Consider the following 72089-nt stretch of genomic DNA (forward strand, 5'->3'; position numbering starts at 1 on the left):
AGTTTTCAACTATAATCTCTTCAAATATTTTCTCAGTCCCTTTCTTTTTCTCTTCTTCTTCTGGAACCCCTATAATTTGAATGTTGGTGCATTTAATGATGTCCCAGACGTCTCTGAGACTGTCCTCATTTCTTTTCATTCTTTTTTCTTTATTCTGCTCTGCAGTAGTTATTTCCACTATTTTATATTCCAGGTTACTTATCCGTTCTTCTGCCTCAGTTATTCTGCTATTGATCCCATCTAGAGTATTTTTAATTTCATTTATTGTGTTGTTCATCATTGCTTGTTTCATCTTTAGTTCTTCTAGGTCCTTGTTAAATGTTTCTTGTATTTTCTCTATTCTATTTCCAAGATTTTCAATCATCTTTACTATCATTATTCTGAATTCTTTTTCAGGTATACTGTCTATTTCCTCTTCATTTGTTAGGTCTGATGGGTTTTTATCTTGCTCCTTCATCTGCTGTGTGCTTTTCTTTCTTCTCATTTTCCTTATCTTACTGTGTTTGGGGTCTCCTTTTTTGCAGGCTGCAGGTTCATAGTTCCCCTTGTTTTTGGTGTCTGCCCCCAGTGGCTAAATTTGCTTCAGTGGGTTGTGTAGGCTTCCTGGTGGAGGGGACTAGTGCCTGTGTTCTGTTGGATGAGGCTGGATCTTGTCTTTCTGGTGGGCAGGTCCACGTCTGGTGGTGTGTTTTGTGGTGTCTGTGGACTTATTATGATTTTAGGCAGCCTCTCTGCTAATGGGTGGTGCTGTGCTCTTGTCTTGCTAGTTGTTTGGCATAGGGTGTCTAGCATTGTAGCTGTCTGGTCGTTGAGTGAAGCTGGGTGTTGGTGTTGAGATGGAGATCTCTGGGAGATTTTCTCCATTTGATATTATGTGGAACTGCGAGGTCTCTTGTGGACCAGTGTCCTGAAGTTGGCTCTCCCACCTCAGAGGCACAGGACTGACTCCTGGCTGCAGCACCAAGAGCCTTTCATTCACACGGCTGGGAATAAAAGTGAGAAAAAAAGAAAAAATAAGAAAGAGTGTAAAATAAAATAAAATAAGATAAAATAAAATTATTAAAATAAAAAATAATTATTAAGAAAAAAAATTTTTTAAGTAAAATAAAAAACCACCACCACCACCAACAACAACAAAAAACGGTTGGATAGAACCCTAGGACAAATGGTGAAAGCAAAGCTATACGGACAAAATCTCACACAGAAGCATACACACTCACAAAAAGAGGAAAAGGGGAAAAATAATAAATCTTGCTCTCAAAGTCCACCTCCTCAATTTGGGGTGATTCATTGTCTATTCATGGATTCCACAGATGCAGGGTACATGAAGTTGATTGTGGAGATTTAATCCGCTTCTCCTGAGGCTACTGGGAGAGATTTCCCTTTCTCTTCTTTGTTTCCACAGCTCCCGGGTCTCAGCTTTGGATTTGGCCCCGCCTCTGCGTGTAGGTCGCCGGTGGGTGTCTGTTCTTTGCTCAGACAGGACGGGGTTAAAGGAGCAGCTGACTCAGGGGCTCTGGCTCACTCAGGCCATGGGGAGGGAGGGGTGCGGGTGGGGCAAGCTGCGTGACATTGCACCAGCCTGAGGCACGCCATGCGTTCTCCTGGTGAAGGTGTCCCTGGATCCCGGGACCCTGGCAGTGGTGGGCTGCACAGGCTCCCCAGAAGGGAGGTGTGGATAGTGACCTGTGCTCGCACACAGGCTTCTTGGTGGCGGCAGCAACATCCTTAGCATCTCATGCCCGTCTCTGTGGTCTGCGCTGTTAGCCGCAGTTCGCACCCGTCTCTGGAGCTCTTTTAAGCAGCGCTCTTAATCCCCTCTCCTCACGCACCAGGGAACAAAGAGGGAAGAAAAAGTCTCTTGCCTCTTTGGCAGGTCCAGACTTTTCCCCGGACTCCCTCCCGGCCAGCCGTGGCGCATTAACCCCTTCAGGCAGTGTTCACGCTGCCAGCCCCAGTCCTCTCCCTGGGATCCGACCGAAGCCCGAGCCTCATCTCCCAGCCCCCGCCCCCCCCGCCCCGGCAGGTCAGCAGACCAGCCTCTCGGGCTGGTGAGTGCCAGTCGGCACCGGTCCTCTGTGCGGGAATCTCTCCGCTTTGCCCTCCGCACACCTGTTGCTGTGCTCTCCTCCGCGGCTCCGAAGCTTCCCCCCTCCGCCACACGCAGTCTCTGCCTGCAAAGGGGCTTCCTAGTGTGTGGAAACCTTTCCTCCTTCACAGCTCCCTCCCACTGGTGCAGATCTCATCCCTATTCTTTGGTCTCTGTTTTTTCTTTTTTCTTTTGCCCTACCCAGGTACGAGAGGAGTTTCTTGCCTTTTGGGAGGTCTGAGGTCTTCTGCCAGAGTTCAGTAGGTGTTGTAGGAGTTGTTCCACGTGTAGATGTATTTCTGCTGTATCTGTGGGGAGGAAGGTGATCTCCACGTCTTACTCTTCCGCCATCTTCCCAGGAGTCTGAATTAAGATTTTTAACATTTATATTAATAAGTGAGACTGATCAATATCAGGAATTGACAAATTTTTCCGTAAAGGTCAAGATAGTGAATATTTTTAGACTTTGGCGGCTGTACAGTCTCCACTGCAACTATTCAACTTTGCTGTTGTAACATGAAAGCAGCCCCAGTCAATATGTAAATGAATGAGTATTGGGAGTGTTCCAGCAAAATTTTATTTATTAACACTGAAATTTGAATTTCATATAATTTTTGCATGTCACCAAATATTATTCTTCTTTTGAGTTTTTCCAACTTTTAAAAATTGTAAAAACTATTCTTAACCCACGAGCTATATAAAAACACTTGGCAGACTGGATTTGTCCGCAGGATGTGGTTTGCTGATCCCTGGTCTATATTTTTCTTTTTCGGCAATCGTCCTCATGTAGTTTGGAGTCAGTGCTATATTAATAGTGCTCAATGAATTTTGATTTTCCACTAGTTTTTACACTTTGGAACAGTTAAAATTACATAGAAATTATCCTTTCATTGAAGGTGGTGGAGCTAGCTCACTAGACCATCTAGGCTTGGTGCCTCTTGGGGAATTAGATAACTGAGTAGTTTTTCCATTTTATCTCTGGTTAGAGAAGTTCTTCTAGTTAAAACCTTTCAACTTATGAACTATTATGAGTGTAAAGCTATATACCAGAGCAATCCATTTGTTCTTCCTGCCACAAGATGGCATTATGTTTGTGTTTTGGAAAGATCACTCTGACTGTGGTGTAGAAAATGGATTGGACCAGGGCAAGTGTGACCTCAGGAGGTAAAGTGCTGTTGTCCAGGTAAGAGATGATAGTGCCTTGACTGCTGTAGCTACTGCTGGATGGAAGAAGAAAAGTTGTATGGATTATAAAAACATTCAAGGAGGTATGTCAGGGATTTTCAAGACCACTTCCACGTTCAATGGTTCACTACAAGGACTTATAGGATTCAGCATATAGTTATATGCATGGCTGTGAGTTATTACAGTGAATAGATAAAAAGCAAAATCAGTAAAATGAGATGGTATATAGAGTGGTGTCCAGGAGAAACCAAGGTACAAGCTTCCAAGAGGCTTCTTCCAGTGGAGTCACATAGGATATACTTAATTCCTCTAGTGACATGTGATGACAACACATGTGAAATATTTTCTAGTAGAGAAGTTTGTCTGAGCCTAGGATTCCAGGGTTTTTATCAGTAGTAATGCAGGCGCTATCTACCTAGCATGTACAAAATTTCAGAATCCCAGAAGGGAAGCAGGTGTTCAGCATAAAGCAAATTGTTTGTATAAACAGTTTAAGTTCAGTGACTCCCTCTTATCAGGGAATGGTAGAACTCTCCCCAAATCCAAGTTCCCAGACACCAGCTAAGGGCCAACCTTGTAAGCACACCTTTCAAAGGATAGCAGTCTTAGGCCCACATTGTTAATGTTAACTATTTTCTGTGTTTTCTAATTCTTAACTATGTTTTATACACAGGAAGTAAAGCCAGTATTTTTCTATTGCATTTCTATCTGAAGGTTGGAAACTTATTAAGGGAATATACTTTGGAATAAATAGCTTAGTCATTGAGACATGTGCCAAAGAATTACTCATTCCAGGTAAGGTAAGACAGTTAAAGCCTGTACAAAACTGTTGCATCTTCACTAGTTAATCAAAATATTATACATTGAGGACTTCCTCTGTAACTTGCACAGGATCAGACATTGTGGATACCAATGATGAGCAAAATCAGATGTGATCTGTGCCCTGATGGAGCTTACAGTCTAGTGGGGAAAGAGAGACATTGATCAGATAATCACAAGGAGAAATATTTAAAGACAAAATTTGAAAACTGCTGTGGTGGAAAGAGATCTAGTGTAATGAGAGTAAAAATGGGCATCAGACATGGTTTGAAGAACAGGAAGACTTCCCTCAGGAAGGGACATTTGAGCTGAGCCCTGAGGGATGACTGGGCATTAACTAAGTGAAGTGTGTATTAGAGGTGGTGAAGGTACGGAGTGGGTGGTAAAGCATTTCAGACAGAGGGAGAGTCCTAAGGCTAACGTGTAGATTAAATTAAATGAAATGTGCCAGAACCTCAGAGGGCACTAGAAAAACACCACCAAAAATTAAAAAAAAATCTTCTCAAGATTATCTGTATCTGTTTATAAAGTTGCTGCACAGGTGGCTCTGAAATTCTTCTGGGTAGTGGTTCCATTTCAGCCCAACAAAAAACTGATAAAGAGATGTAACTGTGGGAGCTGGGAGCCCAAGCGTATTTGCAAAGAGTTGCTCAGAGCAGAGGATCTGAAGCTTCTTTGGTAAGTAGAGAGTAAAGGAAGTGTTTTCAGATCTAGAAGATACTGTTTGCTATCTCACATACCACCTCTTAGCAAGTCATTTCTTCAAAGTTTTACAAAACATCCTGAGGCCCTGCACCCATAGTTCTGAGGGAACCACACCCTAGTCTCGTCAGTGGCACTGTGGGTGACCCATACAATCTTACTCTCAAATTCCCTAGAAACAGACTCAAAGTGGTTTCCAGGACTTCTATTCTACTCTTGATGTCTGGGTTCCAATCCGAGTTCAGTTCAACAAATTATTTATTTATTTATTTATTAACATCTTTATTGGTGTATAATTGCTCTACAATGGTGTGCTAGCTTCTGCTTTATAACAAAGTGAATCAACAAATATTTATTAAGCTCTCCTAGGCATTGGCTTCTGTGATGAGAGCTCTTACTGAAGAGATGAATAAGACAAAGCTCTTGTACAAGAGGGAGATGGACCCCAAAACATATGATTTAAGTGCCCAATTTCTCTGTTTCTGGGATGATCAAGGCAGAACTCCCTGCTCTACCTCTAGACATATGCCTCTGCTGTGCTCTGGTTTCTTGTTTCTGGTCCTGGTCCTCCCTCTCTCTAGGTTTTCCATTTTCTCTCAGGATCCTGGTCATCTCTCTCACAGCAGACTCCCTTTTCTCCAGTCTCTGTCTGACTACCTCAATCCATGGTAACTTTGTGTCTATTCAGGGTCTGAGTTCTCAGCTGCACAGAGCCTTTGTCATATTGTTGATAGTCTTTGATGTTTCAGCTACTTATTTTATCTCTTCTTTTCCTGAAAAAGCCAAGTAAGACACAAACAGAATAGATACATCATCAAATATTTGTGTGTTTACTTGCTGAAATGGAGCTTGTAGTCTCATTTCTTAGGCACTTACAAGGTGTGGACAATAGTTTATTAATGGAAATTTACAAATGCATGAAATAAAAGATAATATGTAGAAAGGATAAAATACCCTGTTACAAACATGGCACCTAGCTTCTGAAATAGGTTTAGCAGCATTTGCTGCTAGTGAGCATAATCTTCATGCTTGTATTAATTCATCCAAGTTTTTGAGGATCCAAGGTTTATTAGGTACTGTGGACACAAAGAAGAGGAGAAAGTCTTCTGAGCCAAAACAACTTATTGACCAGTTGGGGAGACAGTTAAGAAAATGCCACAGCTATATAATTATAAAAGAATATGATAAATGCTACTATTATGCACTTATGTACTAAATGCTGTAGGAGTGTAAATAGGCAGCTATATATTTAGCTTTGAGTGGGAGGTTTTGGAAGGCTACACAAAGAAGGGATACTTGGTCTGATCCTTGAAATATGAAAGAGGCAGAGATGGAATGGAGAGAAAGGCATTTCAGGTAGGGGATGAAGCATGGGCAAAGGCATGGGAGTGGGAAAGGATTTGGTGAGTTCATGGACCCATGATATTTCTATGTGGCTGGAGCCTAGGGAAGAGGCAGGTGAGGGGCCTGGAAAATCTGATGGGTCAGATTGCTAAGGAGTCTTGTCCTACAGGAAAATGAAGTGATAATTTCCATGTTTTAGAAAGATTGCTCTTCATGTGATAGCAGCCCAGGTAATAAATGATAAAGGAATGAACTGAGAGACTGGGATAGAGAGGGAGGGTGTGTTTGAGAATTAGACAGATTGAGGAGACATGGTTGAGAGGGGCCAAATAGAGGAGTTGGAATTATTTATTTATTTATTTATTTAACATCTTTATTGGAGTATAATTGCTTTACAATGGTGTGTTAGTTTCTGCTTTACAACAAAGTGAATCAGTTATACATATAGATATGTTCCCATATCTCTTCCCTCTTGCATCTCCCTCCCTCCCACCCTCCCTATCCCACCCCTCTAGGTGGTCACAAAGCACCGAGCTGATCTCCCTGTGCTATGCGGCTGCTTCCCACTAGCTATCTATTTTACGTTTGCTAGTGTATATATGTTCGTGCCACTCTCTCACTTTGTCACAGCTTACCCTGCCCCCTCCCCATATCCTCAAGTCCATTCTCTAGTAGGTCTGTGTCTTTATTCACATCCTACCCTTAGGCTCTTCATGACTTTTTTTTTCTTAGATTCCATATATATGTGTTAACACACGGTATTTGTTTTTCTCCTTCTGACTTACTTCACTCTGTATGACAGATGAGGAGTTGGAATTGACAGGACATAATAGCTGATTAGATGTAGGGGTGAGGTGAGGTGATGGGAAGAAAGAAAGAAGACTCAAGAATTAAAGATTTCTCTGCTTTGGGTAGCTGTTGATTGGTGAAGCAGTGAAGAATAGCAGTTCAGGACACAGTCCCTGGAGTTGGAAGACTAGGAATTGATTCCTGGTTTTAATATTTGTTTGTCTGAGTTACTTAGCCTTTCTGTGACTCAGTTTCTTAACTTGTAAAATGGAGGATGATTGCAACTACTTTGGGGGTAGATAAGTTTTAATGTTTCTTATGGGATTTAAATGAGTGAATACATATAAAACATCAGTGCGGGAATGGTACATAGTAAACACTCAGTAAATGTCAGCTATTATGATTTGGTGGGCCATTAACTAGCACAGTGGAAACAGACAGAAAGCAAGTTGGGGAGGTCAAGGAAAGACCTGTGAGTTCAATTTTGGGCACACTGAATTTAAGGTGACTTCTGACATCCATGCAGAAATGACCCATAAACAGTTGGAAATATAGATTATAAATTAATGATTGAGATTATGTGTATTTTAAAAAATTCCCTGACAGATAATTTATGTAATTATTTGCCTATGATAAAACCTCATAAGAAAAAAATCTCTATTTCCCACTTGCAAAGATATGGCCACTTTCAGGTCCCAGAGTTGATGCAGCTAAACCCAGAGGCTTGTGTAGGGCTATTCAGAACTCCCTGGGCAATCAGCCAGCAAGAGCGATGATAATAATTATCATCCAAAGAGAGGATAGTTCTCTTATGCATTCTCTAAATAAATTTCTCAAAGTCTACAAGCCTCTAAAGAATGTACTAGTCATTACTTTGCTTCCTCAAATCAGAGATTCAGGACTTTTACTAATGGGCCTTTGTCAAAATGTATTAACACTTTAATATGAAAAACCATCAAGGGCTCCTCACACTTGGATGGAGGATCATTAAAATCTCAAGCTGTGTAGCTGTTTCTAAACCATGAACTAGTATAGCACAACTCCCCAGCTCTTACCTCTTCTGTTCCTGTTTTTCTTGTGGTATCAATAGTGGAAATTTACACTGTGTTTTTCTCATTCTGTAACAACTCATCAGAAATGCTTAAGACCTGGATTCCTTGTTTGCTAGGAAACTAACTCTGTCCAAAATGCAGAGAGGGCTTCTATCCAAGCTTCTTTAATGGCTGTTTCCAAAAGGAAAGCTGGGTGGTTATCCAGAGAACAACGGAATTAATATATGAACATATTGACTTGGAGCTGCAGTTATTGTCTTTAAAATATTATTATATGTACATATTCATTCAACAAATATTTGTGGGCCACCTATTATGTCAAGCAAGGTGCCAGGTGTGTGATATACTTGAAGCAAAGTGCCAGGTGTTGGGAATCCAGAGCAGGTAAAGGGAGGCAGCATGGTAGAGTGCAAGTACTTAGCCCTTGATAACAAGAAGTCCTGAGTTCAAATCCTGTCTTCCCAAGCTTACTGGCTTCGCTAAGGTATTTACTCCCTCAGCCTTAATGTAAACTAGAAGAGTTAATTTCTATTTTACAGCATCTAGTGTAGCAGTTGGTGTACAAAGTAAGCCCTCAATTAACTATTACCATCTCCTTGCCCTCAAATAGCTCTTTATTTCCATCACTATTATTCAGACATAGTCCCTGTGCTCTCACTAGTTGAGGAGAAAGGTATGCTATCAGGTAATTAGGATGTAGTGTAATAAGTGAAATAATAGGAGCAGATATTGAGTTGAGGATTGAGAGTTAAAAGTTTGATATACCATGTTAATTTAGCACAATATCAGGTACACTTGTGTTGCAAGAACCTTATTTCATAATTTTGGTCTAGCATCTTATGACGGTTTCAGGCCTATAAGAACAGCTAATGTAATGATCCAGGGCTTTACTGTGTGCAGGCACAGAACACCTCATTTAATCCCCACATCAACCCTACAAGGTAGGAGCCAGTATTATCCCTATTTTACAGATGGGCAAACTGAGACACAGAGAGGTTAAAATAACTTGCCTAAGGTCACATATCTAAGAAACCAGCGTTCAGACCAGGTGCTCTAGCATCAGAGCCCACACTTGTGACTACTCATTACACTTTTTCCTATTGTGTCCTTAAGCTTCATTTTACAGCCAATAGGGATTCTCACTAATTCCATGTGAGAAAATTTTACAAATCAAGGGAAATTCAGGGAAAATTCAAATAGAAGGAAAGTAATGGATCTTGAAGAAAATATAGTCCGGTCATTTCTTTTCTTTTTTTTTTTAAATTTATTTATTTTTGGCTGTGTTGTGTCTTCATTGCTACGTGCGGGCTTTCTCTAGTTGCGGTGAACAGGGGGGCTACTCTTTGTTGTGGTGTGCAGGCTTCTCATTGCGATGGCTTCTTTTGTTGCAGAGCACAGGCTCTAGGCGCACAGGCTCAGTAGTTGTGGCACACGGGCTTAGTTACTCTGAGGCATGTGGGATCTTCCCAGTCCAGGGCTCGAACATGTGTACCCTGCATTGGCAGGCGGATTCTTAGCCACTGTGCCACCAGGGAAGCCCCCGGTCATTTCTTTTCTCCAGGAGTAACCATGAGAAGTGCTCTCTGTTTACATAGCCTGGACCAGCCAGGCTCCTTCCTATGCCCACTTTCCATAGGTGGCCCAGTCCAGCTCTTCTCTTGTGGGTTGTGCAGTTCATAATGTTCTATAGCTTTAAAAAAAATCTCATTTTAAATCAGCTTCACTTTCTTTTTCTGAAAGGCATTAACTCAGTTCCCTGGTAAAGCCCACGTTGACTCGCGAGGGAGTGTCCTGTCTTACCGCTCCTTTCCACTAGAGGGCCCTGCCCCTGAGATTTCAATTTCAATGCACATTTTTAAACTAGCACATCTTTGTCTGATACAAGATCCTCTCCATTGAAAGAATACTTTGATTTTATAGACCTGTTGTTCATAATCTAGTTTGTATGGAAATATGTGAAGGGGAAAATAAGATCACATTCATTTTACAGAAGGATTATCTGAGAACTGAGCCCTTGGGAATGGGGTGAGTAGCTTATGTCTTCATAAATCAGAAGATTCACAGGAAAGAATCAAACACAGTGGTCCTGAGTCCCAAAGCCCACTTGAAGAATTTCTGTGCACTGGTTCCATCCCAGGCTCGTTCTCCTGGAAGACCTAAGGAACACTTATCTCTAGTTCTTTCCTTTCTTTCTTTCCTTTCTCTCCCACCCCACCTTTCCACTGGGGTGTTAGTATACTAAGAATGTGACTGAGTAAGCACACCAGAGAGAGGCAGGTGCAGCAGTTACAGAATGAAGATATTCAGGAGCAATCCCTCAACTCACATAAAGGAGTACTTTTATTTTAGAAGAAACAGCCTGTTCAGTGTTACTTTGGAACTTCTTCATCCTTTAGGACCACATCTTTTTATTTCCTCCTTCATACCCTTCCCTAGGGTGACTGCCTTTCACCTCTTCACACCTGGTTCATTGCATCACTTGATGTCTTAGCTGTTCTGTCTAACTCTGAAAATCTTCTCCCTCCAAAGTGTCCTTACACTAGGAATAGACTCTGATGTCTGCCTCTTGATATGTAATGCTTGCCATGATTTGATTCCACTGTGCTTATTGGCTCCTATCCATCAGTATTTCCAATATGTATCTTCTTTGCAAGCTGGCTGGTCACTTTCAATTCTATTCAACAGCATTTATAGCTCACAAGCAAGGTACAAGGCACCATGTTGGCTGGCGGTAGATGCAGAGATGAATAAAACTATTACCTCTCATGATCACCTCTTCATGATCATGAAGTCACGGGCCTTGCCTTTAAGTAATGGACAACATAGAGGGAAACAAATAATAATCTATACTGTAAGGTAGAATGAAATAAGTTTTAATGACAGAAAGACCAAAGGGGTGGGGGAAGGAGTGCAAAAAGAACCATAGTTAATTTGGCTAGTGATACCAGGGAAAGCTTCATAGATGAGGTGACATTTGAGCTGGGTATTGAAGGATGTGTAAATGGACAGGGGGTGGGGGCATACATTCCAGCTGAGCACTGTGCCACACACAGGCAAGGGACTGTGAACATGTGTGGTATATCTGGGGAGGTATCCCAAATATATGACACAGATCCAGTCCTTTTCTTTCTTTCATGCCTTCCTCACTTGGATGCCTTCTGTCTTCTTCATTCTCTGCCAAATTCCATCCATCCTTTTGAGGTCCAGCTTCAGCTGCACTTCCTCCATAAGATCTTTTCTGACTGTGCTAGCTCATGCCACTCCCTGTAGCATGTAGTTCAGAATTTAACTGTAGTGTTTGTACTTTAGCTAGACCAGGGCAGACATCATGCTCATCTTACACTTTGGAGGCCTTGCAACCCCCAACACAGTGCTAATGAGAGTCAGGGCTAGGTGGTTCTATGGACCCATTAATGGGGACTAACAACTTCATTCTGCCTAAATCCAGTTTATTTCTGCTATCCATCCTGGGATTGTTCATGGGGGTTTAGGATTTAGCTGGTTATATTTGCTAACAAATAAGGGAAACAATTTTTCAAATGCTTACTTCAATGTTCTGCTCAGCCATAGGTGATTCCTCCTCAGTGCTGTCAGGGGAAGGGGGAGGGTCATTAACATCAGCTTGAACTCCACTACTTTCTGGGATGAGCCTTAGGAGCTGAGGTGAACCCAGTTTCATCATCTATACTGTCATCTACCAAGTTCCCTCTAGAGAATGACTGCTTCCTTCAAGGTCTATTGTTTTGATGGTTGGGTTCCCCTAAAGTGCCAGAAATATAGCTGAGCAATTCCTTTTAAAGACTGAGGTTCTTCTTCTTCTTTTTTTTCTTTTGTGGTACGTGGGTGTCTCACTGCTGTGGCCTCTCCCGTTGTGGAGCACAGGCTGCGGACGCGCAGGCTCAGTGGCCATGGCTCACGGGCCTAGCCACTCTGTGGCATGTGGGATCTTCCCGGACTGGGGCACGAACCCGTGTCCCCTCCATCAGCAGGTGGACTCTCAACCACTGCGCCACCATGGAAGCCCTGGCTTCTTCTTCTTGATGAGGCTGTTTGGAGAGTGTATTAGCCTGGTTCTGCAGAGAAACAGATCCAACAGGAAATAGCTATAAAGGAATTGACTCATGTGGTTATGGAGATTGAAAAATTCCAGGATCTGTAGTCAGCAAGCTGGAGAGGTGATGGTATAGTTCTGGTCTGAGTCCAATGGCCTGAGAACCAGGAGAGCTGATCGTGGACATTCCAGTCCATGTGCAAGTCCTAAGGCAGGAGAAGACTGATGTCCCATTTCAAAGACAGGCAGAGAGAGAATGGATTTTCCCTTATTCTGCTTTTTTGTTCTATTCAGGTTTTCAATGGATTTGGTGATGCCCACCCACACTGGAGGGGAAGATTAATCTGCTTTACTCAGTCTACCAATTCAATTGTTTATCTCATCCCTCACACTCACAGCCTGAATAATGTTTAACCAGATATCTGGGCACCCCATGGCCCAATCAAGTTGACACATAAAATTAACAATCACAGAGTGATATAGAAGGAAAACTTGGCCAGAAAAATATATATTATGAAGTTTCTGAAGTGGAGCCTGAAGAATAATGTCCCAGCAGTCTAGTTCCTACAGAAAGAGCATTTTCCAACACACTATTGGGAGACTGTGTCTGCACAGCTGAGAGCCACAACTCTGATGGCTTCCCATGCCACACAGTCATATAGGGTTGGGCTGGTCCAGCGAGGTGTACCCTGAACAAAGTTTCCCAGGCAAAGGGACAAACAGAGGCTGAAATGCAGTCCACACTCTACATGCCAAGCCATGTACTCATGTGAGGGGCTCATCTGCCCAAGGTGCAGTGTGGACTTGGGGAAGCCAGGGACCAGGGCTCCTCCCATATACTGAGTGTGAGAAGAGGCTCCTAAGTGGTGTGTCATGGCAGATTACAGGTGTGCAAAATGTGGATCCTTCACATATGGGGTTGCTGGGAATGGTCATCACCTCTGGTCATACACAGCCTCCAGCCATGAGCAATCTTGACTGTTTACCCCATTGGGCCATAAAAATATTTTCTCCATGTGCTGCGGTGTGAAGAAGGGTGGGAAGCACTTGTCATTCATCAGGAAGGGAGCGATTTCAGAAAGGGCATGCATCCATTTGCTTATCTAGGCACAAGCTATGCCCAGCAACAGAGTGTTTGCTTCTTTGCTTACGTGTTGGGATCTGGTGATTTGCAATCTCCAGGTAAGATCTGAGCCGAGCAAGTCTAGGTCTGGAGCATCTGCCAGTAGGTATGGTTATAGCTCAATTTCCATGGGGAGAATTCCATCTGGGAGCCTAGATCACAATTTCATAGCTTGAAGTCCCAGGAGGTTTGCTGTCCTGAGTGTTGGTTTTCCCCATCTGCACAAAAGGGAGAAGGAGGACATGTTGACTGAAAGGTGCTGGTAGGGAATTCCAGTCCCACAAGGAGCCCTCAATAGTCATGCAAATGGCACAGACAGATGCCTTAGATTTCCCTGGTTCTGGGGTAAACTGGGTAGCAGGGCCTTGTCCTTTGCTGAGTCGCTCACCTCTGTTCCAGCCACGCAATTTGGAAGCCCTTGGGTAATCAACTTCTTAGCTTAGGAAAAAGCAGCAGTAGAGAATGTGGATATTTGCACTGATTTTGATTATAGACTTGAGGCAACATCCAGGCTCAAGCTAGCCATGTTCCATGTTCCTAGTTCAGCCTTCATTCCTTCTGTATCACAGTAACTGCACCTTGGCCTATATTTAGTGGTGAGTCACCTCCACTGGTGTCATATGCTCTAGTTACTTAGAATACTGCAGACAACTCTCCCATTGGCTTGCAGAGTCCTAGGTTTTAAATGACACATTATCCAAATTAATAATTGTCATCCAACTTGTCTAGAGGGTTTACTTTGAGATGTCTCAATCCAAGAGTCCCTGACTAATCCCTCAAGTCTAGTCTTTTCCAGTTGTATTTTCTTTTCTGTTTCCTCTCACTCTCTTTCCAATCCTGGTTCAAACATGCGGACACCTTGCTTCCCGCTTCCTGCTTCTCCTCCCTTTTCCCTCCTCCTCCTCTTTCCTCACTCACCTCCTTCTTTTCCTTCTCCCTCCTTTCATCTCCTGATCACTGAGGAAGTCAAGGTCCTTTTACCTTGTTCTCCAGGACACTTAGCTTATCTTTACATTCAAACTGACCTGTGCATTGAGTTCCCTTACGACCTTCCTACTTGGCCAACTCATAGATGCCTCATAGAATCAGCTCTTAATTCTTATTCATGGATTCATTTGCATTCCATTTTGATATCCCTATATTTCTTCTCACTCTTCATTTGTTATCATTATTATCCCTTTCCTCCGAGACTTCTGGGTTCAAATTTATCTTTCATGATTAACTTACTACCTATTAGCTCAGCTATTAAACAGAAACACTGCCAAAATATTTGATTCACCCAGATACCCCAGAGCTGTCCTTACTGTAGCAGAAATGAGGACCCTCAGACAGTATCAACTCCTCACCAGATCCCCCAAACTGAAAGTCTTGTCAAAGATCAGGACTTACCTTCTCTCTTTGCATAATTGAGAGAAGGACACTGAGGCACAGGGAATGTGAGTGTCACTAGAGCTCTACAAATGGTTGGGCATGTTACACACTGTGAGGGTCTGCTGAAGGAGCAAATGGGAACGGGGGTTCAGCTTGTGTTCTACTTGCCCTTGTGTTCTACTGTGCACTTGGTGTGGGCCTGTGTCTGCCCGGGGTAGGGGGAAGGTGGGGGACACCTGCTTTCTAATTTCCACACTGTGAGCTAGCAATGGCCTTGGATGTTATAGAGGCTGGAGTTTCCACACTGTAGTTCAGAGGCCTAGGGGCTCCTGCATATAAAGTGTGGGATCAGCATCAAGGAAGCCAGCTTGTGGATGGTCATGGACCTGGGAAGTAGGGCTCTGTGCATATGTGGAATGAGACCAAAGCCCTCAGCAATTAATCCTGAGAAGCATAGAGTCCCAAGGGAACCAGCTGATTCCTGGTTGTATGGACAAGATACAGCAGAAAGGTTGGAATAGACAGGACAACAAGGCTAAAAATCAGAAAGTCTTTACCTTATCAGAGTACTGCACTATGGAATAAATCGTGTTCACTGGCTCCTCCTTGGTGGGGAGCACCTGTAAAATACCCATCTTCCCTCAGTGAGGGAGCCCAGGTAAAATCTTATGAGTCCCCCTTCTTACTTCTGCTTCTGCCCATCAGCCCTCTCTGGTTGCACTTTCACTAGGTGGCCTCCTCTCCAGCTTCAACTCTGGTTCCATCCAGCTTTGGAGAGGATCAGGTTCAGGTGGAGGTGAGCATGGGACAGTTGGCAGCCATTGGGAAAAATCTTCAGAAGCCAAGAAGAGGGGTCAGACTGAGTCTTGCTTAGTCAGAATTTTAGCTTTCCATGGGCTCTATGGACCCAGCTGACCTATCAGTCCAAGTACAAGGCTGGATTGACCGAGCAGACCTCAGTTTCCCTTTCACTCCTTGGAGACTTTAGGAGAGCACGCTGGTGGGGGCACAGAGAAAGGCAATACCATGTAGAAGTCTGGTTCAGGGTGGAGGTGAGGGAGGGACAGGCAGGTAAAAGGCAGGCGAGAGGCAAGGCTGTGGGACAGAGTGAATCAGCCTGAGGAAAGCAAGCTGTTGCTGCAGCCAGACCAAGAAGTCAAGTTCAAGGGGACCTCTCTCAGTTCTGTGACCTTGAAACCCCCTTAGCAAATTGTTCACCTGTAGTGGCCACATAACAGCTCTCACCTAACAAAAGGGACACCCCTGTTGTGGGTCCCGTATAGAAGGTGCTTTGCTCTTAGTCATGACTCTCATTTAACCTGGAGCCAGGCTCTCATGTGGAAGCATGAGGCTTCAACCCTGGGAGGCTGTTATGGGGTGACACTTGACCATATTCTTGTCCTCATAGAAAGACTTATGGCATCATTTCCCTGACCTGGTATTTCCTGGTTGGACCCCGTCAGGCTCTTGGCTGTGGCTGCTGCCCATGACTCCCTGTCCTGGGGGGGTGTGGTGGAGACCCATGAGTAGCATCACCTCACCTTGGACTGTGGGATTTCATCATAGATCCTGGGCTCTGCTGTCTGGGTGTCTCTTGGAACTGTGACGTATGTGTATATTGTTTTCTTTGAGGCAGCATCTGTGTCACAAACAAACATAGAACCACAGTATGTGAAATGTGGATGAATTTTTCGAGGTGATCTATTCTAATGTTCTCTTTTTCAGATGAAGAAATAAAACCCCAAGAGGTTAAATGACTCCCATCCTCTTGAGATGGATGCTTGGATCCTTGACTCTCTTTTCCTTTTCTAGGGATGGCATGTGGTATGGGAGACACCTGGCTCAGGTTTCATCCAGAGCTCAGTGGGAATTCTTTTCTGCTCCAAAGCCCACATTAGGGTAAAGAGATTCTCCCCAATCCCGGTGTTGGCACTGAAGGTAGCTTTTCCACCCAGGGTCTTAGTGTCTCTGGCACTTAGCATCCACTGCCTTGCATGGCTAGTTTTCTTTTCACGTGAGGGTCTTAATTTTTCGACTAGAATGATTCTCTCTAGTTATACACTGTATTGGCCTCTTCTGGTGCATACTTTTCTTTTACCACCTCAATGTTAGACCTGTAGTAGATGCTCCACAAATATTTGTTGCTTGACTGATTCACAGAGTCAAAGATTTGTTAAGCTCTCTCCACATGCCAAGCTATGTATGAGGTCACGGAGCAGCAGACAAGAGAGATAAGTCCCTACTTTTAAGAATTTGTGGGCATTCCTCCCAGTGTACTGCTTTTCTTTGCTCCTAACATGGAACATTTGAGGGTCAAGTTGAAAAGAGATAGCCAGAATTTGGGGCCTTCATATTCCAGGACACCAGCATATCCGCAGACAACAAGTCTGAGCTGAGTGATATTACAGGGATCCAGTGTTTCAGAGTTTAGTCCTGTTGTAGCCCCTGCCTCAGACCTGGTGAGTGAGCCGGACCCAGTGCTCTCTCTTATCTCATTTGCAGATGAAAAAATAGCCCTTATTCCTTCCCACGAGGCTGTGAGAGATTGGAGGCAGATGCCTCTTTGAGGAGCCCTAAACATCACCTATGGCCTGAGCAGGTTGTGTGATTTCTCCCCATCATGACGCCATTTGAGTTACAGTTCATGTCACAGACTCTCTTCTGCCAGAATGCCTCCTTCTGTGCCAAGCCCAGGTTGGTCGATTGTAAGTATAGTATCTAACACTAACTGAGTACTTACGAGGTACCAGGCACTGGGCCAAGTATTTTATATGTGTAATTCATTAAATCCATTTAATATTTATATGCAGTACAACCTATTTTATGCATATTTTACAACTGAGAAAACTGAGACAGTGATAAAATAACTGGTAGTTGATAAATGGTCAAGCTGGCACCTTCACCCCAGACTGCCTGCAAAGTACAAGCTTAGGCTTAACCACTCTGCTGTGAATGCATCTCTTCCATCACACAGGGAAACTCATGGCTGAGAACTTACCAGGGTTCTTACTGAAGGTCTTTAAGTGGGAACCTGAGGAATCAGACACAAAGGAGAGTCAGGAATATGGAATCAGATGTAGAGCCTCACTACATTCAGGCTTGTTATTATGATCAGTGGGAAAGCAAGATTTTGGGTGGACACGGAGTTAGGAGGAATAGGAGGGTATAATGATCCCCTAGGGCCGAAGATCAGGTTTTCTGAATTGAGAATGGTTACAATTACAGAATGATCCAGAGGGACTCAAAGGGATCTAGTGACAACCATGGAATATAAAATTAGTACATGTCCCTCAATGACATTTCAAAGCTCACAGTTTTGATGGAATCGGAAGTGACCTTGGAGACCTAGTCCAAACCTCATTTCACATGTGAGAACATTGAGTCAGAGAGGTAAAGACATGTATCCCATGAAGCACAGCTTGTTAATGCCAGTGCTAAACTCGAACCCAAGTTCTAGGCCCACCACATCTTGGTGATCCCAGTAAGATATTTTGAAGACAGTTCAGGATAATGTTATATAGTCCTCAGTACAATCTTTCTGGGAGATGGTAAGGTGAGGGACTGGGGATTTTAGGAAGGCTAATTCCCTGGAACAAAGGATATTTCCACCCCACCTTGGATAAATGAGTTCAGTCCCAGGAAGAAGGAAGAAGGAAGGTGCATTTCCACATTTTAACTTCTGAGAAAATCTTACCTTGTCCTCTTTTGTGCAAAAGGAACAAAATCACTGAAGCTAGAATGATTAGAAGCAGAGAGAGCACAGCCAGCCCACTCAGCAGCACAGTGCGGTGAGTATGGAGGCCCATTGCGATGTCTGGAAATAGAAGATGCTGTGAGACTTGACTCTCAGGAAATAGGCCTTAGAGGCTGAGCAAGCTTGTCCACATTCAGGGGCACTCCCCTGGAGGACACTCAATATGGATAGAGGGGAGTGCCAAAGCTCCGAGGGAAACTGTACTTCCTGCTAGTAAAGGTCAAGATCAGAAACTGAATTGGGGAGCTGAGCGGGGGCTGCCTCAGAACACCCTGAAATGCCCAGCATCACCCAGAAGGCTTTGGATTCTTTTCTAGGGCTTCTTGGGAAGAGAATTCCCCTGGGTCCAGCCCTGGCATAAGGGAGGCACCTTCCCCTGGAGAGCTAGGGCCGATTCAGGCCTTGCAGCAGGTTATAGTGATTTCTGAGACTCCAGGAGAGATGGACAGAGATGGTTACCTGCACAGAGCTGCTTGGCAGAGATGGAGTCAGAATTGTTGCTGACAGGGTTCCATGCTGTACACGTGTAAGTCAGTTCTTGGTTGTCAGGGGTCTGGAAGACTCGAAGAACATTGCCTTCTTCCCCCAGTGGACTCCAACTGTATGTCACATTCTTTTCTTCTTTCTCGACAGAGCATGTCAGTGTGACATTGCAGGTGCTATTCACAGATGTCATTAAACTCTGAGTAATTTTTGGCTTCCCAAGCTGACCTATGAGGAGAAAACGCATGAGCCAGTGGTAAGCTGGAGCTGGCCTATACCAGCTTGTGGGAGCCAACTGTTAAATTTTCAGAAATTTTCATGATGGATGTTAAAAACTTACAATGAAATAAATTATATTAAAAACAAAGCTAATAACTCTTCAAAACTCATCACTTTCTAATTTTTTTTTGGACAATTTACTATAATCTATGCTCTAGAGGTTATTTACATCTATTGTATCTATCCCTTGTAATGATGTATCAATACAAAGTCTTCCCAACTTTGCAGGTCTTAAAATCAGCCAAAGTGGGAGTATTTACACCAAAGAAATTGGCAAATGCTGCAAACTAGGGCTTGACTTACTGTTTTCTTGATTGTCACACTGGACTTAAGAAAGCATTGGAGGAGAGGGTACTGAAGCAGATTAAACTAACAATGCATCCTGTCTGTAGCCATTATATTGTGAATAGCACACAAAAAAATGGAAATGTTCTTCCAGTATTTGAAAACCACTATCCAGTTCAGCAAAGAAGTTGCTCACATCATTGATGAACAAGTGAAGCTCCAATATATATGTCTTTGTTGAATCACTTTTTTCTTATTACTGAACTTAAATGAAAATGTCAACCAATATATATGTTGGTTGTGTTTATCCACTCCTCATGTTGGTTCCCTCATCAGTTGCAATGATATGTTGGCTAGGGATATAAATGCTCAACAAAAACCACTGAAAGGGGGCAGACCTTCAAGATGGAGGAGGAGTAAGACGTGGAGATCACCCTCCTCCCCACAAATATATCAGAAATACATCTACATGTGGAACAACTCCTACAGAACACCTACCTACTGAACGTTGACAGAAGACCTCAGACTTCCCAAAAGATATATGTATTTTTTTTCCTTTTCTTCTTTTTGTGAGTGTGTATGTGTATGTTTCTTGGTGTGATCTTGTCTGTATAGCTTTGTCTTAGGGTTCTGTCTGTCCGGTTTCTTTCTTTCTTTTTTTTTAGTGTACATTTTAGAGTTTGTTATCATTGGTAGATTTGTTTTTTGGTTTGGTTGCTCACTTCCTTCTTTCTTTTCTTTTCTTTTTTTATTGCTTTTTAATTTTTTCTATTGTTAATAATTATTTTTTTATATTAATAAATTTTTTATATTTATTTTATTTTATTTTTTGTTCTTCCTTTTTTTCTCCCTTTTCTTCTGAGCTGTGCGGCTGACAGGGTCTTCATGCTCCGGCTGAATGTCAGGTCTGTGCCTCTGAGGTGGGAGAGCTGAGTTCAGGACATGGGTCCACTAGAGACCTCCCAGCTCCATGTAGTATCAAACGGCGAAGGCTCTCCCAGAGATCTCCATCTCAGTGCTAAGACCTACTCCACTCAACGATGAGCAAGGTACAATGCTGGACACCCTATGCTGAACAGCTACCAAGAGAGGAACACAACCCCACCCATTAGCAGAGAGGCTGCCTAAAATCATAATAAGGTCACAGGCACCCCAAAACACACCACTAGACATGGTCGTGCCCACCAGAAAGACAAGATCCAGCTTCATCCACCAGAACACAGGCACTAGTCCCCTCCACCAGGAAACCTACACAACACACTGAACCAAACTTAGCCACTGGGGACAGACTCCAAAAACAATGGGAGCTAGGAACCTGAAGCCTGTGAAAAGGAGACTCCAAACACAGTAAGTGAAGCAAAATGAGAAGACAGAAAAACACACAGCAGATGAAGGAGCAAGGTAAAGACCCACCAGACCAAACAAGTGAAGAGGAAATAGGCAGTCTACCTGAAAAAGAATTCAGAAAAGTGATAGTAAAGATGATCCAAAATACTGGAAAAAGAATGGAGAAAATACAAGAAACATTTAACAAGGACCTAGAAGAACTAAAGAGCAAACAAACAACGTTAAACAACACAATAGATAAAATTAAAAATTCTCTAGAAGGGATCAATAGCAGAATAATTGAGGCAGAAGAATGGATAAGTGACCTGGAAGGTAAAATAGTGGAAATAACTACTTCAGAGCAGAATAAAGAAAAAAGAATGAAAAGAAATGAGGACAGTCTCATAGACTTCTAGGACAACATTAAAGGCACGAATATGCGAATTATAGGGGTCCCAGAAAAAGAAGAGAAAAACAAAGGGACTGAGAAAATATTTTAAGAGGCTATAGTTGAAGTTTCCTAATACAGTAAAGGAAATAATCAATGAAGTCCAGGAAGCACAGAGAGTCCCATATAGGATAAATCCAAGGAGAAACATTCCAAGACACATACTAATCAAACTATCAAAAATTAAATACAAAGAAAAAACTATTACAAGCAACAAGGGAAAAACAACAAATAACATACAAGGGAATCTCCACAAGGTTAACAGCTGATCTTTCAGCAGAAACACTGCAAGCCAGAAGGGACTGGTAGGACATATTTAAAGTAATGAAAGGGAAAGACCTACAAACAAGATTACTCTACCCAGCAAGGATCTCATTCAGTTTCAACAGAGAAATTTAAAACTTTACAGACAGGCAAAAGCTAAGAGAGTTCAGCACCACCAAACCAGCTTTACAACAAATGCTAAAGGAATTTCCTTAGGCAGGAAACACAAGAGAAGGAAAAGACCTACAATAACAAACCCAAAACAATTAAGAAACTGGTAACAGGAACATACATATGGATAATTACCTTAAATGTAAATGGATTCAGTGCTCCAACCAAAAGTCATAGACTGGCTGAATGCATACAAAAACAAGACCCTTATATATGCTGTCTACAAGAGACCCACTTCAGGCCTAGGGATACATACACATTGAAAGTGAGGGGATGGAAAGATATTCCACGCAAATGGATATCAAAAGAAAGCTGGAATAGCAATTCTCATATCAGACAAAATAGACTTTAGAATAAAGACTATTACAAGAGACAAAGAAGGACACTACATAATGATCAAGGGATCAATCCAAGAAGAAGATATAACAATTGTAAACATTTATGCACTCAACATAGGTGCACCTCAATATATAAGACAACTGCTAACAGCCATAAAAGGGGAAATTGACAGGAACACAATCTTAGTATGGGACTTTAACACCCCACTTTCACCAATGGACAGATCATCCAAAATGAAAAAAAAAAAAAAGGAAACACAAACTTTATATGATACATTAAACAAGATGAACTTAATTGATATTTATAGGACATACAAACCCAAAACAGTGGATTACACTTTTTTTTTCAAGTGCTTAGGGAACATCCTCCTGATAGATCATATCTTGGGTCACAAATCAAGCCTTGGTAAATTTAAGAAAATTTAAATCATATCAAGTGTCTTTTCTGACCACAACACTATGAGACTAGATATCAATTACAAGAAACAATCTGTAAAAAATACAAACACATGGAGGCTAAACAATACACTACTTAATAACCAAGAGATCAATGAAGAAATGAAAGAGGAAATCAAAAAATACCTAGAAACAAATGACAATGAAAACACGATAACCCAAAACTTATGAGATACAGCAAAAGCAGTTTTATGAAGGAAGTTTATAGCAATACATTCCTACCTGAAGAAACAAGAAACATCTCATGTAAACAACCTAACCTTACACCTATAGCAATTAGAGAAAGAAGAAAAAAAAAAACCCCAAAGTTAGCAGAAGGAAAGAAATCATTAAGATCAGATCAGAAATAAATGATAAAGAAATGAAGGAAACAATAGCAAAGATCAATAAAACTAAAAGCTGGTCCTTTGAGAAGGTAAACAAAATTGATAAACCATTAGCCAGACTCATTCAAGAAAAAAAGGGAGAAGACTCAAATCAATAGAATTAGAAATGAAAAAGAAGTAATAACTGACACTGAAGAAATACAAACGATCATGAGAGATTACTACAAGCAACTATATGCCAATAAAATGGACAACCAGGAAGAAAGGGACAAATTCTTAGAAAAGCACAACTGTCCGAGACTGATCCAGGAAGAAATAGAAAGTATAAACAAAAGAATCACAAGCACTGAAATTCAGACTGTGATTAAAAATCTTGTGACAAACAAAAGCCCAGGGCCAGATGGCTTCACAGGTGAATTCTATCAAACATTTAGAGAAGAGCGAACACCTATCCTTCTCAAACTCTTCCAAAATATAGCAGAAGGAGGAACACTGCTGAACTCATTCTACAAGGCCACCATAACGCTGATACCAAAACCAAAGATGTCACAAAGGAATAAAACTACAGGCCAATATCACTGATGAACACAGTTGCAAAAAATCCTCACCAAAATACTAGCAAACAGAATCCAACAGCATATTAAACTGATCATACGCCATGATCAAGCAGGGTTTATCCCAGGAATGCAAGGATTCTGCAATATATGCAAATCAGTCAATGTGATAAACTATATTAACAAATAGAAGGAGAAAAACCATATGATAATTTCAATAGATGTAGAAAAAGCTTTTGACAAAATTCAACACCCATTTATGATAGAAGCCCTCCAGAAAGTAGGCATGGAGGGAACTTACCTCAACATAATAAAGGTCATATATGACAAACACACAGCCAACATAGTTCTCAATGGTGAAAAACTGAACCCATTTCCTCTAAGAGTGGGAAGAAGACAAGGTTGTCCACTCTCACCACTATTATTCAACATAGTTTTGAAAGTTTTAGCCACCGCAATCAAAGAAGAAAAAGAAATAAAAGAGTCCAAATCAGAAAAGAAGAGTAAAGCTGTCACTGTTTGCAGATGACATGATACTATACATAGAGAATCCTAAAGATGCCACCAGAAAACTACTAGAGCTAACCAATGAATTTGGTAAAGTAGCAGGATACAAAATTAATGCACAGAAATCTCTTACATTCCTATACACTAATGATGAAAAATCTTAAAGAGAAATTAAGGAAACACTCACATTTACCATTGCAAAAATAAGAATAAAATACCTAGGAATATACCTACCTAAGGAGACAAAAGACCTGTATGCAGAAAATTATAAGACACTGATGAAAGAAATTAAAGATGATACAAACAGATGGAGAGACATACCATGTTCTTAGATTGGAAGAATCAACATTGTTAAAATGACTCTACTACCCAAAGTAATCTACAGACTCAATGTAATCCCTATCAAATTACCAATGGCATTTTTCACAGAACTAGAAAAAAATTTTCAAAATTTGTACTGAAACACAAAAGACCTGAAGAGCCAAAGCAATCTTCAGAAAAGAAAAACAGAGCTAGAGGAATCAGGCTCACAGACTTCAGACTATACTACAAACCTACAGTAATTAAGACAGTATGGTACTCGCACAAAAACAGAAATATAGATCAATGGAACAGGATAGTAAGCCCAGAGATAAACCCACACACATATGGTCATCTTAACTTTGATAAAGGGGGCAAGAATATACAATAGAGAAAAGACAGCCTCTTCAATAAGTGGTGCTGGGAAAACTGGACGGCTACATGTAAAAGAATGAAATTAGAGCACTCCCTAATACCATACACAAAAATAAACTGAAAATGGATTAAAGATCTAAATGTAAGGACAGACTTCATAAACTTTAGAGGAAAACATAGGCAGAGCACACTACGACATAAATCACAGCAAGGTCCTTTTGACCCACCTCCTAGAGAAATGGAAATAAAAACAAAAATAAATTATTGGGATCTAATGAAACTTAAAAGATTTTGCACAGCAAAGGAAACCATAAACAAAACGAAAAGACAACCCTCAGAGTGGGAGAAAATATTTGCAAATGAAGCAAGTGACAAAGGATTAACCTCCAAAATTTATAAGCAACTCATGCAACTCAATATCAAAATAACAAACAACCCAACCCAAAAATGGGCGGAAGACCTAAATAGACATTTCTCCAAAGAAGACATACAGATCTCCAACAAACACATGAAAGAATGCTCAACATCACTAATCACTAGAGAAATGCAAGTCAAAACTACAATGAGGTATCACCTCACTCCAGTCAGAATGGCCATGATCAAAAAAATCTACAAACAATAAATGCTGGAGAGTGTGTGGAGAAAAGGGAACCCTCTTGCACTGTTGGTGGGAATGTAAATTGATACAGCCACTATAGAGAACAGTATGGAGGTTCCTCAAAAAACTAAAAATAGGACTACCATACAACCCAGCAATCCCACTACTGAGCAGATTCCCTGAGAAAACCATAATTCAAAAAGTGTCATGTACCACAGGGTTCATTGCAGCTCTATTTGCAATAGCCAGGACATGGAAGCAACCTAGGTGTCCATCGACAGATGAATGAATAAAGAAGATGTGGCACATATATACAATGGAATATTACTCAAAAAAGAAATGAAATTGAGTTATTTGTAGTGAGGTGGATGGAACTAGAGTCTGTCATACAGAGCAAAGTAAGTCAGAAAGAGAAAGACAAATACTGTATGTTAACACATATATATGGAACCTAAGAAAAAAAATGTCATGAGGAACCTAAGGGTTAGACGGGAATAAAGACACAGACCTACTAGAGAATTGACTTGAGGATGTGGGGAGGGGGAAGGGTAAGCTGTGACAAAATGAGAGAGTGGCATGGACATATACACACTACCAAACGTAAAATAGATAGCTAGTGGGAAACAGCCACATAGCACAGGGAGATCAGCTCGGTGCTCTGTGACCACCTAGAGGGGTGGGATAGGGAGGGTGGGAGAAAGCCACAAGAGGGAGGAGATATGGGGATGTATGTATATGTATAGCTGATTCACTTTGTTGTAAAGCAGAAACTAACACACCATTGTGAAGCAATTATACTCCAATAAAGATGTTTAAAAAGAAAAAAAAATGATAAAAGTTCATTTAAAAAATGTTTTTACTAAAGCAATGAAAAAGTGAATGATAAAAGTTGTAGGTAGTAAAGGGTTACCTAAAAAACAATTATATATAAGTTGAGGCAATAGCTAGATCTGGAGCTACCAGAAAGAAAGGAAAAACCTTTTACCAGGAGATAAGAAAAGGACCGTATTCAGAGCTGATAAGTTTAGTTCATTCTTGTCAAAACTGCTGCAATGTGGTTTTCTCCTCCCACTATTGCCATGTGAGGGAGGAAATAGAGGAAGGAACAGGCACATGACTTTCTAATTAATGTGGAGTCTGTAAAGGCAATAAATTCAGCACTGTAAATGTAGGAACCATTTGTCTGTACCTGTGAGGGAGTAGAACATGGGAACTAAGAGCTGTAAAGTCTTTGATTCCAACCTAACCAGATATTCTGGTCCTAAGAGTCTCTTAGAGGGAACCATTCCGGATCAGAATTAGTGGTAACTTGCCAAAGAACTTCTAAACAAGTTTGGAGTAAAGACCTTGATTAGCTATAACAGTGATAGATACAGATATGTATAGTGAAAAAGGAACCAAATGGTGTGTGTGTGTTTCCATAGAAACTTGATTTACAACCGTGTTTAAGTCTCTGCTTGTTGTTCACTTATTTTTAAAAAGAGGTTTTTTTTTATGTGTGGGTGTCAAGGTGGGGGATAGTGGTGAAGAATAGGATTCCATCTCATTTTTCTCTGCAGGAACAGAGATGGTACCTACACAAAGCTGATGGGCAGAGAAGGTCAGGATTGTGGCTGACAGGCCTTCATCCTCCCAAGTCAAAGTGTGGAGAAGCCATTGGAGACTAGGTTCAGAATCCAGGCTCCACTGTTCTCTAACTATGGAATGGTGGAGAAGGTATCCAGCTGCACTGAGCTTTGGTTTCCTCAATTATAACACGGGGACAACAATTTTCTCTAGTTAGGGTGGTTGTGAGGATTGGATGAACTATTATATATAAAGACCACTCTACTATCTATCTATCATCTATCTATCTATCTATCTATCTATCTATCTATCTATCTATCCAGCACCAATCTATCTATGCTTATATGTACTTCAATTTTCTACAGAAGAAGCAAAATAAACTGGCAATAATGACTGCCTCTGAAAAGGAGGAGTTGCATTTCATTGTATTATCTTTTGCTCTGTTTGTGCATATATTGCCTAAATATATATAATCTTTATGTATTTTTAAAAATTAGGTGGTAGAATGCCATACAAATAGATAGTGTTCATTAAATGTCAGTTTCTTTCTCTTTATCTTCTCAGCTAACTACCCCAAAAGTGCAGATTTTGTTGTATGGGCTTTCTCTAAGACTTTACAGTAGTCTTCCCTAATTGCAGATGGTTTAACATCCCCTAAAGACTGAGTAGGTAAAACTAAACATATAACGGGATGAAAACGAACATCATAAAATTGAATGCCCTCTTTATTTTCTCAGCCAAAGTTCTTGAATGAGTCAGATATTTTCTGAAGTGTCCACACTTGGGTATGGTTCTTTGACTCTGTCGCTCATGCTCAGTTCAGAGCCTTCTTCATCTAGGAAGTTCTTCCTAACTAGAATCTAAAAAGGGGACAAGGGTTAAAAAATTAATAACAACAGCTAGTTATTGAGCGTCTACTTTAAGGCTTGCACTGTACTAGGAGCTCAACTAACACTATCTCAATTAATCCCACCTATTACAATCTACATTTTATAGATAAGGAAATTTAGGCCCAGACAAGGTAAGCAACTTGCCCAGGGTCACACAGTTGGCAAGGGTTCTAATTCTAACATTAATGTTCTTTACAGTATGCGCCCTATCCAGATGCAACCCGATTGAATTATGCTATATTAATTGAGCACTTACAATTGCCAGGCACTGTATTAGGACCTGGGACTATTATGATTAATTCATTTTTCCATTCAACAAATACTTCTGCAGCACCCACTATGTGCCTGGCAAGGTAGGAGCTGGGAACATGAAGTGTATCATATACCAGTCTCTGCCTTTATGGAGCTTGAACTTTAGTGGATTAACTGTATACCTGAATTTTATCTGTTAGTCGCATTTCTGTGTTTTTCTGCTGTGGGGCAGATGGACAGTAAAATCCTTGAGACATGGTTCAAATATTCTCTATGCTAGAAATTAGTGCTGAAATAAAATGTTAATCACTTATGTAATTTAAATTTTTCTAATAGCCACATTAAAAGTAGTGAAAATAAACAGGTGATGTAATAATGTATTTTATTTAACACAATATATCCAAAATGTTATCTTAACCTGGAACCAATATAAAATTGATTAATGAGATATTTTATGGGTTTCTTTATTGATGCTAAATCTAGTGTGTATTTTACACTTAGAGCACATTTCAATTTGTACTCACCACATTTCAAATACTTAATAGCTACATGTAGCTACTGACTACCATATTGGACAGGACAGTTCTAGATTAGCACTTCTCAAACTTCAGCACACATAGGAATAGTTCAGAGAGAATGTTAAAACACAGATTCCTGGGCTTCACCACCAATGGTGAGGATTGTGGCCTGAGAATTTGCATTTCCAATAAGTTCCCAGGTGATGCTGATGCTGCCAGCACACAGACCACACTTTGAGTAGCATTACATAACACACCACACACATCTCCTAGTGAATTGCAGCAATTTTAGTGATGATAACAGTGTTAATATTTTACCTTTTAAAAGCATTTTGCATTAGCTACTGGAGAAATTAAAATTAAAAACCAAAATGAAATATACTAGTCACTCATCAGAATGACCAAAATAAAATACAGTGACAACACTAAATGCTGTGAGGATGTGGAGATACTGATAATTCGTACATTTTTGGTGGGAATGCAAAATAATTTGGCAATTCTTTTAACACTAAAAATGACTCAAAAGTTCTGGAGAGAGCTATCAACCATGAAAAGATACGAAGATAACTTAAATGCATATTACTAAGTGGACGAAGCCAACCTTCGTTAAAAGGGTTACATACTGTGTGATTCCAACTACATGACATTCTGAAAAAGATAAAACCATGGAGACAGTAAGATCAGTGGTTGCCAGGGCTTGGGGGGAGGGATGAATAAGCAGAACACAGAGGGATTTTAGGGCAGTGAAACTATTCTGAATGATACTGTCATGGTGGATAAATGTCATTATATATTTGTCATTACCCATAGAATGTATAACACCAAGAGTGAACCCTAATGTAAACTGTGGACTTTGGTTGCTAATGATGTATCAATGTACATTATTAATTGTAATAAATATATCACTCTGGTGGGGGATGTAGATAATGTAGGAGGCTATGTATGTCGTAGAAGTCAGGGTGCATATGGGAACTCCGTACTTTTTACTAAACTTTTGTATGAACCTTGAACTGCTCTAAAAAATAGAATCTATCTAAAAGGGAAAAAAATTTTCTGGAGTCGAAGAGTGGTGATGATTGCACAACAATGTAAACGTACTTAATGCCACTGAATGTTACACTTAAAAATGATTAACATGTTAAATATTATGTATATTTTATCACAATAAACCATTTAAAGAAAGAAAAATGGATTTACCATATGATTTCTTTCTTGGACATTTATTTTAAAGAAACAAAAACTTATTTCATGCAGAAACTTGTATGCAAATGTTCATAGCAGCTTTATTTGTAATAATCCCCAAACTAGAAACAACTAATATATCCCTCAATAGGTGAATGGTTAAACAAAGTAGTACATCTGTACCATGAAATACTATCCAACAATAAAAATATATAACCTATTGATACTGGTAATAATTAGGATGGCTCAAAGAAATTATGCTGAATGAAAAAAGCCAATCTCAAAAGCTTGCATACTGCATGATTCTATCTATGTAACATTTGTGAAGTAACATAATTTTAGATATGAAGAATGGATTAATGTCTCCCAGGAGTTTGGGAGGGGAAATGGGGTGGCAATGAGTGACTATAAAGGGATGAAGGAATCTTGTGACATCGGTACAGTTAAGTATTTTGATTATGGTAATGTTTACATAAGGCTATTTATGTGAATAAATTGTACAGAGCTACAGACATACACATAAATAAGTGCCTATATAACTGGTGAAATCTATTCAATAAATAAGCTCTACAGATTGTACCAATGTCAATTTCCTGGTTTTGATATTGTACTCTACTTATGTAAGATGTTACCATTGGGAGAGGTGGGGGTGAATTGCACACAGGCCCTCCCTATACATTTCTTTACACCTTTCTATGCATCTATAATTATTTCAAAATAAAAAGGTTTTTAAAAAGTACTTTGCATACACTGTCTTACTTGATCTTCACAATAACTATGGGAAGTAAATAGTATGATTATTTACATTTTATAGGAAAGAGAAACAAGGTCCACAGGAAGAGTACATAGCTAAAAGCAAGCAAAGCCACATCCTCTTAAGTACTGATATATTTATGTAAGTATTTATAAGTATAAAAAGATTTAGGGAATCCAGCTGTCAGAAATAAAAGTGTTCTTTAGACAGCAAATTTCAAAGTAAAAATAAAAAAACAAGCCCTCTGTCTTCCCACACTTACGATAGACTTGAAGATTGTAGCACCTGGTGGTGGTGGTGATCATTTCAGAGGTCTTTACATTTATGTCAGCTTTGTAGATCCCTGAGTCTTCCAATCTCAGATTTCTGAGCTCCAGGTTATAGTTCTGACCTGAGACATTTATTCGTTCATGGTAATTTTGGTGGGTTATGGAAATTGTGGGTGCTGCTTCTGAGTTTCCTGGTGTTACAAAAGCGACAGATGTTTTGGAATTCCAAGAAATGCTCATAACTTTCTGTGACTGTTGGATATTTAAGGGGAAAGTAACTGACTCCCCCAGAATCCCATTCACCATGAAGATGTCTGTGTCACTTCCAGCTGCTTCCAGACCTGAGGACATAAATAGAAAATCATAACCATTTGACTGTTGCAACTTTTAGAATTCCCTGTTTCCCCAGGCTTGAATCTCCCCAAGGAGCAGATCATCCAGTTTCTTGATGATATCTTCTTTTTTTGTGGGGGGAGCATTCTGCTTTAAATATATTTAATATGATGGCTAAATATTCTAAAGGATTCTCTTTCAAAAACTAAGTTTCCCAGTGAATTTTAAGGGATCCATTTCATTAAAATTTATTTATCTAGACGTATAGACTCTGAGAGCTAGATGGAATTTGAGAGATGAAGGCCATAAACTTCCATGAGGTCTGAGATATTAAATGTTCTTTCTTTCCCAAGTCATATTGCCAAGTGGTCAAAGAGCTGGGACAAGAGCCTACGATGGCTACTGTGGTCTTTGCAAATAAAGAGCTACATGTATGCCTCTATTCCTAGAAGATATAGGCAGAGAGTGCTTTAGAGGCTCTGGAGTAAATATTCCCCAAGCTGGTGATTTTGGGGGGTCTTTTTTGTTCATTGCTATATCCCCAGTCTTTAGACAAGTACTTGACACATAGTGGGTGCTTAGTAAATATTTGTGGAATGAATTAATAAATGGAGTTAACTTATGTGTTGCCTAGGATCTTTTGGAGCAACTTCTGAAGTAAGCAAAGTTCGTTTATTCATTTATACTTTTATGAATGAATGCATGTATTTATTCAAGGTCAGCTTTGTTCCAGATACTATGGCAGGTATTTATTAATTTAATTATAATACAAACATTTGTTGAGCATCTACTCCTTAAAGCATGATGTAAGGAGATGGAGGTACAATGGTGAGTAAAAATGGACATAGTTCCTGCTCTCTGGAACTTAACAGTTAAAGAAGAGAACAGGTTTGATTAGATAAGTGCAAATGGTATTAAGTGTCATGGTACTTCAAGAGAGAATAAAAGGGGACTTGATTTGTTCTGGGAATCCAGGAATACTTTCGGGTAAAAGCTGAAGGATGAATGCTTTTAAAATCTAGCATGGAAAAAATGAAATTTTTTTTCTCTTCTCCTCCATTACCTTATGAAGATAAATTGATTTAATACATAGTTTGTAAAATGAAAGGCAATATAATTATAGGGTGTTTTTTCTCCTCTTCCTTCTATTCTTTCATCACTTTGTTATTCTCACTGAGCTATATAGTGTGAAATACTGTGTTAAGCCAGCATGTATGATATTCAAACTGTTTAATAACCAATAAGTACAGGCTCTGACCAATCAAGTAGGGCTTCAGCCATAAAGAGTAAAAGGGCCATTCTGATGAGTACTGGTTGCATGTAAGCCCCAAAGAGCAGAACAAAATTTTCCCATGTAAGTGAGTTCAGGTCGACCCTAAAGTTTATCCAGGCTTGGCATAAAGAGGGCAAGAATAGGGCTTCCCTGGTGGCACAGTGGTTATGAATCTGCCTGCCAATGCAGGGGACACAGGTCCGAGCCCTGGTCTGGGAAGATCCCACATTCCATGGAGCAACTAAGCCCGTGTGCCACAACTACTAAGCCCATGTGCCACAACTACAGAAGCCTGCATTCCTAGAGCCAGTGCTCCACAACAAAGAGAAGCCAGAACAATGAGAAGCCTGCGCACCGCAACGAAGTGTAGCCCCTGCTCGCCACAACTAGAGAAAGTGCGTGCGCAGCAATGAAGACCAAACACAGTCAAAAAAAAATTAATTAATTAAAAAAAGAAAAGAGGACAAGAATAAAGGTCATTGAGAATACAAGTCATTTTGAAGTGCCAGAAAAGCAAAGATATTTCTTAACCTGATGGTGCTGTCTCACTATGGCCACCCCCGCTCTCCAACACAGTAACTCCTTAATGAGCCAGGGGCTGCTAATATAAACCTCTTTCCTTTCAGAACATCCAAGATTTTCCCTTAGGATGAATATCCCAGGCAAGGACTGGTGACTTAGTTGGGGTGGGCTAAGTACAGAATGAGACGTAACAGGGCCCTGAGGGAAAGAGCGACACAAATGATCCCTATCTACAAACATTTATTAAGGGCTAATTAAGTGCCAGATGCTGTGTTAGGGACTCAGGGATGAATAGAACATGGTGGCAGCCCAGAGAATAAGACACATGAGCATTCAAGTGAACAATAATACGATATGATGAGTACTAAATGGTAAAAGCAAAAGGAACAAACCACTAGGGGAACAGGAGAGACTAAGCTTGCCTTCAGTGACAGGAGTCAGAGCTTATTAAAATCCATTCCTTGAACATTAATTCTCCGCAGAAAACCTCTTCCACTGGGCTGATAAGGTCGGGTAGAGGGGAACTTAGAGTGTCCCAGCCTGAATTCTTGGATGACCCAGTTATGGACATGTGACCTGTGCAGTTGTACAGAGCCTTGAGCTCAGAAGGACCTGAACTTGATTTAATGCTGCCATGTCACTTTGAACTTCTTAATATTATTTGAACAAGGGACCCCATATTTTCATGTTCTACTGGGTTCCACAAATTATATGGCTGGTCCTGGTGCCAGATCTCCCACATCTCATAAGGCTTTTTTTTTTTTTAGTCAGGCCCTTGTGCCTAATTTCCATTCTGCTCTTTGGATTCAGGTTCAGTGTGAGAAGATGGAAAGGGTGTGGGTTCCATAGACTCATAATTCTCTTATCAAACTCCAGGAAGTGGTGGGCAGTTTGTTAAGGCTGGGGCCTTCTTAATAGGAGCACAATTGTGCGGTCATAAAATGATTGGTGTGTGGTGTTGTTTTTGAAGTATGTCTTGTCTTCTGTAGCAAGTCATTCCGGAAGCGATGCTGGGGCATCAAAAGATAAGGCAGTGGGGGTGGCAGATACGCTAAGCTAGCGGAAGCCCTGTTGCTATTTTATGCTGTGGTCTTGGGGGTGAGATTCCTGGGTTTGCTGAGGAAAGGTGTAGGGCTTACACAAGCGTAATATGCACCTTTGGACATTCCATCTGAGGTCTGAGGCAGCTGCAAAACCATAGCATGCAGCGTAAAGATAAGGAGGCTGAAGACATAGGTGTTAGTACTTCTACTTATGAGCTGGGCAAACTTAATAAAGCCAGAAGACTTTTCTGAGTCTCAGTATTTTCATCCACAGAATGGAAATAATAACTATAAAAATCGCCTATCTAATTAGTGATCAGAAAATCATGAATAGAAACTCTGGTAACCATCAAGCCAAAATAAATGTTAGTAATGACTCTCATTCTCATCCTCACCTTAACAATTAGGACATGCCCTTTAGGGCTTCCCTAGTCCATCTCTATGATGGCCTTCATGACACCAGGGCCATACTAAAGAATGTATGAAGAGCCATTATTAAGGGCTAATTCAAGTAAAGCACAGAAGGATAGAGTTTTCAACACCACTCCACTTGGTGGCCTTTATTCTTCTCTTAAAGACTTCAGTCTTTTAAAAAAAGAATCTCCATATCAACCAACCCTAATATTTATTTTTCTAGGTGCTGAGGGGACTCAAACATTATATTAGTGTTGGAGGAGACCTTAAGAAAACTCAATTTCAGAGAGAATTCGTGGCACAAAAATTTCTTAAGGACTTACTATGAAATGGACTATGCAAGTCTATGACCAAGACAAGTTCCCTGTCTTTTTTTAGAAATTTCGTATATGCTTAGGGAAATAAGACACACACACAGACACACATAACTCTCCTTTACAATATGAAGTGGAAAATGATAAATTTAAGCAAATGGTAGAGACAATAATTGCAGTAGGCTTTCAAGGAAGGGAGAGATCACTTTGATCTGCAGTGGTTAGAGAAAACTTCTTGGAGGAAATAGAATTTGAGGAAGAACTTGAAGAGTGAATAGAATTTTATTGGATAGAAAGGGAAAGGATGGGTGTCTCGGGTCCTCAGGTCCTGAATAAAAGTATAGAAGCAGGAGAATGTGTGATATAGGTTGAATAAGTATAGATTTGCATAACAGAGTAGAGAGCAATAAGGCTGGAGATATAAATTGTTTAAATTTGGGATAGCCCTGAGTTTGAAGTCTACACCACAGGCAGAGGGGAGCTATTAAGGTTTTTGAGAATAAAGATTAAATGATGTTTTAGGGTCATAGTAATATGGTAATAACACATAGGAAGAATAAGAGGAAAGAGAAGCTGGGCTTAAGAAACCATTTCATAGGCTATTGTAGCCATCTGGGCGTGAATCGGGGGATGATGATGAGAATGGAAAGGAAGGGCTGAATTTGAGAGAGAGCACAAATAAAGGCAAGGAATAAGGAGGCATGTCACAGAATTCAACAATATATTTTGAGTGTCTACTTCATGTCAGTGGAAAACTAATAGCTACTGGAAATTAATTAAGTTTATGCTTGAAAGAAGTCAAAAGGAGAAGACAAGTTTAGTGTCAGAAATATTGAATGTGAGCTGATGGTGGACCATATAAATAAGGAGTTGGAAGTATGGAAGATGAGAAAAGTTAATGGATTCAAAGTATTATTTGGGGGGCTGTGACAGAATCTGCTAGTTGTTTTCCAATATTTGCTTTCATCTCCATTCTTAGTAACACATATATATGGAATCTAAGAAAAAAAAGGTCATGAAGAACCTAGGGGCAGGACAGGAATAAAGACACAGACCTACTAGAGAATGGACTTGAGGACAAGGGGAGGGGGAAGGGTAAGTTGGGACAAAGTGAGAGAGTGGCATGGACATATATACACTATCAAATGTAAAACTGATAGCTAGTGGGAAGCAGCTGCATAGCACAGGGAGATCAGCTCGGTGTTTTGTGACCACCTAGAAGGGTGGGATAGGGAGGGTGGGAGGGAGGGAGATGCAAGAGGGAAGATATATGGTGATATATGATATGTATAGCTGATTCAATTTGTTATAAAGCAGAAACTAACACACCATTGTAAAGCAATTATACTCCAATAAAGATGTTAAAAAAACAAACAAAAAAAAGACTACATTGCCCAGCCTTCTGCTAGCTCAGTTTGGTCATGAGACTAAGTTCAGGTCCATAGGATGAAAGTGAAAGTATTGTATCAACTTTTATGTCTTTAAGAAGAGGATGCTTTTTTTTTTTTAATTTTACAAATTAAATCAGTTATACATATACATATGTTCCCATATCCCCTCCCTTTTGCGTCTCCCTCCCACCCTCCCTATCCCACCCCTCCAGGCGGTCACAAAGAACCGAGCTGATCTCCCTGTGCTATGCGGCTGCTTCCCACTAGCTATCTACCTTACGTTTGGTAGTGTATATATGTCCATGCCGCTCTTTCACTTTGTCACAGCTTACCCTTCCCCCTCCCCATATCCTCAAGTCCATGCTCTAGTAGGTCTGTGTCTTTATTCCTGTCTTACCCCTATGTTCTTCATGACATTTTTTTCTTAAATTCCATATATATGTGTCAGCATACAGTATTTGTCTTTCTCTTTCTGACTTACTTCACTCTGTATGACAGACTCTAGGTCCATCCACCTCATTACAAATAGCTCAATTTCATTTCTTTTTATGGCTGAGTAATATTCCATTGTATATATGTGCCACATCTTCTTTATCCATTCATCAGATGATGGACACTTAGGTTGTTTCCATCTCTGGGCTATTGTAAATAGGGCTGCTATGAATATTTTGGTACATGTCTCTTTTTGAATTATGGTTTTCTCAGGGTATATGCCCAGTAGTGGGATTGCTGGGTCATATGGTAGTTCTATTTGTAGTTTTTTAAGGAACCTCCATACCGTTCTCCATAGTGGCTGTACCAATTCACATTCCCACCAGCAGTGCAAGAGTGTTCCCTTTTTTCCACACCCTCTCCAGCATTTATTGTTTCTAGATTTTTTGATGATGGCCATTCTGACTGGTGTGAGATGATATCTCATTGTAGTTTTGATTTGCATTTCTCTAATGAGTAAAGATGTTGAGCATCCTTTCATGTGTTTGTTGGCTGTCTGTATATCTTCTGTGGAGAAATGTCTATTTAGGTCTTCTGCCCATTTTTGGATTGGGTTGTTTGTTTTTTTGCTATTGAGCTGCATGAGCTGCTTATAAATTTTGGAGATTAATCCTTTGTCAGTTGCTTCATTTGCAAATATTTTCTCCCATTCTGAGGGTTGTCTTTTGGTCTTGTTTATGGTTTCCTTTGCTGTGCAAAAGCTTTGAAGTTTCATTAGGTCCCATGTGTTTATTTTTGTCTTTATTTCCATTTCTCTAGGAGGTGGGTCAAAAAGGATCTTGCTGTGATTTATGTCATAGAGTGTTCTGCCTATGTTTTCCTCTAGGAGTTTGATAGTGTCTGGCCTTACATTTAGGTCTTTAATCCATTTTGAGCTAATTTTTGTGTATGGTGTTAGGGAGTGATCTAATCTCATACTTTTACATGTCCCTGTCCAGTTTTCCCAGCACCACTTATTGAAGAGACTGTCCTTTCTCCACTGTACATTCCTGCCTCCTTTATCAAAGATAAGGTGACCATATGTGCGTGGGTTTATCTCTGGGCTTTCTATCCTGTTCCATTGATCTATCTTTCTGTTTTTGTGCCAGTACCATACTGTCTTGATTACTGTAGCTTTGTAGTATAGTCTGAAGTCAGGGAGCCTGATTCCTCCAGCTCCGTTTTTCGTTCTCAAGATTGCGTTGGCTATTCGGGGTCTTTTGTGTTTCCATACAAATTGTGAAATTTTTTGTTCTAGTTCTGTGAAAAATGCCATTGGTAGTTTGATAGGTATTGCATTGAATCTGTAGATTGCTTTGGGTAGTAGAGTCATTTTCACAATGTTGATTCTTCCAATCCAAGAACATGGTACATCTCTCCATCTATTTGTATCATCTTTAATTTCTTTCATCAGTGTCTTATAATTTTCTGCATACAGGTCTTTTGTCTCCTTAGGTAGGTTTATTCCTAGATATTTTATTCTTTTTGTTGCAATGGTAAATGGGAGTGTTTCCTTGATTTCACTTTCAGATTTTTCATCATTAGTATATAGGAATGCCAGAGATTTCTGTGCATTAATTTTGTATCCTGCAACTTTACCAAATTCATTGATTAGCTCTAGTAGTTTTCTGGTAGCATCTTTAGGATTCTCTATGTATAGTATCATGTCATCTGCAAACAGTGACAGCTTTACTTCTTCTTTTCCCATTTGGATTCCTTTTATTTCCTTTTCTTCTCTGATTGCTGTGGCTAAAACTTCCAAAACTATGTTGAATAAGAGTGGTGAGAGTGGGCAACCTTGTCTTGTTCCTGATCTTAGTGGAAATGGTTTCAGTTTTTCACCATTGAGGACGATGCTGGCTGTGGGTTTGTCATATATGGCCTTTATTATGTTGAGGAAAGTTCCCTCTATGCCTACTTTCTGCAGGGTTTTTATCATAAATGGGTGTTGAATTTTGTCAAAAGCTTTCTCTGCATCTATTGAGATGATCATATGGTTTTTCTCCTTCAGTTTGTTAATATGGTGTATCACGTTGATTGATTTGCGTATATTGCATTCCTGGAATAAACCCCACTTGATCATGGTGTATGATCCTTTTAATGTGCTGTTGGATTCTGTTTGCTAGTATTTTGTTGAGGATTTTTGCATCTATGTTCATCAGTGATATTGGCCTGTAGTTTTCTTTCTTTGTGACATCCTTGTCTGGTTTTGGTATCAAGGTGATGGTGGCCTCGTAGAATGAGTTTGGGAGTGTTCCTCCCTCTGCTATATTTTGGAAGAGTTTGAGAAGGATAGGTGTTAGCTCTTCTCTAAATGTTTGATAGAATTCGCCTGTGAAGCCATCTGGTCCTGGGCTTTTGTTTGTTGGAAGATTTTTAATCACAGTTTCAATTTCAGTGCTTGTGATTGGTCTGTTCATATTTTCTATTTCTTCCTGATTCAGTCTTGGCAGGTTGTGCATTTCTAAGAATTTGTCCATTTCTTCCAGGTTGTCCATTTTATTGGCATAGAGTTGCTTATAGTAATCTCTCATGATCTTTTGTATTTCTGCAGTGTCAGTTGTTACTTCTCCTTTTTCATTTCTAATTCTATTGATTTGAGTCTTCTCCCTTTTTTTCTTGATGAGTTTGGCTAATGGTTTATCAATTTTGTTTATCTTCTCAAAGAACCAGCTTTTAGTTTTATTGATCTTTGCTATCGTTTCCTTCATTTCTTTTTCATTTATTTCTGATCTGATTTTTATGATTTCTTTCCTTCTGCTAACTTTGGGATGTTTTTGTTCTTCTCTCTCTAATTGCTTTAGGTGCAAGGTTAGGTTGTTTATTCGAGATATTTCCTGTTTCTTAAGGTGGGATTGTATTGCCATAAACTTCCCTCTTAGAACTGCTTTTGCTGCATCCCATAGGTTTTGGGTCGTCGTGTCTCCATTGTCATTTGTTTCTAGGTATTTTTTAATTTCCTCTTTGATTTCTTCAGTGATCACTTCGTTATTAAGTAGTGTATTGTTTAGCCTCCATGTGTTTGTATGTTTTACAGCTCTTTTCCTGTAATTGATATCTAGTCTCATAGCATTGTGGTTGGAAAAGATACTTGATACAATTTCAATTTTCTTAAATTTACCAAGGCTTGATTTGTGACCCAAGATATGATCTATCCTGGAGAATGTTCCATGAGCACTTGAGAAAAATGTGTATTCTGATGTTTTTGGATGGAATGTCCTATAAATATCAATTAAGTCCATCTTGTTTAATGTATCATTTAAAGCTTGTGTTTCCTTATTTATTTTCATTTTGGATGACCTGTCCATTGGTGAAAGTGGGGTGTTAAAGTCCCCTACTATGATTGTGTTACTGTCGATTTCTCCTTTTATGGCTGTTAATATTTCCCTTATGTATTGAGGTGCTCCTATGTTTGGTGCATAAATATTTACAATTGTTATATCTTCTTCTTGGATTGATCCCTTGATCATTATGTAGTGTCCTTCTTTGTCTCTTCTAGTAGTCTTTATTTTAAAGTCTATTTTGTCTGATATGAGAATTGCTACTCCAGCTTTCTTTTGGTTTCCATTTGCATGGAATATCTTTTTCCATCCCCTTACTTTCAGTCTGTATGTGTCTCTAGGTCTGAAGTGGGTCTCTTGTAGACAGCATATATATGGGTCTTGTTTTTGTATCCATTCAGCCAGTCTGTGTCTTTTGGTGGGAGCATTTAGTCCATTTACATTTAAGGTAATTATTGATATGTATGTTCCTATTCTCATTTTCTTAATTGTTTTGGGTTCGTTATTGTAGTTCTTTTCCTTCTGTTGTGTTTCTTGCCTAGAGAAGTTCCTTTAGCATTTGTTGTAAAGCTGGTTTGGTGGTGCTGAACTCTCTCAGCTTTTGCTTGTCTGTAAACGTTTTAATTTCTCCATCAAATCTGAATGAGATCCTTGCTGGGTAGAGTAATCTTGGTTGCAGGTTTTTCTCCTTCATCACTCTAAGTATGTCCTGCCACTCCCTTCTGGCTTGTAGAGTTTCTGCTGAGAGATCAGCTGTTATCCTGATGGGGATTCCCTTGTGTGTTATTTGTTGTTTTTGCCTTGCTGCTTTTAATATGATTTCTTTGTGTTTAATTTTTGACAGTTTGATTAATATGTGTCTTGGTGTATTTCTCCTTGGATTTATTCTGTATGGGACTCTCTGTGCCTCCTGGACTTGATTAACTATTTCCTTTCCCATATTAGGGAAGTTTTCAACTATAATCTCTTCAAATATTTTCTCAGTCCCTTTCTTTTTCTCTTCTTCTTCTGGAACCCCTATAATTCGAATGTTGGTGCATTTAATGTTGTCCCAGAGGTCTCTGAGACTGTCCTCTGTTCTTTTCATTCTTTTTTCTTTATTTTGCTGTGCAGCAGTTATTTCCACTATTTTATCTTCCACCTCACTTATCCGTTCTTCTGCCTCAGTTATTCTGCTATTGATCCCATCTAGAGTAATTTTTATTTCATTTATTGTGCTTTTAATCGATGCTTGATTCGTCTTTAGTTCTTCTAGGTCCTTGTTAACTGTTTCTTGCATTTTGTCTATTCTATTTCCAAGATTTTGGATCATCTTTACCATCATTATTCTGAATTCTTTTTCAGATAGACTGCCTATTACCTCTTCATTTGTTAGGTCTGGTGGGTTTTTATCTTGCTCCTTCTCCTGCTGTGTGTTTTTCTGTCTTCTCATTTTGCTTATGTTACTGTGTTTGGGGTCTCCTTTTTGCAGGCTGCAGGTTCGTAGTTCCCGTTGTTTTTGGTGTCTGTCCCCAGTGGCTAAGGTTGGTTTAGTGGGTTGTGTAGGCTTCTTGGTGGAGGGGACTACTGCCTGTGTTCTGGTGGATGAGGCTTGATCTTGTCTTTCTGGTGGGCAGGTCCACGTCTGGTGGTGTGTTTTGGGGTGTTTGCGGACTTTTTATGATTTGAGGCAGCCTCTCTGCTAATGGGTGGCGTTGTGTTCCTGTCTTGCTAGTTGTTTGGCATAGGGTGTCCAGCACTATAGCTTGCTGGTCGTTGAGTGAAGCTGGGTGCTGGTGTTGGGATGGAGATCTCTGGAAGATTTTCGCCATTTGATATTATGTGGAGCTGGGAGGTCTCTTGTGGACCAGTGTCCTGAAGTTCGCTCTCCCACCTCAGAGGCACAGCACTGACTCCTGGCTCCTCAATTTGGGATGATTTGTTGTCTATTCATGTATTCCACAGATGCAGGGTACATGAAGTTGATTGTGGAGCTTTAATCCGCTGCTTCTGAGGCTGCTGGGAGAGGTTTCCCTTTCTCTTCTTTGTTCTCACAGCTCCTGGGTCTCAGCTTTGGATTTGGCCCCGCCTCTGCATGTAGGTCGCCGGAGGGCGTCTGTTTTTCGCTCAGACAGGACAGGGTTAAAGGAGCAGCCTCTTCGGGGACTCTGGCTCACTCAGGCCGGGCGGGAGGGAGGGGCACGGAGTGCGGGGCGAGCCTGCAGCGGCAGAGGTCGGCGTGACGTTGCACCAGCCTGAGGCGCGCCGTGCGTTCTCCCAGGGAAGCCACCCCTGGATCCCGGGACCCCGGCAGTGGCAGGCTGCACAGGCTCCCGGAAGGGCGGTGTGGACAGTGACCTGCGCTCGCACGCAGGCTTCCTGGCGGCGGCAGCAGCAGCCCCAGCGTCCCACGCCCGTCTCTGGGCTCCGCGCTTTCAGCCGCGACTCGCGCCCGTCTCTGGAGCTCCCCTAAGCGGCGCTGTTAATCCCCTCTCCTCGCGCACCAGGAAACCAAGAGGGAAGAAAAAGTCTCCTGCCTCTTCGGCAGCTCCAGAGTTTTCCCGGACTCCCTCCCGGCCAGCTGCGGCACACCAGCCCCCCTCAGGCCGAGTTCCCGCCGCCAGCCCCAGTCCTCTCCCTGCGCTCTGACCGAAGCCCGAGCCTCAGCTCCAGCGCCGCCCGCCCCGGCGGGGGAGCAGACAAGCCTCTAGGGCTGGTGAGTGCCGCTCGGCACCGCTCTTCTGTGCGGGAATCTCTCTGCTTTGCCCTACCCAGGTATGTGGGGAGTTTCTTGCCTTTTGGGAGGTCTGGGGTCTTCTGCCAGCGTTCAGTAGGTGTTCTGTAGGAGTTGTTCCACGTGTAGCTGTATTTCTGGTGTATCTGTGGGGAGGAAGGTGATCTCCGCGTCTTACTCTTCCGCCATCTTACCCGGAAGTCACCTCTATGAGTTGGAATCCTTCTCCTGCCAGCCGGCTGTCTATCAGCTCCTCGGAAAGGATTACTGGATCACAAACCCAGCCCAGGGCAGGGCCAGTGGTAGCAGATTCTCTTGCTGTTTGAGCCTTTGTATCCTCCTCCGTGTCCGCCTCAAGTCCTGGCACAAACGGCGGTTTTGAGGGCGCTGGACGTCGTGTGGGAAAAGGCTCCTTTGCTGTCCTGGAGCATCAGCCTGATGGGCGAAGAGGATGCTTTGTTTTCATTTCTTCCTTGTCTCTTACAGGCTGGAATGCCATGACAACTGGATCTTGGACATTTTGGGTCAAGAAGAGGAAGCCAAGTACTGAGAACTGTGGAGCAGGAAGACTGAAAAAGTCTGGATTCCTGATGACCTTGTGAACTATTCTACCAACTGAACTGCCAACTGCAGACATTTGACATGAGCAAGAAATAAAATTTTTTCTTCTATAAGGAATTCTTTTTTTTTGAATCTTTGTCATCAAACTGAAATTCAAGTGGTTTAGGAATCATCTATGGAGAGATGATTGAAGAAGAGGGGCACTCAGGAAGAGTTGGCTGAAGTCCAAGGCTGAGCCTTGTGAGCAGCGCTTACATTTCTAAAAGAGGCACTATCAAAAGAAACTGAATAGACCAAGTGGTAGGAGTGGCAAGAGAGGAACCAATAGTGGACAATATCATGAAATCCAGGAGGACAAAAAATCTCAAGAAGGGGACTATAACTGATGTCTAGTGATTCAGAGTCTTCAAGTAAGATAAAGACTGAAAATGATCCCTAGATTTGTCCATTAGGAGGTTATTGATGGTGCTTGAGAATGTAGTGCAAGTTAGGATGATTCAAATGGAGGCCAGAGTACAGAGGATTGAGGATAGAATATGTGGTAAAGAAGTGGAAAAGCTTGATAGTGAAAGAAATGTTATAAGATAGAATAATAGCTAGAGGGTCAAGAAAAACTACTATTTGATTTTGTTTTAAAGTAGAAGGTATTAGCAGCCGCAGAGCACAGGGAGATCAGCTCGGTGCTTTGTGACCTCCTGGAGGGGTGGGATGGGGAGGGTGGGAGGGAGGGAGATGCATGAGGGAAGGGATGTGGGAACAGATGTATATGTATGACTGATTCACTTTGTTATAAAGCAGAAACTAATAAAAAAATTAAAAAAATAAAAAATAAAAAATAAAAAAAAGTAGAAGGTATTGGTGGGGGAAGGGTGGTAAGAAGGGAGAGAAGATAGAGATTTCCCTTATTATGTCTGCTCTAGGTTACATGCTCCTACTCATGGAGTTTGGTGTTTCTCTCTAATAGTACTTGCCACACTGGCTGGTAGCCATGAATCCATGTGTCTGTTTCTGGACACTGTGAATCACTTGAATCCAGGGACCTTGCCTTCAAATCCCAAGCACCTAGCACAGTGTAGGATACACTGGCCACTAATGCTTGTGTGGAACAAAAGATGGAATGGAAATGGTGGGCAGAGAAAAGTATAGGTTTTCAGTCAGAGGCGGGTAATGCCTTCATCTGAAGTGGAAGAAAAAAAGGAAAGGATGAGTGAAAGCATACGGGTATTTTGAGGTCTTGTTGGGAGTAGGGATAGAAGAAAGTCTGCTTTGTGAAGTGGAGGAAACATAGGTTTGAGCCAGATGGACCTGTGTTCAAGTTCAATCCCTGACATTTACTGAGGCCCTTATATTACTTAACTACAAGATAGGATATAATAATGCCTGCCTCATGGAATTGTTGTGAGGGCATACAGAAGGTGTTTAATACATAGTGGACATTTTGGAGTAGAGAAGTTAAAATAGTAGACAGTCATGGTTGATAGCCTTCATCTCTTCAGTAATGTAGGAGATAAGAAGAGGCAAGAGTGGGACTAGGAGTTAGGAAGCATAAAGGTTACGGACACATATTTTGAATCTAGCTATATTTGAACCTACATATATTATCTTGAGAAAATTATTGAAATTCTCTGATCCTCAGGTTCCTCACCTTTAAAATGTGGATAATTATTCAATGCAATTAAAAAGATAGAGCACTTAGCACAATGCCTGGCACATAAAAATGGTAGTTGCTATTATTATTTTGATGAATGTAAAAATTTTGAGGAAATGCTGCTCCAGGGAACACCTCAGGGAGTTAACAAGGGATTGATTAAGTGGATGAAGGTACTGCTGAGCAGACTTGGGAGCCTAATGAAGAAGAGATGACCCACATTTATAACATCTCCCACTGTGTGTGATTTCCTGACTACCATAGCCAGACCACAGCTAGGGTGGGTAGGAGAAAGGTACTACTTCTAGAGGAGAAGCAAAGGCAAGAAAAGGCTGGAACCCTGGGATGTGGGCTTGGATGGGAAAATATGTTCGCTGTGAACCCTAGGTAGCTATGGTGAAGAGGGGACCAGAGGGGAAGGATGACACCAGCTTAGACAGCACCGTGGACAGGTTATTCACTGGAGCTGGATTTCCCCTCCTGGAAGGGAAGCTGGGCACATTTTCCAGCCTAATATATCTTTAGTGTATTAGGTGATAACTCCTGTTTCCCTGGATGAACCCATATGAATGGGTGGACTTCACAAATGTACATTTCATGATAAAGTAGCTGCCAAAAATCACTGACTCACTAACTGGAAGAAGGCAATAGAGAATATGAGAATAAGAAATGTGTTTGGAAAAAATAAAGAATCAGAAACTTCATCTGGGTTAGAAATAGTGATGGGGCAGGAGAACATTAACTGAATAGAGGGAAATTCTTCATAGCTGAGCAAGGGAAACTTACTATGAAGTGTTGGGTGGAATCTAAAGAGATTTTGAAATATTAAATATTGATGACAACAAAGAGGGTGTTTAGGTTTAAACCTCATAGTTCTCCTTAGAGTCTATTAAAAACAAAGACAGTGTACATTTGGGGTTTTGAGGGGCTCCCTAGTCTCCTTTCATATACTTTGCCACCATCTACTAGATCCTGTCTGGTCTGCCCCTGCTCTCCTGCCTCATCTCCTACCTTTCTCTCCCCTACTCACTCCAACCACACTGACTTCCTCATTCTTCAAACCAGCTGCTGTTGTCTTAGAGACTTTGGACTTGCTGTCCTCCTTTTCTACACTCTTTCCAGCACTCCCTTACTGTGAAACTCTGCTCCAATGTCATCTCATCAGAGAGAGCTTTCTTAATCACCATGTTTAAGTAGCAGTCTCCTTCCCATCACTCCCTATTGCTTTGTCTTACTTTATTTTTCCTCATAGCAGTTTTGACTACTAAAGCATTGTATGTGCGTATTTACTTATTGTCTTCCCCACTTTGCACCCCCATGAGAATATAATTGCCATGCAGTCCTTGTCTGTTTTGGTCACTAGTATTTCCCTAACAATTAGTGGATGATTATTAAATATTTGTTGAAAGAATAAATAATTTTTTGGCTACTGACCCAGTTACCCTTTTTCTAGCAATAAAAAGCAAGGTAGAAAACTCAGAGCAAGAGAGAGAGTGAGGGCAAGAGATAACTCTACTGCTTTCTGCGTCTTGGTGTGGAAGGTCCATGGTGTAAACTGATTAATAAGAAGGAGAAGTTGGCTAACTGTAACTGCTTTCCATTCCAATATTCTCATGTTGTTAACAACAACAACAAAAAATTACATAGGTCCAGAGGCTGGGGCTTCAAAGCATGGTTAGTAAAAGTGTCCTGAACTAGGGATCAAGAAACATGTTCTAGTCAAGGCTCTGTTGCCAACCAGCTAAATGACCATGACTAAGTCACTTACCTGTTAAACCACAGAATTCTAGTTGGTAAATGAAATAAAATTCCTCTACCACTTTGAGGAATTATGAAGATTAAATGACACTAGGCAGCTCTACCCACCACCAGTCCCTCCCATCTGGAAACTTACACAATCCTTTTAGATAGCCTCATCCACCAGATGTCAGACAGCAGAAGCAAGAAGAACTACAGTCCTGCAGCATGTGGAACAAGAACAACATTCACAGAAAGATAAGCAAGATGAAAAAGCAGAGGGCTATGTACCAGATGAAGAAACAAGGTAAAACCCCAGAAAAACAACTAAATGAAGTGGAGATAGGCAACATTCTAGAAAAATAATTCAGAATAATGATAGTGAAGATGATCCAGGACCTCAGAAAAAGAATGGAGGCAAAGATCGAGAAGATGCAAGAAATGTTTAACAAAGACCTAGAAGAATTAAAGAAAAAACAAACAGAGATGAACAATACAATAACTGAAATGAAAACTACACTAGAAGGAATCAATAGCAGAATAACTGAGGCAGAAAAACGGATAAGTGACCTGGAAGACAGAATGTTGGAATTCACTGCTGCAGAACAGAATAAAGAAAAAAGAATGAAAAGAAATGAAGACAGCCTAAGAGACCTCTGGGACAACATTAAACACAACAGCATTCGCAATATAAGGGTCCCAGAAGGAGAAGAGAGAGAGAAAGGACAAGAGAAAATATTTGAAGAGATTATAGTCGAAAACTTCCCTAACATGGGAAAGGAAAGAGCCACCCAAGCCCAGGAAGTGCAGCGAGTCCCATACAGGATAAACCCAAGGAGAAACACACTGAGACACATAGTAATCAAATTACCAAAAGTTAAAGACAAAGAAAAATTATTGAAAGCAGCAAGGGAAAAAGGACAAATAACATACAAGGGAACTCCCATAAGGTAAACAGCTGATGTCTCATCAGAAACTCTACAAGTCAGAAGGGAGTGGCATGATATACTTAAAGTGATGAAAGGGAAGAACCTACAACGAAGATTACTCTACCCGGCAAGGATCACATTCAGATTCAATGGAGAAATCAAAAGCTTTACAGACAAGCAAAAGCTAAGAGAATTCAGCACCACCAAACCAGCTCTACAACAAATGCTAAAAGAACTTCTCTAACTGGGAAACATAAGAGAAGAAAAGGACCTACAAAAACAAACCAAAACTGTTAAGAAAATGGTAATAGGAACATACATATCGATAATTACCTTAAACGTGAATGGATTAAATGCTCCATCCAAAAGATTCAGGCTTGCTCAATGGATACAAAAACAAGACCCATATATAAGCTGTCCACAAGAGACCCAGTTCAGACCTAGGGACACATACAGACTGAAAGTGAGGGGATTGAAAAAGATATTCCATGCAAATGGAAATCAAAAGAAAGCTGGAGTAGCAATACTCACATCAGAAAAAATAGACTTTAAAATAAAGAATGTTACAAGAGACAAGGAAGGACACTACATAATGATCAAGGGATCAATCCAAGAAGAAGATATAAAAATTATAAATATATATGCACCCAACATAGGAGCACCTCAATACATAAGGCAACTGCTAACAGCTATAAAAGAGGAAATCAACAGTAACAGAATAATTGTGGGGGACGTTAACACCCCACTTTCACCAATGGACAGATCACCCAAAATGAAAATAAATAAGGAAACAGAAGTTTTAAATGACACAATAGACCAGATAGATTTAATTGATATTTATAGGACATTCCATCCAAAAACAGCAGATTACACTTTCTTCTCAAGTGCGTACGGAACATTCTCCAGGATAGATCACGTCTTGGATCACAAATCAAGCCTCAGTACATTTAAGAAAATAGAAATCATATCTAGCATCATTTCTGACCACAAGAGAAATTAGAACTCTTGCATTCCTATACGTTAATGATGAAAATTCTGAAAGAGAAATTACAGAAACACTCCCATTTACCATTGTAACAAAAAGAATAAAATACCTAGGAATAAACCTACCTAGGGAGACAAGAGACCTGTATGCAGAAAACTATAAGACACTGATGAAAGAAATTAAAGATGATAGAAACAGATGGACAGATATACCATGTTCTTGGATTGGAAGAATCAATATTGTGAAAATGACTATACTACTCAAAGTAATCTACAGATTCAATGCAATCCCTATCAAATTAACAATGGCAGTTTTTACAGAACTAGAACAAAAAATCTTAAAATTTGTGTGGAGACAAAAAAGACCCCGAATAGTCAAAGCAGTCTTGAGGGAAAAAAACGGAGCAGGGGAAATCAGACTCCCTGACTTCAGATTATACTACAAAGCTACAGTAATCAAGACAATATGGTACTGGCACCAAAACAGAAATATAGATCAATGCAACAAGATAGAAAGCCCAGAGATAAACTCACACACCTATGGTCAACTAATCTATTGCAAAGGTGGCAATGATATACAATGGAGAAAAGACAGTCTCTTCAATAAGTGGTGCTGGGAAAACTGGACAGCTACTTGGAAAAGAATGAAATTAGAACACTCCCTAACACCATACACAAAAATAAACTCGAAATGGATTAGAGACCTAAATGTAAGACAGGACACTATAAAACTCTTAGAGAAAAACATAGGAGGAACACTCTTTGATATAAATCACAGCAAGATCCTTTTGACCCTCCTCCTAGAGAAATGGAAATAAAAACAAAAATAAACATATGGGACCTAATGAAACCTAAAAGCTTTTGCCCAGCAAAGGAAACCATAAACAAGACGAAAAGACAACTCTCAGAATGGTAGAAAATATTTGCAAATGAATTAACGGACAAAGGATTAATCTTCAAAATATATAAACAGCTCATGCAGCTCAATATTAAAGAAACAAACAACCCAATCCAAAAATGGCCAGAAGACCTAAATAGATATTTCTCCAAAGAAGACATACAGATGGCCAAGAAGCACATGAAAACCTGCTCAACATCACTAATTATTAGAGAAATGCAAATCAAAACTACAATGAAGTATCACATCACACCAGTTAGAATGGGCATCATCAGAAAATCTACTAACAACAAATGCTGGAGAGGGTGTGGAGAAAAGGGAACCCTCTTGCACTGTTGGTGGGAATGTAAATTGATACAGCCACTATAAAGAACAGTATGGAAGTTCCTTAAAAACTAAAAATAGAATTACCATATGATCCAGCAATCCCACTCTGGGCTGGGCATATACCCAGAGAAAACCATAATTCAAAAAGACACATGCACTCCAATATTCATTGCAGCACTATTTACAATAAACAGATCATGGAAGCAGCCTAAATGCCTATCGACAGACGAATGGATAAAGAAGTTGTGGTATGTATATACAATGGAATATTACTCAGCCATAAAAAGGAATGAAATTGAGTTATTTGTTGAGATGTGGATGGATCTAGAGACTGTCATACAGAGTGAATTAAGTCAGAAAGTGAAAAACAAATATCATATATTAATGCATGTACATGGAACCTAGAAAAATGGTGCAGATGAACCAGTTTGCAGGACAGAAGTTGAGACACAGATGTAGAGAACAAATATATGGACACCAAGGGGGGAAAGCCACGGGAGTTTGGGGATGGTGGTGTGCTGAATTGGGTGATTGGGATTGACATGTATACAATGATGTGTATAAAATTGATGACTAATAAGAACCTGCTGTATAAAAATATAAAATAAAATTCAAAAAAAATGACACTAGGGCTTCCCTGGTGGCACAGTGGTTGAGAGTCCGCCTGCTGATGCAGGGGACACGGGTTTGTGCCCCGGTCCGGGAAGATCCCACATGCTGCGGATCAGCTGGGCCCGTGAGCCATGGCCGCTGAGCCTGTGCGTCCGGAGCCTGTGCTCCGCAACGGGAGAGGTCACAACAGTGAGAGGCCTGCATACTGCAAAAAAAAAAAAAAAAAAAAAAAAAAAGACACTAGATTTCTCTCAGGTGTATATATCAACAGAGAAGAATGTAGAACTCCCAAAGGGAGTCTTGCCATGAGGAGCACCCTCTTTCTGCCCCCGTGTCATGCACCATGACTTAGTGATGAAGATTCAGACTGCCTGAGCTTGAATCCTGCTTCTTCCAGGCACTAGCCATGAGACTTTGGGAAATTTAACCACCTCTCTGTGTCTCAGTTTTATCAGCTTCTAAATGAAGCCAATAGACTAATAGCACTTATTTCATAGAAGCGTTATGAGAGTTAAACAAGTTAATATATGTAAACCTATTGGAAAAGTACCTTGCATATACTAGGCACCATAGGCGTTTGTTATGTAAAATGAAAGCATTATTACAGAGATTAAGATAATACCCCAAACAACTTTTATGTGTTCCAAAAGAAGAGCTGCAGTATTGGGGAGATGTTAGAGAAGGCCAACATGAAGCTATTCATGGGAGGGGAAGTAAGGAAGGGTAGACTGTTGCTTAATAGTGACCCAAACCCCCTCACTTCTTCAGGATTCTTCAAGTCAGTATTTCTTGTCCTTTTTTTGACTCCAGCTAACCTTCTCCTCCTCTCCTCCCATTCACTGCCTGCCTGAATATTGCAGGCCTGGAAGGGTGACCAGACGTAGCACCACCCAATGGCACCCAGAAGAGAGGTGGTTGTAACCAGTTATTCTGAGTGAAGTGAACTAGCAGGCAAAGAGGAAACAAAGTGTTAGCAGCCAGAAGTTTTGTGTCATTCTCCATGAGGATGGAAAGTCCTTGGTTATGAGGTTTTAGAAAAAAGGAACCTACCACCCCCATACAATAGTATGCTATTTTCTGCTGGATTTTATTTTATTTTATTTTATTTTACTTTATATTATCTTTATTGAGATTTGGGTTGACTTGAATCCACTTCTGCAACACACACACACACACACACACACACACACACACACAGATTCTCAAAACAGAGATGTGGTCCTGGCCACCCATTGTTTTATCACTACTCGGCACTGTAAGCATATAATTAAAAAAATCGAGTATAACAAAGGAAATGTGGGTACATACCTCTACTAACATCAGCCCCCCAATTGATTTTCACACCTCTTTCTTTTCCAACTTCCATGTAGATGAGTTTAGATACCCCCAAACTTACAGATTCATCCTTCTCTTAGGTTCAAGAGAAGAAAGGTTTGATTTAGGAAATACTTGAGTAGCCCAAGTGGCCTAACACTGACTTTTGGGCTCCTGTTGTGAAGTCACTCTGGCTGCTTTGTGGTTCACCATATTGATCTCTAGGGCTGCTTTGTGGATTGGGTTGGTGTGGTGGGTCATACCCCCTCTACTGGAGTCCCGTGTTGTCACAAGTATGCAGCTTCAAGCCTCTACTTGGAGACTGGATTTTTAAGTTAATGTCCTGACACCTAGTTTTCCCCATACTTAATACATTTTTTCTTGTCTATAACTGGGCTTTTGCTTTTTTTTTTGAGCAATAGCCAATATTTATTGAGCACTTACTATGTGCCAGACATTTGTGCTAAGCTCTGTATCATTGAATCTTTACAATGATTTGCTTTATTTATTTTTTAAAATATTTTTATCAATTATACTCCATTTAAAATTATTAGAAAATAATGGCTATATTTCCCTGTGCTATACAATACACCCTTTTGCTTGTCTGTTTTATACATAGTATTTTTTTTAAACAACTTTATTGGAGTATAATTGCTTTACAATGGTGTCTTAGTTTGGGCTTTTGCTTTTAAGCCGTTTCTGAGTGTCTATGGTAGTAGTCTGCTCAAATCGCTTTCTAGAACAGAGGCTTGGTCTTTATCTTGAAGGCCTCTCTTTATTAGGACTTTGGACTAGTGGCAAATTGACTCTTGCCAGGACCCTTCTCCAGGCATGAAGTCCTGTCTCTAACCCCCAGGATCATGGTTGGGGCCTACTTATCCAGAAACAGATATCCAGAGGGGCCCGCTCACTTCCCTTGTACTTTTAAGTATCACCTACTGGAACACACCATGACTGTGCTCTACGTTCAACAAGACATCAAGACCTTGTTGATACTGGACCCTTGTTTGTTTTGAAAAAGAAAATTCAAGTCAACACATAACCATGTTCATGTGAATGATACCTGAACCTGTCTGGATATGGTCATTTACTTGGATATTCTGCCTTGCTGGCCTGCCTAAACTTCTGTTATTGGCAAAGGTCTGGCCTCTAACCCCCATCCTCCTCTGTAGGTAGGTATAGAGATAGGCCCAGCCTCTTCTGAATAATCCTTTCTTGTTGGGAATAAATCACCATTCATGATAAATCCTAAAGTTGTATAACCATCAATCTCAGGGACAATTCTACTTCAGCATCAAAGTGGGTGAAGGCAGCACTGCTTAGTGGTTAAGCCTAAAGATACTGGAGTTCAAATCATACTTCCCCCACTTTTTGGCTAAATGACTTCTGATTTTCTGTGTTAATGTCTTCATCTGTAAATTGGGATATTAATAGTATCCATCTCATAAGGTGTTGTGAGGATTAGACAAAATAACAAACGTACGCTACTTAGAGTAATGCCAGACATGTAGTGATTGCTTCATAAATGGTTAATTATTACTATTATTGACAGGAGAGAGGAGAAAGGAGCAAGTGGAGGGGCTGGAGAAAGAGAAGTGAGAAAGGTGTGGAGAAAAGGAAGAATTAAAGGAGTGTGAGAAAGAACACATAGAAGGGCATGAAGCAAAAGTGGTGGATTCTTGTCTTCTACCCCAAAGGGTAGGTAGCTAGTAGAATACTTGGAGGGACAGTCAGAGTCACAGTGTTCACAGGTCATGATGAGGAAGTTGAGATTACAGAGCATAAGACTGTGAGTCTTGGTTCTTAGAGAAAACTTTTCCAACATGGAATGGTCATGAGCTTTGCACACTCAGACTCCTCTTATTTCAGTGGTTTCAAGGGAAAATGGGATTTCCAACCCCCTTTTCCCACTGCATTTCCGCTGCTTCCACTGCTCTGAATTCCAGGGAAGTAAGTAAAGTCAGTGTTGATGTCTAAGCCCAGTGCTAAATATAAGGGACCACCTTTGCCAGGAATAGCAGCAGGAGGGATTTCGGGTATATTTTTGACTCAGGAAATGTTGGTGGAATAAACTTTAAAAGGTAAACAGATCCATTCAACAAAGGCAAATTGTACCTGAAAGTACTTTTAGTTTTACTGCTATAAAAACAAGTCCCCACCCCTCATTTATGGATCCCTGACAAAATGAATATTTCATCCCTGGTTTTCTCTTATGGAACCCCAAAAGCCCACACCTAAGCTTAAATTCCCACCATCTTTTCATCTGCTCATGTTCCTTGGATCATCCTAAACAGAGGAGTCTCACCCAGGATCTCAGTGCAAGAAAGCCCTGGCTCCTCCTAAAACCATGTGAAAAGCAAGTGTGAAAAACAACAGCATTAGCTAATATTTGTTAAGCACCTACTATATTCAGATACTGTGCCAAGTGTTGTAAATGGATTATCATTTTTGTTCTAAAAAAAAATCCTATTTTACTAATAGTTCTCCCATTTTGAAATCTAAATAACATTTTTGGGACCCAGGATGGGCTGCCCCCAAATATGCCACAATGGCATATTGATTATTATTATTACTTTTTGGCCATGCCACTTGCAGGGATTTCAGTTCCCCTACCAGGGCTAGAACCCGGGCCATGGCAGTGAAAGCCCAGAATTCTAACCATTAGGCCACCAGGTAATTCCCAATGTTGATTATTTTGAATTGAATTTCCTTAAGAAGCAGCCAATGCAAGAGGGAAACTCTGACTCTTCTCTGTCCCCCTGAAAGCAGAAAATAAATCTCCCATGTGAAAGGTGCACTCCCTATATCTGGAGGTACAAGGACATCCTTATCGCCAGAGACAGGGAATTTGGGGCAAGAAGCTTGTATAAACAAACCTTGTTACTTTAATTTACTACTTCAAGCCCAAACTCTGTTTACATTCTTCACTGATTGAGCACCCAAAGCCTAAGTTTCTTTGTCCTGTTGATTCTTCACAAGTTTATTTTTTCTTTGTCTAAAAAGTATAAAAGCTGTTTGTGTTGGCCACTTGTTAGGTCTAATTTCTATGAGACTTCTGTGTGCACAAATTAAAATTTGTCTCTTTTCTCCTATAATCTGTCTTGTGTCAATTTTATTATTAGTCCAGACACAGGAACTCAAGAGGGGGAAGAGGGGAAATAGTCCCCTTCCTGACAACAGGTGGAGTTTATATAACTTTCCCAAAGTCCTAAAACTAATGGATGAATGATTCACTGCTAGCTGATTTGACAACTTCGATTTCAGTTTCAGTAGATGAGGCAAGTGTATCTTAGAGCTGCCTTTCATCGTAGCATGTTTTGCCCTTTGAAGAGTATCAAGGACATGGAAACTGAATGAGTGAAGAAGTCAGAAAAGTGTGGAGCAGAAAGAACTATAGCCCTGGGGTTAACAGCACAAATGTCCATTTCTAGCTCTACCAATTTCAGGTTGTGAAATGTCAGGTGAATTGTTTAACTTGAATCTTAGATTACACTTGTTTTGCATAATGGAATTAATAATATCTCTCTTGCTTATTTAAATGATTTTAGTATGTATCACATAAGAATGTGGGCATAAAAATTGTAAAATGCTTTCCAAGTTAAGTGGTATCAAGTACCACCCTGTCCAGCCCTTCTTTGGAAGATTGGGAACATCCTTAGATTTACACTTAGGTTCTATCCAACTTTTTTCCCCATCTACTTGCATTTTCTACGTGTATGTCAGGATGACTAACATAGGCTCTAAAAACTTGACCTGCCCAGTGGATACAATCTCTATGAATCTCACATTAAATGAGCCACAGCTTTAAATGGTTAAGAGAACCAGAGAGACCAAGGTGCATGGATTCTACCTTTTCAAGAAATCCTAACCCACTAGATTCTCTGTGTTCTAACTCATACCAGGAATTTGCTAGTGCATTTCCAAAGTTGGTAAGAGACACTGTAAGTAGATTTAGAAGTGCCAAATATAGTCAGTTTTTACAGAAATAAGGCAATTGTTAGGATTCAATGAGATAATAGATGCAATGACAGAGCACTCCCAGAACTATGTTGATGTTACATAGTTTTCTTTGTACTAACAACAACCAATATTCATTTGACCTTTATACTTCACTGTAAGCCATAAGTAAGAAAAACAGAATTTTCAGTTCAACTTCTCTGTTTATTTTTTGAGAACTAACTTATTTGTAAAACAGGGATAATAATCTCTTCTCCATTTATTTTAGGGTTTTGGGAGGACAGAAGCAGAGCAATAGCTCCGAATTTGCTTTGAAAATAAAGGGGGCTTATAGCGATGAAGTTTTTACAATGATAATTATAGTCATGCATCTCTCTAATCTGCTGGAGCAATGAAATAATTGAGAAGGGTCTATCTCTGTTAAAATCTATATAACACATTCTAACACCCCCCAAAAATTGCTTTTAAGTTTTTCAAGGTTTTGGATTATCTGTTCCTCTGTTAGATTTCTGGGCAGGTCTACCATGTGCTGACTCTTCTGAGCAGAAGGGTTTGTCTCAGATCTTTAGATACTGAATACAAATAAAATTCAGAAATATAAACTCTAAAGCTGAAAAACAGTTAGGTTTGGATCTTAGGTCTCTTCCCAGTCAGTTGGATCCCTTTTGAGACCCAGGATGTTTCTGTTAAAGCAGATCAAAAGGGCATTTCAATGTCTTCCTTAAGGGAAATTTCTAAAACAACAGAAAATTAGGAGGGGATCAGCAAGGGTCAGAACTCACAGGTTTGTAGGCAAAGGAGCAAGATCCATAGGTGGTGAAGAGCCATCTTCTTCCAGAGTATGAATTTCTGGGCAAAAGTATGGCTGTCTTCCCGTGGAGAATCAGTCTCACTTCTGCTTTCATGCCCCTTTTTATAGAAGGCATTGAAGAAAGGAAGTGAGTTAGCTGATGAAGGAAATGCTAGGTTTTTTCTCTACTGTATAATTAATTATTTTTTCAACAAATATTTATTGAATACCTACTATGTGTCAGACACTCTTCTGGTCACTGGCAATATAAAGAGCAACAAAGCACTTGATCACCCTCCTTTCATGGAGCTCATATTCTTTTTGGGGAGATCAATATTAACAGGCAATATAGTGTGGTAAGTGTTGCCGAAGAGAAAATAATGGGAACTGAGAGGGCAGCGGGGAGTTCTAACCCAGACTAGGACAGTGTGGGGAAGGCTTCCTGAAGGAACTGACAACCAACCTGAGTCAGGTCTGAAGAGTAAGTTAACATTATTAGGAGAAAGATGGTAGGGATTATGAATAGGAAGAATGTGTTAACACTATAGGAGCTTAATAAGTGGTAGCAGTTAATATTACATCGTTATAGTTATATGTAATAATAATTATTTATAATTCTATTATATAATTTTATAATTGTATATAACTGTAAAATTATTTATACTGCATAATAATTATATTGTATGTAATAGTAATATAATGTATATTATCAGATAATATATAAATTATATTATACATTGTAATGTATATATGTATATACATAAATAATGTATATAATGTATAATTTGCATAATTATGTTTTGATTGAGCTAGAAGTAATACAGGACTGTTCTCTAGTATACTTCTAGGATACTTCTCTAGTTATGTTCCTAGCCAATCCCTGTTAGAAGTATAACAAGGACCTTTTCCGTGTGGGGTGTGTTGGAGAGTGGTAATGTGAGTAAATATTTGGGAGCAGATGCCAAGCGGTTTGAACTTGGACCCAGATGTTTTGAGGAGTGCTGGGAAAACTGAGGAGATAGGTCCTGAGACCTGGGGAATAAGATTTTATGCAGCCTTTCCCTCAGCCAGCTAGCTCATTTCTAGGGATCCTGAGCATCTGGAGTCATTCATAGAACAATCCTGCTCATCATTCTCCATATATACTTTTTTGTTTTTTGTAGTACGTGGGCCTCTCACTGTTGTGACCTCTCCCGTTGCGGAGCACAGGCTCCGGACGCGCAGGCTCAGCGGCCATGGCTCACGGGCCCAGCCGCTCCGCAGCATGTGGGATCCTCCCAGACAGGGGCACGAACCCATGTCCCCTGCATCAGCAGGCAGACTCTCAACCACTGCGCCACCAGGGAAGCCCTCTCCATATATACTTATTCAATGTTGAATACGTGAGTGCCTTTATGTAGATATAGTGAACTGGGAAGCTGGGACCAAAGAAGGATTAAAATAAAAGTAAAATTTCCCAGGCTTCCCTGGTGGCGCAGAGGTTGAGAGTCCGCCTGCCAATGCAGGGGACACGGGTTCAAGCCCTGGTCTGGGAAGATCCCGCATGCTGCGGAGCGGTTAGGCCCGTGAGCCATGGCCGCTGAGTCTGCGCGTCCGGAGCCTGTGCTCCGCAACGGGAGAGGCCACAACAGTGAGAGGCCCATGTACTGCAAAAAAAAAAAAAAAAAAAAAAAAAAATCGCAATTTTATTTTTTCCTTTCACAAGATAAAACCATATTACTTTCACAGTTTTAGCAAGAATATCTTCTTGAAATATGTAATTAATACATTTGCAAAACCACACATCTACCTTGTATTTGTTGTACAGAGAAGGAAGAAAGACTATGAAGTTGCCAAGAGCTGCTGGAAACCTATTTTGTATCCTATTTTTCCCTTCATTCTCTGAAAAAATGTTTCTTCTTCTCTTGCATTTAAAACTCTTGCTTGGTCTCATGTGTATGTCTTTAGAGCTCTTTTATTGGATGAGATAGATAGGGTACATTCAGGGTGGTACGGCCATAGACAAGAACTCCTATATTGGTATCTTATTCAAGGACTTATGGTCTCTTAAGCTCGAACCAGTGTCTTATCTCTGTCTTTCAGCCTTAACCTGCCACACAATAGTGTTTTTTTTTTTTTATCAAGAAGATACTAGCTTTTGAGACTTCTTCTCTTGATGTGCCCTTTGTAGATGAGCAAGGAGCCAAATAGCTTGAGATCTGGGGCAGGAGGCCAGTCTGGGGTACAGACCAATAGAAGAGAGAGTCTGCCACAGACAGAAACTTTGAGAAGACAGACAGATTAGAAAAATTTAGGTGACCCTGTGGGCTGGCAGGACAAGCTGGAATCTGGAAAAGCCTCCAGTGCAAAAACAAATTCTTTTTGTCCAACATTTCCCATGCCCTCCAGAATTTTGCTGAGAAAATGGCACTGAGAAGGATCTGGAAAACAGAGGCAGATTGTATGATACATGTAGTTGGAGTTTTAATATAAAAGTGAACCAAAAATAATGAAACTACAGCCCAACCCCTTCCCACTTCAAATATTAATAAGATCTGAAAGGCAGTGGTGGTGAAGGGGGTTGGGGATTAGGCTAATTGTAAGTGAACTCAATCTAATTAAAGCTATGACACTATCCCAGCTCAATTTAATTCTAAGGAGAATATTAATGATCACCTTCTCACTCAAAATTCCAGGCAGAGGAAAGGGATTGCTTTCCTAGGGAAATAAATAAAGTAAAACAAAAAACCCCATTATATTTAACAATATATTTTCTTTTATACAAATATTTGAATACAATAAAAATTATGAGAATTGTTAAGAAGCAAGAAAATGTGATTCATAATCAGGAGAAAGCTAAATCAATAGAAATAAACTACAGATGAGCAGGTTTGAGAAATAGCAGGTAAAGACTTTAAAACAACTGCTGTAAATATTTTGAAGAATTTACAGGAAAATGTGTTGAAACTTTGAAAAGATGGCCTGTTTCCAGAGGGAAATCAAAATCCCAACAAAGAACCAACTGGAAATTCTAAAGTGTAAAAATATGATATATGAAACAAAATTTAATTAGATGGACTTAATATCAGAATAAGCACTGCAGAAGAAAGGGTCAGTGAATGTCAAGACAATAAAAACTATTTAAACTGAAGTAGAGAGGGGATCAAAAATATGAAATATTTACAGATAAATTTGATGAAAGCTTAAGGATAAATCTGACAAAAGACACTGGAAACTAGAAATAAATGGGAAGGAATGCCTATTGTTGTGTTGGAAGACTCAATATTGTTAATATGTTAGTTCTCCCCAGATTGATCTATAGATCCAACAAAATCCCACTCAAAATCCCAGTAGGTTTTTTTTTGTTTTTGAACATTGTAAGACACTTGTTTTATTTAGTAAATAAATTTCTCTAAATACATATAATAAAATGCTGTAATTATATTAAACAAGTAATAATTACAAACATGTAGACCCTACTATAGCCTACTTCTTCATAATCACTGTGATGATTACTATACTATCCTGAGAAAATCTGTGGCAAAAACTAAAATTGAAAAATCCTTTGGTGAGCACAGTCATCTCTCTCTCCATCAAAATGAAAAGTTTACCCAGCTATAACAAATATAAAAGAGGTGGTTAGTAATTCACAACAGTCTTCAAGAGCATTAATTATCAATTCTTTACCTGATTTAGGTATAACCACTTGTTCTCTAATCTCATCTTTACCAAATGTGTCAAGCAATATTAGATGTTGGAGACGACAGAAGAATCAAACTTTCCCTACCCCTGCCAAATTTCAAGATTCCTGATGAGTATAAGTTTCTTGAAAATAGTGGAAATTTTTTCTACTTGATAGTGGAGAATGTGATGTAGAATTTTGCATTTGGCACAGAGTCTGGCTTAGATGATTTGGTGAAATGTGAGGACTGGGCTTGTGATGGAACATTTAAATGTAGTCCAGATGTGTTCTACCAGTTGTATAGGTTATATGCATTGATAAGAGATAACAACATTCCTCATCCGTTCATTTTACTTCTAGGGAAATCTGAAGAGATTTACAGCAGACTTTCTTGTGTTATAAACAACTTAAACATCCAACATTGGATCCTGAATCCTTAATGACTGACCTTGAGAAAGGAAGTATCATCCTTCTCTTTAAGATATACTTGAATACAACTACAATCATGAATCTACACATATTTAAAATGTTTTCAAATATTTTTGTACTTTTATTTTCCACAATAAAATATTTCTAATTGAAGTGTAGTTGATTTACAATGCTGTGATAATTTCTGCTGTACAGCCAAATTTTATATATATATATAATTTTATATAAATATATATAAATATAATTCTTTTTTATATTCTTTTCCATGTGGTTTATCTCAGGATATTGACTATAGTTCCCTGTGCTATACAGTAGGACCTTGTTTGTTATCCATTCTACATATAATAGTTTGCATTTGCTAACCCTGAACTCCCAGTTCATCCCTCTCCCACTCCCCCTCCCCTTTGGCAACCACAAGTCTGTTCTCTATGTCTGTGAGTCTGTTTCTGTTTCATAGACAGGTTCATTTGTTTCACAATAAAATCTTTTGTTATTGATTTTTCATGTTTCATTATGTCCTTTTTTATGTCTGTCTTTTATTTGATTTGTTTTTATTATTTTCTTTTATGGCAAAATTGTCTTATGGCTAACTAGTTGGGCAACAAAACTGCTGTGATGAAACTGCTTGCAACAAAGATTCTTACTGTGAAAATACCAGATATGGTTAAGCACATTTTCATGTACCTGTTCGCCTTTTGTATGCCATTTTTGGATAAATGTCTAGGTAGTACCTCTGCCTATTTTTAAATTGGATTGTTTGGGGTTATCTGCTATTGATTCATATGAGTTCTTTACATGTTTTGGATACTAATCCCTTACAATATATGTGTTTTGAAAATATTTTCTCGAATTCCTTAGGCTGTCTTTGCATTTTGTTGATGATTTCCTTCACTGTGCAGAAGCTTTTTAGTTTGATGAATCCAACTTTTTAATTTTTTTTCTTTTGTTGCCTTTGCTTTTGGTGTCAAATCCAAGAAATCATTGCCAAGACTGCTGTCAAGGAGCTTACTGCCTATGGTTTTTTCTAGGAGTTTTATGGTTTCAGGTTTTACATTTTAATCCATTTTGAGTTGATTTTTATGTATGGTGTAAAATAGGGGTCCAGTTTCAATTTTTGCATGTGAATATCGAGTTTTCCCTGTACAATTTATTGAAGAGACTATCCTTTCTTCATTGCACACTCTTGGCTCCTTTGTTACAAAGTAATAGGCCATAAAGTTTATTTCTAAGCTCTTTATTCTCTTCTATTAATCTACGTGACTGCTTTTGGCCAATATCATACTGTTTTGATTACTATAGCTTTGTAACATAGTTTTAAAACAGGACTTGTAATGCCTCAGATTTGCTTTGCTTTCTCAGAATTGCTTTGGCTATTCAGGGTGTTTTTTGGTTCATATAAATTTTATATTGTATTTTCTATTTCTGTGAAAATGTCATTGGAATTTTCATAGGGATAGCATTGACTCTATTGTTTGCTTTGGATGGTATGGGCATTTTAACTATTCATTCTCCTAATTCATGGGCATGGAATACATTTTTGTTAATTTGTGTCTTCTTCACTTTCTTTCATCAATGTCTTATAGTTTTTGTGTACAGACCTTTCACCTCCTTCATTAAACTTATTCCTAGATATTTTATTCTTTTTGATTCAGTTGCAAATGAGATTGTTTTCTTAATTTCTCTTTCTGATAGTTTACTAGTGTATATAAGTGCAAATGATTTTTGTATATTGGTTTTGTACCCTGCATCTTTACTGACTTTGTTTATTACTTCTAAGAGTTTTTTGGTGAAGCCTTTAGAGTTTTCTACATATATTATGTCATCTGAAAACAGAGAGAACTTTACTTTTTCCTTTTCAATTGGAATGCCTTTATTTCTTTTTCTTGTCTAAATACTCTGGCTAGTATTAAGTTTTCTAGTACTATGTTGAATAAAAGTGGTGAGAGTGGACATTCTTGTCTTGTTCCTGATTTTAGAGGAACTTATGTTTTTACTGTTGAGTATGACACTAGCTGTGGGCTTGTCATATATGGCCTCTATAATGTTAAGGTACATTCCCTCTATACCCATTTTTTAGAGAATTTTTATCATGACTTAATGATAATTTTTCCAAAATTTTTTTTCATCTACTGAAATTATCATATTATTTTTACTTTTCACTCTATTAATGTGATGTATCACATTGACTGATTTGCAGATGTTAAGCCATCCTTGAATTCCAGGGATAAATCCCACCTGATCATGGTGTATGATCTTTTTAATGTATTGCTGAATTTGTTTTCTAAAATTTTGTTGAGGAATTTTGCATCTATGTTCATCAGGGATATTGGTCTGTAATTTTCTTTTCTTGTTGTGTCCTTGTCTGGTTTTGGTATCAGGGTAATACTGACTTGTAAAATGAGTTTGGAAGTATTCTCTCTTCTTCTATTTTTTGGAAGAGATTGAGGATTGATATTAATTCTTTTAATACTTGGAAGAATTCACCGGTGAAGTCATCTGGTCCTGGGGTTTTATGTATTCGAAGATTGTTGATTACTAATTCAATCTCCTTATTCACTATTTGTCTGTTCAGACTTTCTATTTCTTCATGATGAAGAAAGAATGTATGTATGTATGTACATTGTATGTTGTATGCTTCTAAGAATTTATCCATTTCTTCTAAGTTGCTTAATTTGTAGTTGGATAATTATTCATAACCAGCAGGATTTTTAACAGAAATTTATAAGCTGATTCTAAAATGGAAATGCAAAAAACCTAAATAGGTAAACCAACTATGAAAAAGAAAATCAAAATTGGAAAGCTACCAATAATAATTATGAATTTAGAGCTGAATAGTGTAGTATTGGTTTAAAGATATAAACAGATCAATGGAATAGAATAGAGAGTCCAGAAACAGACTCACACATATATGGACAAATGGATTTTGATGAAAGCACAGAAGAAATGAAGTCCATAAAGGGCAGTTTTTCCCACAAATGATTTTAGAATAATTGAATATCCATATGAAAAAGAAGATAAAGAAAGGAAGGAAGAAAAAGAAATAGAAAGAAAGAAAAGAAAGGAGGGACTTCGCTGGTGGTACAGTGGTTAAGAATCTGCCTGCCAGTGCAGGGGAAGCGGGTTCAATCTCTGGTCTGGGAAGATCTCACATTCTGTGAAGCAACTAAGCCTGTGCACCACAACTACCGAGCCTGCACTCTAGAGCCTGTGTGCCACAACATCTGTGCCCGTGCACCACAACTACTGAAGCCCGCATGCTCTACGGCCCACGTGCTGCAACTACTGAAGCCTGTGCACCTAGAGCCCATGCTCTGATACAAGAGAAGCCACCGCAGTGAGAAGCCTGTGCACTGCAATGAAGAGTAGTTCCCACTCACAGCAATTAGAGAAAGCCTGCATGCAGCAATGAAGACCCAATGCAGCCAAAAAAAAAAAAAAAAAAAAAAAAGAGAGAGAGAGAGAGAAAGGAAAGGAAAAAATAGAAAAACAACTTTGATTCATACATTGTACCATATTTTAAAAAGTCCATCCAAAATAGACCGTGACCTAAAGGTAAAACCTAAAAATTATAAAACTTCTAGAAGAAAACATAAGAGAACATATTTGTCAAATATTTGTAATTTTGTGGCAGATGAAGATTTCTTAGACACACCACCAAAATCACAATCCACAGAAGAATAAATTGACAAATCTGACCTGACCAAAATTAAGAACTTCTGCTTTTCAAAAGACACTGTTAAGAGAATGAAAAGAAAAGCCACAGAGAGGAATTTTTTGCAAACTATGTATCTGTCAAAGGACTTATATCCAGAAAATACAGCAATTTCAAAACTAAATAATAAGAAAACAAACAACCCAATAAAATAAATGGACAAAAGTTTAAATAGACACTTCATCAAAGAAGATATAAGGCTGGCAACTAAGCAAATGAAAAGATGCTCAACTTCATTAATCTTTAGGGAAATTGAATTAAAACTACAATGAGATACATTTAAACATCCTTTAAAATTAAAAAGACTCACTGTGATGGTTAATTTTATGTGTCAACTTGACTGGACCATGGGATGCCCAGATATCTGGTTACACATTATTTCTGAGTGTATTGTGAGGGTGTTTCTGGAAGAGATTAGCATTTGAATTGGTGGACTGAGTAAAGTAGATTGCTCTCCCCATTGTCAGTGGGCATGACCCAATCTGTTGAGGGCCTGAATAGAACAAAAAGGTAGAGGAAGGTTGAACTGGCTCTCTGCCTGACTGCTTGAGCTAAGACATTTGTCTTTTGCCCTTGGACTGGGATTTACACCATCAGTGTTCTTGGTTCTCAGGGCTTCAGACTCAGACTGGAATTTACACCACCGGCATTCCTGGTTCTCCAGCTTGCAGACAGCAGACTGTGAGACTTTACAGCTTCCATAATCATATGAGTCAATTCCTTATAATAAGTCTCATTCTGGTTATATATGTATATATTCTATTGATTCTGTTTCTCTGGAGAACCTTGACTAATACACTCACCATACCAAATGTTGGCAAGGATATGGAGGAACTAGAACTTTTATACACTTCTGGTGTGTATGCATGTTAAATGGTTGCTATAAACTGAATGTTTGTGTCCCCCTAAAATTCATATGTTGAAACCTAACCCCCAATTTGATAGTATTAGGAGGTGGGGGCCATGGAAAATGATTTGATCATGAGGCTGGAGCCCTCATAAAAGGAATTAATGTCCTTATAAAAGGGGTCTCAGAGAGGCAGAGTCAAGATGATTGTGCGGGAAGATGTGGAGTTAGCATCTCCCTACAACTAGGGCACCTACTAGCCACTGGTGGGAGACTCTGATGCCCAAAGAGATGGAAGGAACCCCAAAGTGAACTAGTAGGATGTAGGGTGACTGAGGGGGGAGGAGAAGTGGAGGCCAGACAGGATTGGCCCCCTTGAGGTCAGGGAGATCAGGAAAGGCAGGTGGGAGGGACTCTCCGGGAAGAGTGGGAGAGGAATGGAGGGTGATTGCCTTGCCCACTTGGGCTGGGGAGCCTGCTGAGCTCTCAGGCCAGCTCCCTGCACTCCAAAGCCCCCTCCGTACTTCGTGGGTCCTTGGGGGCATAGGAGGGAGGCCAGGGAGATCAGGAGAGGCAGGCGGGAGGGGCCCTCCCAGACCAGAGGAGCAGGAGAGGAGAGGAGGGCATTTGCCCCACCCACTAGAGCCCAAGAAACCTGCTGGGCTCCCAGGTGAGGTCCCCTGCCCTCTGAGACCAGGGGTGGGGGCACACCAGGGTCTCTTCTGTTTTTTGAGCCTAAGCCCCACACCCCACAGCCCCCAGGGCCTTTTCCAGCCCTGTGGATCCTGAGCATTGGCCCTGCCCAACACAGCTAAGGCCTTTCCATCCCTCCCCCCCTTTTTTTCCTTTCTTTCCCTCTCTTCTTTTTTACTATTGTGGTACTGATGTACAATCCAGTTGTCAATTCATCTATATTTTTTTCCTTTTTTTTTTTTGCAGTATGTGGGCCTCTCACTGCTGTGGCCTCTTCCATTGTGGAGCACAGGCCCCAGACATGCAGGCTCTGCAGCCATGGCTCACGGGCCCAGATGCTCTGCAGCATGTGGGATCCTCCCGGACCGGGGCACGAACCCGTGTCCCCTGCATTGGCAGGCAGCCTCTCAACCACTGCGCCACCAGGGAAGCCCCTATATTTTAATTTTTATATTCTTCCTAACATGTTTGTTAGTTTCCTGGTCTAATTTTATTTTTTACTTTGTTATTTATTTATTTTTGCCCCCTCAGGAAGCTTGCAGGATCTTGTTCATGAGCCCAGGGTCCAGCCAAAGCTCCTGTGGTGGGAGCTCTGAGTCTGAACCACTAGACTAACAGAGAACCTCAGACTCCAGGGAATATTCATCAGGGTGAGGTCTCATGGAGTTTCCCATCTCAGCACCAAGACCCAGCTCTACTCAATAGCTTACAAACCCCAGTTTTGGAAGCCTCAGGCCAAACAACCAGTAAGACAGGAACAAAATTCCACTCATTAAAAAAAAAAAAAGAGAGAGACAGCAAAAAATATATCACAGGGCTTCCCTGGTGGCGCAGTGGTTGAGAGTCCGCCTGCCGATGCAGGGGACACGGGTTCGTGCCCCGATCCCGGAAGATCCCACATGCCGCGGAGCGGCTGGGCCCGCGAGCCATGGCCGCGGAGCCTGTGTGTCCGGAGCCTGTGCTCCGCAACGGGAGAGGCCACAGCAGTGAGAGGCCCGCGTACAGCAAAAAAAAAAAAAAAAAAATATATATATATATATATCACAGATGAAGAAGCAAGGTAAAAAACTACAAGACCAAATAAATGAAGAGGAAATAGGCCATCTACCTGAAAAGAATTCAGAGTAATGATAGTAAAGATGATCCAGAATCTTGGAAATAAAATGGAGGCATGGATTGAGAAAATACAAGAAACGTTTAACAAAGATCTAGAAAAACTAAAGAACAAACAAACAGAGATGAACAACACAACAACTGAAATGAAAAATACACTAGAAGTAATCAATAACAGAATAACTCATGCAGAAAAACGAATAAGTGAGCTGAAAGACAAAATGGTGGAAATAACTGCCGAGGGGCAGAATAAAGAAAAAAAGAATGAAAAGAATTGAAGACAATCTCAGAGACCTCTGGGACAACACTAAACACACCAACATTCAAATTATAGGGGTCCCAGAAGAGGAAGAGAAAAAAAAAGAGTCTAAGAAAATATTTGCAGGGATTATAGTTGAAAACTTCCCTAACTTGGGAAAGGGAATATTTAATCAAGCCCAGGAAGCACAGAGAGTCCCATACAGGATAAAGCCTAGGAAAAACATACCAAGGAACATATTAATCAAATAGCAAAAATTAAATTCAAAGAAAAAATATTAAAAGCAGCAAGGTAAAAACAAAAAATAGCATGCAAAGGAATCCCCATAAGGTTATCAGCTGATTTTTCAGTGGAAACTCTGCAAGCAAGAAGGGATTGGCAGGATATACTTAAAGTGACGAAAGAGAAAACACATACAACCAAGATTACTCTACCAGCAAGGATCTCATTCAGATTTGATGGAGAAGTCAAAAGCTTTTCAGACAAATGAAAGCTAAGGGAATTCAGCACCACCAAACCAACTTTACAAAAAATGCTAAAGAAACTTCTCTAAGCGGGAAACACAAGAAAAGAAAAAGACCCACAAAAACAAACCCAAAACAATTAAGAAAATAGTAATAGTAATATACATATTGATAATAACCTTGAATGTAAATAGATTAATGCCCCAACCAAAAGACACAGCCTGGCTAAATAGATACAAAAACAAGGCTCATATATATGCTTTCTACAAGAGATCCACTTCAAACCTAGGGACACATACAGACTAAAAGTGAAGGGATGGAAAAAGATATTCCATGCAAGTGTAAATCAAAGGAAAGCTGGAGTAGCAGTACTTGTATCAGACAAAATAGACTTTAAAATAAAGACTCTTACAAGAGATAAGAAGGGACACTACATAGTGATCAAGGGATCAATCCAAGAAGAAGTTATAACAATAATAAATGTTTATGCACCCTACATAGGAACACCTCAAGACATAAGGCAAATGCTAACAACCATGAAAGGAGAAATCGACAGTAAGACAATAATAGTAGGGGGCTTTAACACCCCAATTACAGCAATGGACAGATCATCCAAACAGAAAATAAATAAGGAGCCACAAGCTTTAAATGACACAATACACCAGATAAATCTAATTGATATTTATACAGCATTCCACCCCAAAATGGCAGAATACACTTTCTTCTCAAGTGCACATGGAACATTCTCCAGGATAGATCAGATCTTGGGTAACAAATCAAGGCTCAGTAAATTTAAGAAAATTGAAATCCTATCAAGGATCTTTTCTGACTACAATGCTATGAGATTGGAAATCAATTACAGGAAAAAAACTGTAAAAAACACAAATACATGGAGACTAAACAGTACACTACTAAATAACCAAGAGATCACTGAAGAAATCAAAGAAGAAATTTAAAAATACATAGAAACAAATGACAATGAATACATGATGATCCAAAACCTATGGGATGCAGCAAAAGCATTTCTAAGAAGGAAGTTTACAGCAATACAATCTCACCTCAAGATACGAGAAAAATCTCAAATAAACAATCTATCCCTACACTTAGAACAATGAGAGAATGAAGAACAAAGAAAACCCACAGTCAGTAGAAGGAAAGAAATCTTAAAGATTGGAGTAGAAATAAATGAAATAGAAACAAAGAAAACAATAGAAAAGATCAATAAAACTAAAAGCTGGTTCTTTGATAAGATAAACAAAATTAAAAAACCATTAGCCAGACTCATCAAGAAAAAAATGGAGAGGATACAAATCAATAAAATTAGAAATGAAAAGGGAAAATCACAACTGACACTTCAGAAATACAAAGGATTATAAGAGACTACTACAAAACAACTCTATGCCAATAAAATGGACAACCACGAAGAAATGGGCAAATTCTTGGAAAGGTACAGCTTTCCAAGACTGAACTAGGAAGAATTAGAAAATATAAACAGACCTATCACAATTAATGAAACTGAAACTGTAATTAAAAATCTTCCAACAAACAAAAGTCCAGGATCAGATGACTTTACAGCTGAATTCTATCAAACATTTAGAGAAGACCTAACACTGATCCTTTTCAAAGTCTTCCAAAAAATTGCAGAGGGACAAACACTCCCAAATTCATTCTATGAAGCCACCATCACCCTGATACCAAAACCAGAAAAAGATATCACACAAAAAAGAAAATTATAGACCAATATCACTGATGAACATAGATGCACTGATGAACAAAATACTAAAAAACAGAATCCAACGACACATTAAAAGGAGCATGATCAGGTGGGATTTATCCCAGGGATGCAAGGATTCTTCAATAAACATAAATCAATCAATGTGATATGCCACATTAACGAATTAAGGAATAAAAACCATATGATCATCACAATAGATGCAGAAAAAGCTTTTGACAAAATTCAACACCAATTTATGATAAAAGCTCTCCAGAAAATGGGTATAGAGGGAACCTACCTCAACATAATATAGGCCATATATGACAAACCCACAGGAAGCATCATACTTAACGGTGAAAAACTGAAAGCATTTCCACTAAGATTAGGAACAAGACAAGTATGTCCACTCTCACCACTCTTATTCACCATAGTTTTGGAAGTCCTAGCCACAGCAATAAGAGAAGAAAATGAAATAAAAGGAATACAAATCAGAAAAGAAGAAGTAAAACTGCCACTGTTTGCCGATGACATGATACTACACATAGAAAATCCTAAAGATGCCACCAGAAAACTTCTAGAACTAATCAATGAATTTGGTAAGGTTGCAGGATACAAAATTAATGCACAGAAATCTCTGGCATTCCTATACACCACCAACAAAAAATTGGAAAGGAAATTAATGAAACAATCCCATTCACTGTTGCAACAAAAAGAATAAAATACCTAGGAATAAACCTGCCTGAGGAGGCAAAACACTTGTACTCAGAAAACTATAAAACACTGATGAAAGAAATCAAAGATGACACAAACAGATGGAGAGATATACCATGCTCTTGGACTGGAAGAATCAATATTGTGAAAATGACTATACTACCCAAAGCAATCTACAGATTCAATGCAATCCCTATCAAGCTACCAATGGTATTCTTCACAGAATTAGAACAAAAATTTTTGCAATTCATATGGAAACACAAAAGACCTCCGAATAGCCAAAGCAATCTTAAGAAAGAAAAATGGAGTTGGAGGAATCAGGCTCCCTGACTTCAAACTATACCACAAAGCTACAGTAATCAAGACAGTATGGTACTGGTACAAAAACAGAAATATAGATCAATGGTACAAGATAGAATGCCCAGAGATAAACCCACCCACATATGGGCACCTAATTTATGACAAAGGAGGCAGGAAAATACAATGGAGAAAAGACAGCTTGTTCAATAAGTGGTGCTGGGAAAACTGGACAGCTACATGTAAAAGAATGAAATTAGAACACTACCTAACACCATACACAAAAATAAACTCCAAATGGATTAAAGAATTAAATGTAAGACCAGACACTATAAAACTCTTAGAGGAAAACATAGGAAAAACAGTCTTTGACATAAACCACAACAAGATCTTTTTTGACCCACTTACTAGAGTAACAGAAATAAAAATAAACAAATGGAACTTAATTAAACTTAAAAGCTTTTGCACAGCAAAAGAAACCATAAACAAGAGAAAAAGACAGCCCTCAGAATGGGAGAAAATATTTGCAAATCAAACAACAGACAAAAGATTAATCTCCAAAATATACAAACATCTCATGGAGGTCAATATCAAAAAAAAAAACCAATCCAGTTAAAAAATGAGTGGAAGATCTAAATAGACGTTTCACCAAGGAAGACATACAGATGGCCAAGAGGCACATAAAAGATGCTCAACATCACTATTATTAGAGAAATGCAAATCAAAATTACAATGAGGTATCACCTTATGCTGGTCAGAATGACCACTATCAAAAAATCTAGAAACAATAAATGCTGAAAAGGGTGTGGTGAAAAGGGAACCTTCTTGTACTCTTTGTGGGAATGTAAATTTATACAACCACTATGGAAAACAGTATTGGTGTTCCTTAAAAAACTAAAAATAGAACTACCGTATGACCCAGCAATCCCACTACTGAACATATACCCTGAGAAAACCATAATTCAAAAAGAGTCATGTACAAAAATGTTCACTGCAGCACTATTTACAATAGCCAGGACATGGAAGCAAGCAAAATGTGCATTGACAGATGAATGCATAAATGGCACATATATACAATTGAATATTACTCAGCCACAAAAAGAAATGAAATTGACTTATTTGTAGTGAGTTATTTGTACTTCACAGAGTGACGTAAGTCAGAAAGAGAAAAACAAATACCGTATACTAATGCATATATATGGAACCTAAAAAAAAAAAGGTACTGATGAACCTAGTTAAAGGGCAGGAATAAAGAAGTAGACATAGGAAATGGACTTGAGGACATGGGGTGGGAAGGCAAAGCTGGGGCAAACTGAGAGTAGCATCGACATATATATACTATGGAATGTAAAATAGTTGGCTGGTGGTAAGCAGCAGCATAGCACAGGGAAACCGGCTTGGTGCTTTGTCATGACCTAGATAGGGTGGGATAGGGAGGATGGGAGGGAGGCTCAAGAGGGAGGAGATATGGGGACATGCATACGCATATGGCTGATTCGTTTTGCTGTGCAACAGAAACTAACACAGTACTGTGAAGCAATTATACTCCAATAAAGATCTATTAGAAAAACTAGTATAATGTCATATGTCAATTATATCTGAATTAAAAAGTAAATAAAATCTAAAAGAAAAAAAAGAGGTCCCAGAGAGCTTCCTCCACCCTTCTACTATGTGAGAACACAGCAAAAAGACAGCCATCTATGAACCAGGAATTTTGCCCCCACCAGACACCGAATCTGTTGGCTCTTTGATCTTGGACTTCCCAGTGTCCAAAACTGTAAGAAGTAAGTTTTTGGTGTTTATAAGCTGCCTAGTTTATGGTATTTTTTTTATAGCAGCCTGAATGGACTTAAGACGATGGACAACCACTTAGAAAACAGTGACAATTTCTTAAAAAGTTAAGCTACACCTGTCATAAAATTCAACTATTCCACTTCTGGGTATTTATTAAAGAAAATGAAAGCATATGGCTGTTCAAAGTCTTGTAGATGAATGTTCAGTACAACTTTATTTGTAATAGCCAAAAACTGGAAACAACCCCAATGTCTCTCAACAAGTGAATGAATGAATAAATTGTGTTATAGGCATTGAATACAATACTACTCAGCAGTAAAAAGGAATGAACCATTAATACACATGAAACATGAACTACATAGATGAATCAGCATAATTATGCCAAGTGAAAGAAGTCAGACACAAAACATACTCTAAATTTCAGTTATAAAAATTTTTAGAAAATGAGACATCTATAGGGATA

The 72089-nt window shown here is 39.7% G+C and overlaps 1 protein-coding gene across 1 annotated transcript; it reads right to left on the reverse strand.

Moving 5' to 3' along the window:
* Positions 1-13306: 13306 nt before the first annotated feature.
* On the reverse strand, positions 13307-51446 carry CD84 (CD84 molecule). The gene is made up of 8 exons (XM_060120591.1): positions 51350-51446; positions 30414-30761; positions 18739-18990; positions 18220-18339; positions 17524-17556; positions 16067-16164; positions 15083-15145; positions 13307-13372 (listed from the first exon to the last, which is right to left on the reverse strand). Exons 1-8 carry the CDS (start codon positions 51444-51446, stop codon positions 13307-13309), a joined length of 1077 nt encoding a protein of 358 aa, XP_059976574.1.
* Between the last annotated feature and the right edge of the window lie 20643 nt (positions 51447-72089).

Source organism: Mesoplodon densirostris, chromosome 2 (genome assembly GCF_025265405.1).
Source record: "Mesoplodon densirostris isolate mMesDen1 chromosome 2, mMesDen1 primary haplotype, whole genome shotgun sequence".
NCBI classification, from domain to species: domain Eukaryota; kingdom Metazoa; phylum Chordata; class Mammalia; order Artiodactyla; family Ziphiidae; genus Mesoplodon; species Mesoplodon densirostris.

What these genes read in the sequence shown, in the direction of transcription:
- CD84 (XM_060120591.1), bottom strand. Translation starts at nt 51,446, where the DNA reads ATGACCCACCACACCAACCCAATCCACAAAGCAGCCCTAGAGATCAAT. An exon ending in CTACAATCTTCAAGTCTATC is followed by an intron (nt 18,991 to 30,413) that starts GTAAGTGTGGGA and finishes TTCTCCTCATAG; the next exon opens with GTCAGCTTGGGAAGCCAAAA. An exon ending in TTTGCACAAAAGAGGACAAG is followed by an intron (nt 17,557 to 18,219) that starts GTAAGATTTTCT and finishes CTGATTCCTCAG; the next exon opens with GTTCCCACTTAAAGACCTTC.